This window comes from Ovis aries, chromosome 26, assembly GCF_016772045.2.
Source record: "Ovis aries strain OAR_USU_Benz2616 breed Rambouillet chromosome 26, ARS-UI_Ramb_v3.0, whole genome shotgun sequence".
Classification (NCBI taxonomy): Eukaryota; Metazoa; Chordata; class Mammalia; order Artiodactyla; family Bovidae; genus Ovis; species Ovis aries.
In genome coordinates this window covers 24,181,237-24,253,325 of record NC_056079.1, presented here as the reverse complement: position 1 = coordinate 24,253,325, position 72,089 = coordinate 24,181,237, and the positions used below count along the sequence as shown (strand labels likewise).

At 40.5% G+C, this 72,089-nt stretch overlaps 1 protein-coding gene and 1 long non-coding RNA gene across 3 annotated transcripts; one reads left to right on the top strand and one right to left on the bottom strand.

Moving 5' to 3' along the window:
* Positions 1-29,613: 29,613 nt before the first annotated feature.
* ERI1 (exoribonuclease 1) lies at positions 29,614-46,864 on the bottom strand. Of its 2 annotated transcripts, none has more exons than XM_004021747.5 (7): positions 46,620-46,864; positions 42,383-42,561; positions 40,962-41,172; positions 36,330-36,413; positions 34,886-34,995; positions 32,051-32,165; positions 29,614-30,753 (listed from the first exon to the last, which is right to left on the bottom strand). In XM_004021747.5, the coding sequence occupies exons 1-7, from the start codon at positions 46,725-46,727 to the stop codon at positions 30,511-30,513; spliced, it is 1,050 nt and encodes a 349-aa protein (XP_004021796.2). In that variant the 5' UTR covers positions 46,728-46,864; the 3' UTR covers positions 29,614-30,510. The 2 variants fall into 2 exon arrangements, with proteins under 2 accessions (XP_004021796.2, XP_027818350.1); XM_027962549.3 differs by having other exon boundaries at positions 42,383-42,576; positions 46,620-46,731.
* Positions 46,865-47,036: 172 nt separating this feature from the next.
* On the top strand, positions 47,037-55,578 carry LOC105605187 (uncharacterized). Its single transcript, XR_001024822.5, has 3 exons — positions 47,037-47,141; positions 49,173-49,276; positions 55,397-55,578. It is a non-coding gene; the product is annotated as an uncharacterized LOC105605187 (long non-coding RNA).
* Positions 55,579-72,089: the final 16,511 nt, after the last annotated feature.

Sequence of the window (72,089 nt, the reverse complement as noted above, 5' to 3'; positions counted from 1 at the left end):
AATGAAGGAAACTATAAGCAAGGTGAAAAGACAGCTTTCAGAATGGGAGAAAATAATAGCAAACGAAGCACTGATAAGGAATTAATCTCAAAAATATACAAGCAGATCATGCAGCTCAATACCAGAAAAATAAATGACCCAATCAAAAAATGCACCAAAGAACTAGAGACATTTCTGCAAAGAAGACATACAGATGGCTAACAAGCACATGAAAAGATGCTCTACATCACTCATTATCAGAGAAATGCAAATCAAAACCACAATGAGGTACCATTTCACGCCACTCAGAATGGCTGGTATTCAAAAGTCTACAAGCAATGAATGCTGGAGAGGGTGTGAAGAAAAGGGAACCCACTTACACTGTTGGTGGGAATGCAAACTAGTACAGCCACTATGGAGGACAGTGTGGAGATTCCTTAAAAAACTGGAAATAGAACTGCCTTATGACCCAGCAATCCCACTGCTGGGCATACACACCAAGGAAACCAGAAGTGAAAGAGACACATGTACCTCAATGTTCATTGCAGCACTGCTTATAATAGCCAGGACATGGAAGCAACCTAGATGTCCATCAGCAGATGAATGGATAAAAAAGCTGTGGTACATATACACAATGGAGTATTACTCAGCTATTAACACTTTTGAGTCAAGTTCTAAAGGATGAAACTGGAGGTGGATGAAACTGGAGCCTATTATACAGAGTGAAGTAAGTCAGAAAGAAAAATGCCAATACAGTATATTAACACATATATATGGAATATAGAAAGATGGTAACGACGACCTTATATGTGAGACAGCAAAAGAGACACAGATGTAAAGAACAGACTTTTGGACTCTGTGGGAGAAGGCGAGGGTGGGATGATTTGAGAGAATAGCAATGAAACATGTATATTACCGTATGTGAAATAGATGATCTGTCCAAGTTCGATGCATGAAACAGGGCACTCAAAGCTGGTGCCCTGGGACAACCAGAGCGATGGGATGGGGAGGGAGGTGGGAGGGGGGTTTGGGACGGTGGGGGCACATGTACACCTGCGACTGATTCATGTCAATGTGTGGCAAAAACCACCACAATATTGTAAAGTAGTTAGGCTCCAATTATAATAATAAATTAATTTTCAAAATATGTCCATGATCATTAGGTTGAACATGTCTCCTATGTATGAATAATGAACCTTGGTGCTTGGTCAATAGTAGAAGCTTATATTTATTTGTACAATTAGTGCCTACAAAGCAGTTTCATGTAATATCATGCCCACTTTTGAACTTCAGAACTAATTTAAGAAATAGGAAGGAAATCCAAATTGTTTCTTTTTTAACAAATAGACTAAGATGTGCACCTGTTAAATGATTTTCCTGAGTTTACACTGCAAGGGGTCAACCTTGGGCCTTCTCCCAATTCACCAGCACTGATCTGTGCTGCCAGGCAATTAGGATGGATGCTGAAGCCTGGTACCTCCCTTGCCTCCCGCTTTGTCTTTTCTATTCTGCCTCTTCTCATAACTCAGTGCTTGCCAATCCCTGATTCAACACTCACTGGCCTCATTCTGTAATTAGAAGTTATGAAGGAAGAATGGTCTAGAGCTGGGCCAAGTATATGAAAGAAATAAGCGGCTAAATGCGCATGAGGAAAGAGTGTTTAACTTCAAGACTAATTGAAGAAATCTGTATCAAAGCAATAAGTCCAATTTTCGACTATTATGTTAACAAAGGTTTTAAAATATTATAATAATACTGACAAAGTAACAGAAAAAAAATACACTTTAGACATCACCTTTTAGAAAGTAGAGACGTTTGGGAAAATTATTTGACTAATGTGTCTAAAGTCTTAAAATATTCAGGAATTAATTTGTACAATTTTATCCTAAATGTGGAAAAAGCTGTATTGGGCAAAGATTTTTATCACAGCTGTATCTATGAAAGCCAAATTCGGGAGCCACCTAAATGGACCACTATAAGAAAATGATTAAGCAAACTCTACATGGCTACTCTACAGGGCTCATCAACTCCATTCCATTTTTAATGACTCAGTAATAGTTTATCAGTGTGGGAAAGTCCTAATGTGATGATGTATAACCTCCACCCAAAAGATTGGGGGAAAATGTGGGAAGGAGGTTGGTTGCACGTAAATAGAGGTGGACCCAGGATAGAGCAGGGCTTCTGGGGTCCAGGTTATTTGACCCCAACAAACTTATCCCATATCCCTAGACTGCATCTTCTGCTCTTTTGCACCTGAAGATGCCAAGAAAGCTTACTGTTTCCAAACTCTTAGTCACTATCTCTCCTTGGGGATCCAGGAACCCTGAGAACGTGGGCACCCAGTGACTGGCTCTGAGATTATTGCACTGTCCCCTCACATGCTTGCCAAATTACAGTGACCTCACTCCAAATACGTGAAAATAAGTACGAACAAAAATGTAAGAACAGAGGTGTTCAGTACACAACAAATATATCTGTGGAAACATAACACTGAATCCTATAAAAGAGTGAATCAGAAAATCAGGACTAACTGGACATACAATGGTATATTTTGTCCTCAGAAGTGTTTTCTCATGGGAGTCTGCCAGGCAGATAAGTTCCATCACAGATACTTCTAAAATGCCATTATCTCTACAATTTACATTACCTTTGATACATCTAATTACACAGCATTGCTTTTACACAGTAAGATAATTGGATTCACCCTGAAGAGCTTCAGCAGAAAAAAATCACAAATTGGATAAATTTCATATATGAACATGGGCCTAGGCGGAAGTTTATTATCACACCAGGTAGCATACAGAGTCTTAGAACTTGGTACGATGTTTATTTACCTATCTTGGAAACATTTCTTTAACCTCAAATGGATCTGCTGAATATTTTGCTTTGTCTTTTAAGTGTTTAAATGTGCTCTCCTGGAGGCAACAGACGAATGAGTGCTTGGCCACTTTTCAGAAGAGTTCCTATAGGCCAGTTCCTCCAAAGTTCTTACCTAGTTCCAACAGTGAGTCACTGATACCAACAGGGGGTCCTACAATTCAATCCCATTCTGACACTCACCACCTGGAGTAGGCATTAGACCCCACAAATGAAGAATTCAGTCTCAGGAGATTGCCTGCCCTTCAGATGCCAGTGCAAGTGGACTTGTTAAGCAGATAAGGTGGAGGGTCCCTGGAGAAAGAGAACCAGGCATAATTTTCTTGACATAAGACATTTTGGGCCTAAGCCATTTTGTGATCTAAACCTGGCCACAGTACATACCCTTGAACAGTTCTCCATAATTAATGACCTTAAGGTCCCCCTTAAGGGAACAAAAGAATGCAGGAGCAGAGGAGAATCAGTCAAAAAACAACAGCTCAGTGAGTGAAACTGACTCGCAGTTCCTCCTCAAGGGATATACATTACAATCTGATACATATCTTTGAGTTCTGCAGGAACTAAGGCCCCCACCCAGTTGGAGGGTGGTACTTGCCTGTTGAGAGCCCAGACTGGTCTGAACCTAAGGGAAGATGATGTTGACCTTTTCCAACCCTCTGTATTCAACCATGGACAGAAAACCAAGGAACTTCTGGGACTCCAGACATGGGAACCATGTCTCCAAAAGCATTCCGTCTCTGACTCTCAAGATCTGCTTCTGTTTCTTTTTCCCCTCTCTCTGGTCTCCTCCTTTTAAATATTGCTCATTTTCATATGCTTTTTTTAATTTTAATTTTTGTTATCTTTTCTCCTTCTGCTGATTAGCTTCTTCCCTGACACAGCAGCAGCCACAGCTCTTGGACTAGGGCAAAAGAGTCTTCCTGCCATCCCATCGTAAGAATTTAGTTAGAAATAGCCAATATTGGGCTCCAGGATTTTACTCTTTGATCAATCACTGTAGTTGGGGGATGAGGGGTGGTGGGTGCATAAGGGGAAAATAATTAAAATATCTGACACATTGAAATTTACTGTATGGCAGGCATCATTCTAATCTTTAGTTGTTGTTGTTGCTGTTTAGTCGCTAAGTCATGTCCAGCTCTTTTGTGACCCCATGGATTTTAGCCCGCCCAGGCAAGAATACTGGAGTGGGTTGCCATTTCCTTCTCCAGGGGATCTTCCCGACCCAGGGATTGAATCCATGTCTCCTGGATTGGCAGGCAGATTCTTTACCACTGAGCCACCAGGGAAACCCCAATCTTTAGTTAGCAGACACTTGTAAAGCACTCAGTAAATTAACTAATCCTCACGACAACCTTTAGGCAGATGCTATATTATTCCCTGGTGGCTCAGACAGTAAAGCATCTGCCTACAATGTGGGAACCCGGGTTTGATCCTTGGGTCGAGAAGATCCCCTGGAGAGGGAAATGGCAACCCACTCCAGTATTCTTGTCTGGAAAATCCCATGGATGGAGGAGCCTGGTTGGCTGCTGTCCATGGGGTGGCAAAGAGTTGGACATGACTGAGCAACTTCACTATCTATCACTATCTATATTACTCCTACTTTACAGGTGAGCCAACTGAGGCATAAAGAGCTAAAAAAACTTGTCCAAGTCCACGTGGCTAGAAAAGGATAGAGCTGGGATGTGAACTCAGCAGTCTGGTTCCTAAGTTTATGCTTTCAACCACAATGCTACACCATCTCTCCACCCTTCCCGTTTTAAACTACATGTGAGGTAGAGAGCCTAATTGTCTCCATTTTACAGAGGAAGAAATGAGAGACAAACTTCATCCATAAAGTGGTAGGGTCAGGATTCAAATGCACAGAATCTGAATCCAAAGCCTATGCTTTCACTGATTCTGCCCGGGGGCTGGGAGGCACAGTGCCTTGGAGAATGGGGGCATCATAAGCAGACACTGCACCTTTTGCATATATGGAGAGTGCAGAGCCAGTCACTCTTAGGAATTCTTAGCAGCCCCAACCCTAAGCTGGGGACTCAGACATGCTCAGCAGTAGAGGACCTGCAGTCAAGACCAAGTCAAGGTCAAGAAAGAGAGAGCCAAGAGAGCCTTGGGAGATAACCATAGCTAGGATAAGGGTCGAGGAAACCCTCCACAAAGAGTGATTGACCTGGGATGCTGATGCGTACAGCCAGCTCTCTGTGAGTGTACATGCAAAAGTCCCTAAAGTTGCAGTAAAAAATTACTAGTATTCTTTCTGAGCTCCTAGTGGACTTGCTCCACAAAACCACAGGACTGGGTCAACTCAGAGTTCCCGAGAAATGCCTTCCCTGAGTTATAGCTGAATGTCATGCTCAGTTTCTATCAATAATTCACATAAGAAATGACCATTTAAGGAACAGCTTGTGTTCTTCAGAAAATATGCCACTGAATTCATTCTTTTTACTTCTTATACCATAAGCCTAATATCCTGCCCTCAGTTTGGAGCAGAGAAATAATTTCTCCAGGCAAATGTGTGCTTATTTTTATCAGACAATGTGAATGGCATGGTACATGTTTTCCTCTCTGCATTGGCCCCTGTCAACCATAAGTTAAATTTAGTGCTGAATTGTTCACATATCATCCTAGGTTCTTGGATGTCTCCTAATAAATTTGGATCTTCCTTTTTGTCTTGAACCATCTTGGTGTTTTCTGGCTTCATTTTTGTTACTTTTTAATTGTAAGGGGAAACACTGACTGAAACTGCCTATGCTGGCCAGATGAGATAGTAGCCACTTGCATGAGAAATCTTGGAACAGGAGGTCCTGTTAAGGAACATGGAATTAACAAGCTACCACCAACCGGAAGAATTTAGGAAAAGCCAAAAGGATAGAGAAGTCCATATGCCCTACCAATCTCCCAGAATCCTTTTTGCTGGAATCCATTTTGGCTGAGTGATGCGTGCACCACCAGGAGGAACCCTGAATCAGAATGGTCAGCCAGAGACAACCCAGAAACTAATCCCATCACCATAAAACTTGAGAGTGCAAACCACTTGGCAGAGAAGTCCTCCCAGGTTCCCTTACCCTCGTGCTCTCCACCTGAGTGCCCCTTCCCAATAAAGTCTTTTGCTTTGTCAACACACGTGTCTCCTCAGACAATTCATTTCTGAATGTTAGACAAGAGCCCACTCTCGGGCCCTAGAAGGCGTCTCCCTTTCTGCAACAGAACATATACCCAAAGGAGTGTACAAAACAAAAGCATTCTGTACAGTGGTTATCTCAAGATAAACACACATACAACCACCAGCAAGGTCAATACTCAGAAATTGCCAGCACCCCAAAAGCCCTTTCTTTCTCCTCTTAAACACCACCTATCCCTGACACAGAGCAGGACCCTGTGGCACAAAAGCCTTTCTGTGTCTTCTGGTTTTTGTTTGTAGGAGATGGATTTCATCCAGCCTCCATGACCTTCCTTGAGTTCCAACAGGCAAGTTTAAACAGTTACTAGTCAGGGAAGAGAGGGGATGCAGAGACAAGGGAAGAGCAGTCAATAAACAATATTGCAGCCTTGGGAAAGGGTTCTGGTTCCCCTTCAAAGGATATACACAACAATATCTTGGAGCTGTTTTGGGCAGATACTGAAACCTCACCAGGTGGGAAAAGTTAACTGTTTGCCCACAAGCATGTAGACCCCAGACCAGCTGGAACCAGAAGGCTGATGATGCTGACTCCCACTTATCTCACCACCAACTGATTAAAAGAAAGTCCACGAGCTGATCATGCCCTCCTCTTTGAACCATTAGTCAAACTCTTCACCACCCCCTCCAGGTCAGGACACACAGTTCTGAGGGCACTGGCCCACTGTGGCCCCCTTTGCCTGGCAAAGCAATAAAACTATTCTTTTCTACTTCACCCAAAACTCTGTCTCTGAGATTCAATTAGGCACTGGTACACAGAGGCTGGTTTCAGCATCATCTTCTCTCCCCAGTATCCCTCCCTTATCATTCTGACTGCTTTGCTTGAATTTAGCCCTGTGAGGCCCATTTTGAAGTTCTGACCTCCAGAACTGAGAATTTATGTTGTTTTTAGCCGCTAAATTGTAGTAATTTGTTACAGCAACAACAGAAGGGAGAAACACCTCCTGGAATCAGTCTTTCTATATAATCCTTCCCATTGCTACTGTGAAGAGAAGAAAGCAAAGAAATAGAGACAAAACATTGCCAAGAAGTGTGATAGGGAGCAGTAGTTGTAATTCGTAGCAATTGCCCCATAGGACAAGATTGAAGCTTCAGAATTGCGCAGACCAGTGTAATAGCAAACACAACTAGGGTCAATACAATAATGGTTAACATTTATTGAATGGTTGCTATTCACTAGACACCTTATAAACATCCACTCTGACATTTCGCACTATAATCCTGTGAGACCAAGGCTACCATGCCCCATTTAACAGAGAAGAGCCCCTTGGCACCACATGGCATCAGAGCCCAGCTGTCGATCAACACCCTACACTCATTCTCTAATGATGGTTGGAAGGTGACTCTGCCATTCACGTTCAAGTTTGAATTATGAGCACTTAGCGTCCAAATCACTGAAAATTCTCATGAATTAGTGCATGAGCTTTGGGAAAAAGAAGTGATCCTTCAAACACATTCACATGAAGAATATGTAACTACATGGCACATTTAAGGAGATCAAAATATACAGTCAGGACAACACAAGTGGCTGTACTTCTCAGGACTAGGAGGAAGGCATTTCCCCAGTTCCTTATGGAAAGTAACATGGTTAAGGCCAGAACTAATGTCTATTCTCTCAGAGTAAGAGTTGGGTAAGTAATATGTAGCTCATTCTAGAGTTCAAATTTTGTTACTCTCAATTGAACTTTTCTGCTATCATTTTAAAGTCCTGAATAAAGAATCTACTTCTAAGGATTATTGAAGTTCAGTGTCAGAACTGGCTGAATCAATCCCAAGAAATGAGCCCACTTCCAGAACTACGCCTTAATAAAGTGTATTTCCATCTGAGTGGGCAACTGTGAGTTACTTCTTGACCCTTTTTCCTTTGACCTCACAAGAGGAAAACAACAGGAAAGATACTAATATTTATATCTTTACTTCATAAAGCAGAAATAAAGAGGCCCAGAGATGTGAAGGGATATAGCTAAGCTTAGAACCCACGCTTCTCCATCCCTTCTCTAATCCTGGTCCATTTTAGTGATAAATTCCCAGACTTATTTATAAGCAAGAAGATTGACTGGTTTGGCCCACCCTCTGGTGAGTGATCAGTAAGCAGTGAAATGTTCCCCAAGTAGACTGAGATTAGGAAGGTAGAGCTTCTAGAACAGACTTAGAAATGGAATTGTCACATGATAATAAATGCCATGTTTTTAGCACTTAGAATATACCAGGCAGTGTGTGAAGTGATTTACATATATGATGTCAGCTCTCCTTAAAACATCCCCATGAGGAATGTATATTACTGGCTCTATTCTACAGATAAGGAATGCTGAAGGTTAACTTACCAAGGGAACAGTCAGGAGCCTGTATGATGGGCATTGTGTTCAGGTCCTAAATACATCCCTACATCAATTATCAGCAGACAGGACTCCGAGGCTGCCCCTAGTGACATGGACTGGCCGGCACGCAGCTCGCCTTCTCGTAACCCTCTCTCTTTCTCACCGGCTGGTAATTTTTCTGTTGAAGTGTTCACTCTGAGGCAGGAAATTGCATCAGGTCCCTGGGAGGTTAATGTTGGAAGGCTTTTGTGGTATTCCCGTCACTTAATTCAGAAGGATCTGAACAAGCCATAAAGAAGTTATCTACTCCCCTTGAGTAAACGATGGGGCACAACATTTAAGAAAAGTAACACTTTTAAAAATCAAAATTAACATCAAAAAATCTATTTTAAATAAATATGGGAGATCCAAGCCTACACTTGCACCGCTCACCCCACTGCCCTCATCCCAGCCCCAACCCTGTCAGATTCAGTCAATAGTTAATGACATTTTGTTCACTGTGTCTTTTTTGCATTAAATCTGTATTTTTAAATATAGTACTAAACTAGTATTTATCCTGGTGATTGAGTTTTAGGGGTTTTTTGAGTCCCCTTAAATTCATACCTGGGGTAAGCACCTCTCTTGCCAGTTGCAGTGGGTACATAGAAGACGGAATCACAGACAGTGGACCCCGATCCCCAGTTTATAATTTTCCCATGTCCTTGCCATCTCCTCTAGATGTCAGATATTTTCCATGCAGCCTCACCAAATTACTGACCATCCCATGCTCTCAAGTTAGTTCATGGCTGAGCCATGGGGGAGAAAGAAAGCAGCAAAAGCCTTGCAGCAGAGCTACAGGGGAAATCTGCTGTGTTTCTTTCTATTTCTTAAAGGACATTTTTTATACCATCAGTTGAGTAATTTGCCATGAGGGAAATTCCTATCTTTGACACCCTCAAATCAGTGTTGATGTGTAATTTTAATTATTGAATTCCTATCACAGTTTCTCTAATGTAGTGGCTCTCAACCTTGAAAAAACAAATCCCTAAGCCTGGGCTGCTCCCTAGATCCAGGAAATCAGTATCTCCAGAGGCGTGAGCCTGGAGTCTGTAATCTTTAAAGCTTCCCAGAGGATTCCGACGGGCAGGCAAGGCTGAGAATGAAAGTCAGTGAAAGCCTGACTTTCTATTTTCCTCCCTCCTTTCTGTTTTTTCCCTTGTGGTCCTTTCTGGAGGCCATTAACAGTCAGCATCCAGAGTCAGAAGGAGCAGCACCCAATTTCTGGCTTTCCCATACACTAGCTTTGTGACCTTGGATAAGATAGGTGACTTGTGTTTTCTCAGTTGTGCTATGGAGACAATCAGAGAATTGTCTGAAGGCACAAGCTCGGAGCACAGTGTCTGGCATGCATGTGCCTGCATGCCCTCACATATCCACACACCCAGCATGAGCTATTAGTCTTTATCAGTTAGGAGTCCATTCATCCAACCCAATGATAGGAAGCCCAATGAGTAAATAGACAAAGGCTGGACTGCCTTTGGAAACCAGGCGTTAGGAGAGATTCGGATCCTACTCTCCTCTTCCAGGGGTCTGCAAACCTTCTGGGGTTCTGGGAAATAATTTGAAAACCACCAGAAGGGACATAATGACATTCCAGACTTAATTTACCCTGTTTGGGGTGGCCTTTCCAGTCTTGGAACTGGTGGGGTCCATTTCCAATCTCTCCTCTTGAGGCAGGATCTGGCTGGCTGGATTCAGGATGGTTCTATGGCCACAGGAGCCAGCAGAGTAGAACTGATTGGCCAGAGTGGCCTCTGTAGCCTCAAACTCATTAGGGGAGTAAGCAGCTACTAAGTTAGACCACTGACCCACCCAAGAGACACTGCTTTAAACCCCCTACCCCCTGACTGGCTTGATGTCTCTGGTTTTTAGGTGTGTGGTGGTGGCTAGGAGGCTTGAACCGTTTCCTGTTCAAGAGTAGAAGAGTACTGAAGTGCTCTGTGCAGGAAGACCCTGAGGACATCCTGGCTTGGCAAGGATGCTCCCTTTGAAAAGAGTGGCTTGCCTGTTTTCCCATCTGAGAACAGCTGTGCTCTATTTGTTTCTTGGACGGTGTTGATTGTTTTCAACCCACCAGGGCAAACATGCTGGCCCAGTTCAGAGACCTCTGCCAGCCTTGGGCTGACTCAGAGAGGGCGAGGCAGAAGGAACAGATTGGGATCAGTATAACGGAGGCTGGCTCAGCTTCAGACATCATCTGAACCACAAAAGTAGCTATAGTTCCTTTTCCCTTCTGGAGGCCCATCTGGGCTCTGCCAGTTCATGCGTGGCTTCCATCTCTTCCTGTCATCTTTCGTATAGATATAGCTAGATACAGTATCTTTTTTCTTTTTCCTTTTTTTCATAAAGGATTACTAAATAAATGTCTCAATAGTTAGAATAATTTGGTTTTTTCCTCCCCTGAGCCCATTTCCAGACTTGTTTGAAAGAAAGTTATTTTGTACCAGAGCCTGTTTACAGTGTATGCCTGGAGGAAGGATAAAGTAGAAGTTTGAGATGAACAGATATTCACTACTGTACATAAAACAGACAAACAAGAAGGACCTACCTGCCACAGAGCATGAAAGAAGTGAAAGTGAAGTCACTCAGTTGTGTCCAACTCTTTGCGACCCCATGGACTGTAGCCTACCAGGCTTCTCCATCCATGAGATTTTCCAGGCAAGAGTACTGCAGTGGGTTGCCATTTCCTTCTCCAGGGTATCTTCCTGACCCAGGAATTGAACTCGGGTCTCCCACATTGTAGGCAGACGCTTTACCCTCTGAGTCACCAGGGGAAGCCCAACTATATTCAATGCCTTGTAATAACCTATAATGGAAAAGAATCTGAAAAAGAATATATATATAACTAAATAATATATCAATGGCTTTCCTGATGGCTCAGACCGTAAAGAATCTTTCTGCTGGAAAAGAGAATGGCAACCCACTCCGAGAATTCCATGGACAGAGGAGGCTGGCAGACTACAATCCATGGGGTCGCAAAGAGTCAGACAAAACTGAGTAACCAGCACACACACACACGTACATAACTGAATCATTCTGCTATACACCTGAAACTGACACAACATTGTAAATCCACTAAATTCCAATAAAAATATATCCCTTAACTGTTCTTTAGAGAAACGATTTTAGTCAGACTCCTAGTCATTGGGCTCATTAATTGTAACAAAAATGACTCGTGTGGGCTTTAGCCACAGAGAATAATTTATTATAAGGATAAAGGAACATCTCTGGGAAGACAAGAAAGGAGTATGGCCATGCTTCAGGAGGGGACGGGGGACTGGAAGGCTGCCAGGACACACCTGCAATGTCTCGTCTACAGAGCTCTGTATGTGAGTTGCTTCTGTGTGGCTCTGCTCACTGGCTTTTCTTGCCTCTGCCTACGAGGAGAAACACTGCTACCACTCAGAACGCTGTACCTCCAGAGCATGACTAGTGTCTTTCGGTATCTCCTCTCAGGAAGCAGAACCTGACCGGTGAGATTCCATCAGCAGTGGTCAGTGGACAGACAGCCCATTGACCGTCTCCTCAGCCGAGGTGCCCTGAGCTGGCTGATGATCTCAGTCACTTGTGGGAGACTTTTTTTTTTTTTTAATACAGACCCAGGCTCCATCCTAGAATCTCTGAGTAGGAGCTGGGACTCTGCATTAAAAATTTCTCAAGCAATTCTGATGATAAATTAGATTTGAGAGCCACTGAAATGCAAGACCTTGGTATCCATTAATCTTTCTACTGAGGTCTAACGAGAGACTGCCTTTTAAGCTGTCTACTCTTCGTGGAGGCTATTACTGTAGGGCTTGAGTGAGCAATTCATTTCAGTGCAAATATACGTGAGTGGGCTGGGGAACTCCCTGCGCCACAGAACACGTGCTGTAGAACCAGTCTAGTGGAAATCTGAGACGCTGGCTCAGAGCTGAATCTAACGTCACTGTTCTTGAAGAGTTCATGGTCAGGGCTTTCAGACAAGATGTCAAGAGCACTTCTTACCAAGTGAGATCTCCCTTAATGTTAGCCAAGGAGATGAGGCAGGTAGTGTGGGTCAGTGTAAGAGACCAGAACCAAACCTAGGCTTAGAATCTAGGTCTTCATAGTAAAGAAAAATGGAGCTCCACTGGGAAAATACCATCTTAAAGAATCAAACTGTGTTTTCTGTTCCCACACTTCTCTTTCTTACACTTGCCATTTCTGCTGCTTGGAGATATTACCTCTTCTAATGCCTAATGATTTGTTTTGTAAGACTTCACTTGTATTCCACCTAGGGGAAGTGTTCTCTGAGTCCCTCATCTGGGAATCTCTGCTTCTGCTCTCGCACTATTCTTTCTGTGCCTCCACCACGTGGCTTGTAATCATTTTACGTCTCCACCACCTCCACTTGATGATGCGTAGTTGGCATTTCAGTAAATGCTCTTATATGGGGGTTAGTGTGAACTGTCCTTCTACTGAATTGATGTATGGTCTATCTGCTCATCTGGCCCCTGGCCTCCCTTCCATCCTTCACAGCACCCTTATTCCCAGAGACTTAGCCATTTTGCTTTTGTCAACAATCTGGTGGGAGTTTTTGTTTTGTTTTTTTTTTCGCTCCAGGTTCTGGGATCACTCATCCTTGAATCATGAAAAATAAGGTGACCTGTAAGCCCTGCAACCCATTATGCCAGGCCAATTTGGACACCTTTTAACACCATGATGAATTTTGCAGATGTTTTATTTCTGTTTTACTGTACAATAGTCCAGCTACCTCGGCCATCATTCACTAGGCATGATTCAGATATTACCTCATTTAACTCCTACAACAGGCCTACAAAGAAAGCTTTATAGGGAAAAGTGGGAGTCAGAAAGCCTCAGTAACCTGCCTCAGTTACACCACCAGCAAGTGTCAGGACAAAGATCAAAACTCCAGATCCTTACGCTCTCAAATACCAGCTGCACTTGAGACCCCTTGAGAAACCTGCTTTACAGTCAGCTATCTTTCCCTGTGTCTGTCTTTATTTTGGATGAATATAAGCAATTGTGGATCTGAATGTCATTGATCTGAACAACAATGACAAAAATGTCTAGCCTGTTATCGGTTACCAAGCACAGAATGACTCTAGAAGTGTCTATTTAAAAGTCTCCAACAGAATAGGAACCTAGGTCAACCGGCATCCCAGCTATGTACTATGGCTGATTTCTCCATGGCTGTCTTCACTTTTCGTAAGACATTCCTAAACTCCAAGGAAGCCCTACTTTCATGGTGCTGTTTGTTTCAGGTGGGGCACCACACAGTTGGGTCTGAAAGCACGTACGTGCTCAGATGAATCCTCTGAGATTCATCACTGAGTCACAGAAGTGTCCCACATTCAGGTCTGGAATTGGGCGTTAGGGGAAGGCACTAAACTCACAGGTTTCCCAAATACACCATCTACATATCTCACAGCCCACACAAGAAAGCATTGACCACGTGTCTGAAAGGACAAATTTTTAAGAAGTTCTCAGGGATATCAGAAATGACTGTCATCAATTATAAATGAAGTACAAAGACAATTTTAAAAATACACTGGAATTATGCACCCCCTTCATGCCCAAGCATTGTTTAAGGGTGAGAAACTTGAAGAGATGCACTTGTACGTAAAAGCAGAGTCAAACCCCACCTAATCCAACAGAAGAGATGAAAAGTAACCTGCAAGAGGGCAGGAGCCAAGCTGTTTCTTTCCAGGGACTGCAGAAAGAGCCTTGCAGGGACAACAGAGGGACCAGGCAGATACTCAGCACCACACGTCGAAGCAGTGGAGGGAGTGCTGATTGGAGCAGGCCCAGGCATTGCCTCCTGAAAGCTCAGCACTGAAGCCTCCAGCTCATCAGCAGACTTTTTATTCTAGATGTAAACGGTGATCACATCTAGTCTTCCTCCAAGAGCAGAGAGCCATGGCGTGCCTGTACTGTGATGAATGAAGCACCCCCTAAGCCCAAAAAACAGGAAACTGGCAGCTTTGCTGCAGATTCTGAAAGAGTGATGAGCAGGTGGCAGAAGTACAGGCCGGGTGGGGGCGGGGTGGGGAATAACCCTGCGTTTGTTTCGTTTTTTAATGTATTACATTTAAGGTGCTGGTGATGCTCACAAAATATCCAGTAAGCTAGTAGAGAACTTCTAGAATTCAAGAGAGGTCAGGGCACTAGACTTTAGGAATCTTTTGCAGGAAGGTGATAAAATCTTGTGCATCCAAGGCAGAAAATAAAGCAAATCGAGGACCAAGGATACAAGTTCAGGGAGATATACCCTGGGTGAAGCAGACTGGTTACCAGGTCCCAAGTCCTTTCTCTTCTTTGTACAAAGATTCCTCTTAGCCTTGAGAAATTCCTAACACTTATCTTATTCTGTTTCCTTCTACCCTGAACAGAAGTTAAAATTTTCATCCCAAACCTGACAGTCACATAGAGCCTTGGAATAAATGACTTTATTCAGTAAGCCCATAAAAAACCTTGTAGTAGCATGCAGTCTTTGAATGGATAAATAACCTTTCTCAAAAAAAAAAAAAAAAAAAAAGAACTATGGTATCTAAAACAGCATACTGTTCACTATTATATTCATATATTGTGCAAAAAATCCCTTATAAGAATGTTTGAAACTGTAAGTCGGGCTTTTAATAGATCTGTTTTGTAAAGGTTCCCCCTCCTTTTCTCCTCCCCAGACACTACTGCCCCAGACACTACTGGTAGAACACAAGGAAGTTGACTATATAAAGAATGTAGGATTTAATGCAAGTTTTATGACTTAAGGTTTACTTATTTTACCTGTCTTTCCTGAATTTCCTGAATCATCATTAGTTTACTATTTGCAGTTCCCACATTTTTCTCACTATACACACAAAATGAACAAAAGTCATGCTCATTGTTCCCAGCGGTGCTCTTTACACATTTTAAGCAAGCAAGTAGAAGTGCGGTGCAATCACCACAACACTCAGCAGAGTGAGTGATTGGGTTTCAGCTGTCTGCACTGAAAACTGTTTCTTAACATTATACCTGGTATGTATGCAGTTTCAACACGGCTCAGGGCTGAATAAGCACTCGACAGAGGTGGAAAGAATGCTATAACCCAGGTGTTCCTGACATTATCTGATAAAGGGAACTCAAAGGCTTGGTGTTGGTTGGTTGACGGATAAGCTTTATGACATTAACGAGTCAGGGGCAGGTTAGTTTGTTTTACACTCCCCTACAAAAGAGTAACCCAGTTTTCTCTAGTGCTCACTGAGGAAGTCCTAAATAAGAACTTTAATCAAATGGGAACTAAAAAAAAAAAGTACAAGGCCACTGATGAAAACGTTTCACAAACACATGAAAATAAGGACAGAAATCTTCAACACTCTGGAGCAGAGTGTTCAGATGGGGTATATCTAGCCCTAATGTGGGTGACCTCGAAACCTTTCAAGTGTTTCTTGAGAAAGGGTTATTTTATTCTTTTAATATTTATTTATTTGGCTGCACTGGGTCTTAGTTATGGCATGTGGGATCTAGTTCCTCGACCAGGAATCAAACCCAGGCCCCCTGCATTGAAAGCGTGGAGTCTTAGCCACTGGACCAACAGGAAGTCCTTGAGGGGTAATTTTTTTTTTTAACTTTGTTTTACTTTACAATACTCTATTGGTTTTGCCATACATCAACATGAATCTGCCACGGGTGTACACGTTCCCAATCCTGAACCCCGCTCCCACCTCCCTCCCTGTACCACCTCTCTGGGTCATCCCAGTGAACCAGCCCCAAGCATCCTGTATCATGCATCTAACCTAGACTGGCGATTTGTTTCTTATATGATATTATACGTTTCAATGCCATTCTCCCAAATCATCCCACCCTCTCCCTCTCCCACAGAGTCCAAAAGACTGTTCTATACATCTGTGTGTCTTTTGCTGTCTCACATACAGGGTTATCGTGACCATCTTTCTAAATTCCGTATATGTTAGTATACTGCATTGGTGTTTTTCTTTCTGGCTTACTTCATTCTGTCTGCATAATTGGCTCCAGTTTCATCCACCTCATTAGAACTGATTCAAATGTATTATTTTTAATGGCTAAGTAATACTCTATTGTGTATATGCACCACAGCTTTCTTATCCATTCATCTGCTGCTGGACATCTACGTTGCTTCCATGTCCTGCCTATTATAAAGTGCTGCGATGAGGTGTCTCTTTCAATTCTGGTTTCCTCAGTGTGTATGCCCAGAAGTGGGATTGCTGGGTCGTATGGCAGTTCTGTTTCCAGTTTTTAAGGAATCTCCACACTGTTCTCCATAGTGGCTGTACTAGTTTGCATTCCCACCAACAGTGTAAGAGGGTTCCCTTTTCTCCACACCCTCTCCAGCCTTTATTGCTTGTAGACTTTTGGATCACAGCCATTCTGACTGGTGTGAAATGGTACCTCATTGTGGTTTTGATTTGCATTCCTCTGATAATGAGTGATGTTGAGCATCTTTTCATGTGTTTGTTAGCCATCTGTATGTCTTCTTTGGAGAAATGTCTATTTAGTTCTTTGGCCCATTTTTTTGATTGGGTCATTTATTTTTCTGGAATTGAGCTTCAGGAGTTGCCTGTATATTTTTGAGATTAGTTGTCAGTTGCTTCATTTGCTATTATTTTCTCCCATTCTGAAGGCTGTCTTTTCACCTTGCTTATAGTTTCCTTTGTTGTGCAGAAGCTTTTAAGTTCAATTAGGTCCCATTTGTTTATTTTTGCTTTTATTTTCAGTATTCTGGGAGGTGGGTCATAGAGGATCTTGCTGTGATTTATGTCAGAGTGTTGTGCCTATTTTCTCCTCTAGTTTTCCTCACCTTTCATATATTAATATAACATTCTCTCAAACTGAGCAATCAAAAAATAACAAAATACTGTATAGACAGTAATTCTTGTCTTGTCCAAGATAAATGTCTTGGACAATTCTTCCATTCTATAAATTGAAGGCACACTACTCTGCTACAAATCATGTTAGGCTGTACTTCCTTGAAGCATTCAAGTCTCCAGAGTCCTTGGGGCTGCCTGATGCTCCCTGTTCTATATTTCTGTTCAGGGAGATTTAGAGACAAGGTGTTTGGGGAATTGTTAAGATGTTCAAAATCTGAATACGTGGTAAAGTGGGATACAGTGGAAGTAATTCTGATTTTTATTTAACAAACAGGCTACTTCCATCTTCAGATTGATGTCCAGGAAGAAATAGATCACTCTTGATGGAAACCCTACCAGCAAAGCAGGAAGGACCTGTAAGAAATGTTGAATACTACAAACAGCTTTTCTCATGAGTACTTTTTATGCTATTTAGAATATTCACCCTCAGAACAATCACTGAACCCTCATAAAAGTACCTTTGAACAGTTAAATAAGAATAGTTTAGTAGTGCTGATTATTTTAATTACTTTTCAGTGAATTATTTAAATTATTACCAGAATTTTCATGATGCACTGAATAAAACCTACATAAAAAACTTTCCATATTATAAAATATTTATTTTAAATACAGTCAAATCTCAAATTTAATTTTATGAAATGACATTTCCCATCAGCTAGTAACAGAAAATTAGATTTTAGTTGCCATACCAGTTAGTTTTTAGCATCCTATAGAATATTCTATAGAAAAATCTGATCCTGATAATGTTACTGATTCCTAATTCTACTAAGCGTCAAATACACTAGTTCAATATATGCCCACATGTTTAGTGAAAGATTACTTCTTGTTTTATCAACCTATGTGCTTCCTAATAACTTACAATTTTAGCTTACAGAGACTGTGACTTGTTAAAAGTTAAATATTACGAAATTGTATATTGACTCATTGTTTTTAAAAAATATAATTGTCTACAAATTTTATACCTTGAGTGCTTTTAGTAATCTCTTAAAAATATTCTGTAATTTTAAAATAAATTTTATTTTTCTAAATTCATTACCACAATATTTGAATGGTCAGGTCAGACTTTCTGACAGAAAGGAATATGATCTGGTTATCTGATTTAATGAGGAGATGGTGGATATCTGACTTGATTTCATTATATGGTAGACATTTACCATAAATTGAATGATTAAATCTGCAGCTCAAAGTTTCTGAATGAGTTATATATTTAATGAAATATATATTGTGATAAAAAAATATATAAAGCACTAATTTTATCAAAAAAATCTGAAAAAATCTTTTTGAAAGTAACTGGTTGGATTTTCCAGCTGGATTAAATGAAGTTTTTCTAAGTGAAAGAGTGACAGGTACAGTTAATAACCATTTGATAGTCTTGGTAAAGCCATTTGAGTTTATATCCCTAAATTTGAGAATGAGTCACTAAGTAACAAATATTTCTAAAAGTTAGAGCTACCAATTATCTGTTTTCAACAACAAAAAGAACAATAAACTAATCATATTTTCAGTTGAAGGATGATATACAATCTTGGCATGGGATTTAAAGAATTGAGTAAAATTTTTTAATAAAATTACTTCCAAACCCATCTCTTTATTTAGGAGCTGTTTTTCAGCATTTACATAGATAGAAATGAAAGGCAGAAACAGAACTGACATTGAGACCTCTTTCATTCTAGCTGGCCACATTTATCCAGGGATAACCTAATCAGAAAATTACTCTCATTAAAAAAGAACTTTCAACAATTTCACATTTCATTTAACAAGTGTCAAAATCTTAAACGTATTTTGATTATGTAAAATAAAAGATTTTAATTATGCTAAATAGAAGAAATTTAGCACAATACATAAATTTTAAAATATTAATTTATATACATATATATTTTTGGCAAAGATGTATGATAGTGTAATCAATACTACTTTTGGACATAAAGATATCTAGTAAACTCCAATGACAACAAAGTCCAAGAATATAAGAATCTGATCTAACAGAATCGGACCCTCCTTCTAATCCAGCCCCTTATTCCCAAATGTGCAGGCTTCTCTGGGGAAGCCATGGGGTGGGGCCTTTCTCAGTTCAGCGAATGGTCAGTCTGTACAATAAATGTCACTACATTTACTTTTCTCCCTTGTGTGATAATACAGACTAAAATATCCTTTTTTCTTTCATTATAATAGCTATAACATGACCCTACATTTTCACAATTTGATTTTTTGGATTCTATCTAGGCATTATTGTAGTAGTCTATAGGATAAAATCCTGTGGGGAAATTGCAATGAAATACAAATTCAAAGAGAATAAACAAAGATGTAAAATTCTCAAAATCTTTATCTTTTATATGGCTGATGGCATTAAATTTCTAAGATATTTTGCCCGCATTGGATATATTTGAAAGAGCAATGTTTTGTTTTTAAAATGTCAATATTTATACTATGCTGGAAATTCTATCTTTTGCCAATATTTATACTTAGGAACAGCTTTAAATATAGAAAAGAACAATTTCCTTTTAAGATGATTTCTAAGAAACTATTAGGGAGTATTTGGGCAAATAAAGTTTGCAAATCACTGTTCTAGACAGAAGAAAGGTTAGCAATGACCTTTTCAAGGCCAAGGGTGGTTGGAGCAGATGTTTATCAGCAGTGCACAGACTGAGCAACTTTGCATTTGCTTGCTTTTCCTGGCACCTAGAGGGAAAGTCATGCATAGACAGGAATTAAACATTTCTTCTCTAAAAGCTGATTTATGGAACACTGTAAGAGGAACTCTGTAACTCTGCCCAAGCAATAACTCCTTTTGGACCAGAGACTAATCAAGACAGGGAGGCCTGGCGTGCACCAGTCCAGGGGGTCACAAAGAGTCAGACACGACTGAGTGACTGAACTGAACTGAGTCAAGACTTAAGCTCTTTACTCTGCAGTTTTAGGAAAAGGTACTCATTACCACCATTATTTTTAATTGAGCATCCCTTATGAAACAGAAAAAACACTGAGATAAACATGGCTCCATGTAGCACAAATTAAGGATCCAGTGACTATGACAAAACTAAAGTGAACAAATAGAAGGAGTTATTGCCAAAGGTCAGGGTGGTCTGGGAAGAAAACTGAAATCAAATTGGGTCTTAACAAAAAGAGAATCAAGAGAACAAAACTGATGGGCTAAATTGTGGGGACAGAAATAGGATGCTGTTGGTGTGATGCAGCTATGATGGTGAGTGGCAGAATGTTTAGCCCAGAGCAGATAGCTACTATAAATGTCGCAAGGTAGCTAAAAACCAGACTGTGGAGTGTCTTAAATGCCAACCAAGAGCTAGCTCTTGCACCATGAGAAACGTGAAGGTTTCTGAGATTAGTGAGAGACATTTTAGGGAGTTTTTTTTTTTTTTTTTCTTTAATGACAGTAGAATGTAGGAAAAGAGAAGAGTCAGTTCAATTTTAGCAAAACTCTGGGAAGCTAGGATGGAAATGGAGACTGCAGTAAGGATACTGTGACTGGAAAATAATCAAAGGACAATTTGATAAAAGAGGAGAGGGACCACAAGTAATTCCAAAGTTTTAAGCCTATGTGACTGTGATAATCATGGTCCCATTGACAAAAATAATACAAAGGGAAAGTAGGCTGATACTGGGAGGAGCAGGGTCAGCAAGAATGGACATATGCAAAAGGTCCAACCTCTAACCCATCTGCCATCACCACCTAGATGGGAAATCAAATGCTTTCTCCTATGCCTTCTTATTCAACAGGGGGAAAAAGGATTGGTATCCCCCACCTGATCATACTACATGATTTATTGGTATTCATCCTAAAAAATCATACTGCATGACTTAATGACCCTAAAGAATCATACTATATGATGAGAGGATTGACTAGTATTCACTCTAAAGAAATCTAAGTAAATTTTCCTTGAGAATTCTCACTCAGAAGTCCAAAAGCAGATCTAGCTTAAAGCCTCAGAATCATCAGTCTCTTATGCAAGTCTTGATACAGAATCCATAAAACCACCACCTCTACCTTCAGTCCCCTCATCAGCCAAGCTTAAGCCCTTTAACCATTATGTCTCATTACAGACTCATCATACACTTTGCCTTGAGAACAAAAGGAAAAATGGTCAACATAAATCTTTACCCTTCCTCACTGACCCCCATCCCTGACAAGCCTTGAAAGCTTTGTCATCTATGAAATTAACAATATTTTGTATGTTTGTTCCATCCAAAGAATGAACATCAAATGCTTTCCTGATATGTAATATTTAGTACAATCAGACACTGGAAATATCTAATTTAAACTGCAGCAGGGGGATTCCCCCAGAGGTCCAGTGGTTAAGACTGCACTTCTACTACAGGGCACATAGGTTCCATCCCTGGTTGGGGAACTAAGATTCCACATGCCACACAGTACAGCCAAAAAAATAAAAGAAAAACTCTAACAGGAAGATGTTCGTGCAGTGTAGGACTACCTAGTTGTTCGTAGAACATCAAAGGAGCTGAAATATGTAAGGGGAGGTGCCATAGAAAAAGGGTACAGTGCAAAGGCTCAAGGCAGACTCCCCAAGTCTGAAACTCCCACTACTTAAACTTTGGCAGGTCAACCTCTCTGTACCTCAGTTTTTCCATCTGTAAAATGGAGGTGATAACTGTGCAGCCTATAGGCTTCATGCTGAACAATGGATTAACATGCTTTCACAGTGTTCAAAATCAGGGTTCTTATTATATCTGAACACTCAGCTCTAGGCTATCACTCACCACAGTTGACTCCTCATTTATTGATGGAACTTACATATTGCTTCTGCAAAGGGCTAGACAGTGAGTCTCATCCTGGCTGGTCAGGTGGTCTCTGCTGCAACTACTCAATCCCACTATTGCAGGACAAAAGGAGTCGCAGGTAATATGTAACCAATGAGCATCTTAGCTGAGTTCCAATAAACCAATAAAGCTTTAAAGGAACTGAAACTGAATTCCATATAATTTTGGGCTACCAAACACTCTTATCCTTTTGATTTTTTTCAACCGCTTAAAAATATAAAAACCACACTTAGTTTGAAGGCCGTGGGCCACATTTGTCCCAGGGATTGGTCGTTTGCTGACACCCACTCCATAATACACTTTATAAGTTTATGGGCTTTGGAAGTTTGTAGGAGCAGGGAAGTCTGAAATACAGGTTCAGTTTGTGGTGCAGAAGAAAGAGGAAGCTTCTACATATTATGGAAAAAAGGTTATTTAATGCTACCATTCACTTATTAACAATGGACTCAGTTATATATGGAACATTTCTTAACTCACACACTGTTGTAGATGTCACTGTGCAAAGATGTGGAAGTCATAGTCCCTGCTCTCAAGGAGCTTATACTCCTTCACTGTAACTTAGAAACTGAAAGGCTTCCTTCAAAATGCAGTACATCCTATCAGGCTTCCCCAGCACACACAGATGTGCTTATACAGGAGGCCTGGAGTTTCTCTGGTGACCCTACCCACAGCCCATGCCAAACATATATATTATCGTGACCACCCTGTTTCTTCCTCTCCTCAGTAACTTTATGACCAGTTCTCTCTCGCGCCTTTATATTACTGTGTTTTGCATGATCATTTTGGATGTAATATTTATGAACATGTAGTAAAGCCAGCAGGTCAACTGGTCCAAGCTTTTAAAAAAAATGACCATTTAAACTAGTCTTCAAAGATACCGTCTCCCTTCTCATAGGTACCAGTTTAGTTATTCCCATAGTTTTTCACTTCAACCCAGGTATAAACCTGCCCCTGGGAGGCAGGTTAAACAGGTCTATCTTTATGAAAGACTTCAGAAAACAGTTTTTTTTTCCACAGCAACTGTTCTGAAGTATTTTACCTAAAGAACACAAAGCACAGGCAAAATACAGTGCTCCCTTATTCACCTCAGTTGGTTCTGAAGGTTTTGGATTTAAAGTAATACAGCAGAAACCCAGTATATCAATATGTCACAATAAGTGAAAAATGGAGAACAAGGCAATCAATGTAGCTAATGATTAGGAAAAAAGTGTTTGTAAATAATAAATATTAATATTGTAGGGTCACACAGAGTCGGGCACGACTGAAGTGACTTAGCAGCAGCAGTATATAGTATAATAATGTCATTAACAGAAAACAAAAACTGATAATAAAATATTCCTCATATTGTTGACTTTCTGGAATAGTAAACAGCAAAACTGCTTAAGAGTAAGCATTTTCCTCGCAAGAATTAGCAGTACTGAGTATTTTAAAAACAGGAGATCACAACAAAAATTCAAAACCTGTACTCTTGATGTTTAAGATCCTCTCATCGGAACAGGCACAATTAGTCTCAACCCCCAAACCCCAAAAGTCCATCTGATACAGGGACTATCACACAGGAGAAGGGGGCAGAGACTCAACAGAGCACTTAAAAATGAGTGAGGAGGGAGCACCAGTGAGCTGGAGGGCTAGGAGGCACTAACACTTCTCTCTCCACAAAAACAACAAATCAATAAAAATAGGGAAAGCTATGTTTCCTTAAAACACAGAAAGATCTGGATTACAACAAAGCAGCAGCAAAACCTGTGCAGAGCTCAAAGAGCAGGGACAGCCGACAGTGAAGAGAACTGTGAAGGAAACATTTCAGCCGCGTCCGCTCATTCCCCAGTCCAGAGCATCTCGGCTCCAGGAAGGATGCCCTCAGAGGAATCACTTGATGGGGAAAGGAGAGCAGGAGAACCCCAGTGAGCTCCCTGCTGTGGACACCTGCAGCCTTTGCTGTCAAGGACTGCACAGTCTTCAGCAGGAATGTCTGGAGTGGCCCCAATGCATCTGCTCCTGGGACCACACTTCAGTGAGACCTGCCCCCAAGGGCCCCAGATGCAGTGGTGCCCCACTCTCCACGGGTGGATGCCACACGCCTTGCCACATACTGAACCAGGGCTGGCACTGCTCTGTGCCCGACTCCCAGGCCTCAGTCACAACTCTGTCCCATGATTTCTGGGACATCAGTTGCTGATAAAAAGAACCAAAGCATACCACTACAAAAAGTCATCAACTCACAAGGACAAACAGAGAGAGAGGAACAAAGGGCTCACTTAACAATCCGAAAGCAAAGAACAATATGGAGGTAAGCTGTTATCTATCAATAATTACTCTAAATGTAAATGATTTTTTACAACTAAAAAGAGTAGCTGAATAGATGTAAAAATAAGACTGAATTATATGCTCACTATAAGAGACTCACTTGCGCTATAAGGACACTCATAGGCTGAAAGTAAAGGGATGGAATAAGATATCCTATTAGAATAGAAAACAGAAGTCAGGAGTAGCCACAATTACATCAAACAAAACAGACTAACTCAAAAGCTGTAACAAAAGACAAAGGTCACCATACAATGATAAACAGGTCTGAATTAATTTAAGCAGGATATAACAATTGTAAATATGTACATACCCAATACTCAAGCACCTAAATATATTAAACAATTATTAACAGATCTGAAGGCAAAAATACACAGCAATGCAATAATAGTAGAGGACTTCAATATCTCACTTTCAACAAAGTATAGATCATTCAGACAGAAAATCAATAAAACAATAATGGACTTGAATGATACTTTAGATCAAATAGACCCAGCATGTACACACACACACACGCATATATATAAAACAATCTATCCAACAGAATACAGGCATACCTCATTTTTGGATTTTGCTTTATTGTGCCTCACAGACACTACAGTTTTTACAACCTGAAGGTTTGTAGCAACCCTGTGTTAAGCAAATCTATTGGTGCTAACTTGCCAACAGCATTTGCTCATTTTGTGGGCATATTTTGGTTATTCTTGCAATATTTCAAACTTTTTCACTGTTATTATATTTGTTGATATTATATTCATTGATCTTTGATATTAATATAGTAATTGTTATGGGCAGTACGACAGCAAATTTAGTAAATGTTCTGTGTTCTGACTGCTCCGCTGACCAGCTATTTCCATCTCTCTCCCTCTCCTGTGTCTCTGAGACACAGCAATATTGAATTAGGCCAATTAATAACCCTAAAATGGCATCTAAGTGTTCAAATGACAGGAATAGTCCTGCATCTCTCATTTTAAATCAAAAGCTAGAAATGATTAAGCTTCGTGAGAAAGGCATGACAAAGGCAGAGATAGGCCTAAAGCTAGGCCTCTTGCACCAAATGGTCAAGTTGCGAATGCAAATGAAAAGTTCTTGAGGGAAATTAAAAGTGCTACTCCAGTGAACACATGAATTTTAAGAAAGTGAAAGTCCTACTGCTGATGAAGTTTTAGTCGTATGGATAGATCAAACAAGCTACAATATCCCCTTAAGCCACAGCATAATCCAAAGTAAGGCCCTTACTTTCTTCAATTCTATGAAGGCTGAGGGATGAGGACTAGTGTGAGGAAAAGTGTGAAGCCAGCAGAGCTTGGTTCGTGAGGTTTAAGGAAAGCAGCAGTCTCCATAATATCAAAGTGGAAGGTAAAGCAACAAGTGCTGAGGTAGAAGCTGCAGCAAGTCACCCAGAGGACCTAGCTAATTAATCCAGGTGGCTACACTGAACAACAGATTTTCTCTGTAGACAAAACTATCTTCTGTTGGAAAATGATGCTGTCTAGGACTTTGATAGCTAGAGAGAAGTCAGTACCTGGCTTCAAAGCTTCAAAGGGCAGGCTGACTCTCTCGTTAGGGGCTTAAATGCAGCTGGTGACTTAATGTTGAAGCCAATGCTCATTTACAGTCCCCCGAATCCCATGGCCCTCAAGAACGATAATCTACTCTGTCTGTGCTCCATAAATGGAAAACAAAGTCTAGATGACAACACACTTACAGCATGGTTTCCTGAATATTTTAAACCCACTGTTGAAACCTACTGCTCAGAAAGATTCAAGATATTACCACTCATTGCCAATGCAGTAATAGCAGTATTATTCAACATTGTGTTCATGTCTACCAACATAACATCCATTCTGAAGCTCATGAAACAAGGACTATTTCAACTTTCAAGTCATTCTTTAGTCCAGTAGTCATGTATGGATGTGAGTCGGACTATAAAGAAAGCTGAGCATCGAAGATATCGATGCTTTTGAACTGTGGAAGTAGAGAAGCTCTTCAGAGTCCCTTGGACTCCAAAGAGATCCAACCAGTTCATCCTAAAGGAGATCAGTCCTGGGTGTTCATCGGAAGGACTGATGCTGAAGCTGAAACTCCAGTACTTTGGCCACCTGATGCTGGGAAAGATTAAGGGCAGGAGGAGAAAGGGAAGACAGAGGATGAGGTGATTGGATGGCATCACTGACTCAATGGACAGAAGCTTGGGTGAACTCCAGGAGTTGGTGATGGACAGGGAGGCCTGGCGTGCTGTGGTTCATGGGGTTGCAAAGAGTCTGACATGACTGAGCAAGTGAAATGAACTGAACTGAAGGCTATAGTTGTGATAGAGGAGGATTCCCCTGATGGACCTGGGCAGGGTCAATGGAAAACCTTCTGGAAAGGAGTCACCATTCTAGATGCCACTAAGAACATTTGTGAGTCATGGGAACAGGTCAAAGTATCAACGTCCACAGGAATTTGTAAGTTGATTCCAATCCTCTTGGATGACTTTGAGAGGTTTAAGACTTCAGTAGAGGAAGTAACTGCAGATGTGGTGGAATAATAAGAGAACTAGCGTTAAGAGTGGAGCCTGAAGATGTGAATTGCTGAAATTTTATGATAAAACCAATGGGGAAGAAGTTGCTTCTTATGGATGAGCGAAGAAAGTGGTTTCTTGAGATGGAATCTACTCCTGGTAAAGATGCTGTGAAGACAGTTGAAATGACAACAAAGGATTTAAGAATATTACATAAAATTAGTTGATAAAGCAGTTTCAGGATTTGAGAGGACTCCAGTTTTGAAAGGTGGATAAAATGCTGTCAAACAGCACTGCATGCTACAGAGAAATAATTTATGAGTCAACTGATGTGGCAAACTTTCATTACTGCCTCTTATTAAGAAAATGTCACAGCCACCCCAACCTTCAAGATACCAGCCTGGTCAGTCAGCAATCAACATCAAGGTAAGATCCTCCACCAACAAAATGATTAAGAGTCACTGAAGGCTCAGATGATGACTAGTATTTTTTAGCAATACCATGTTTAAATTTTTTTAGACATAATGTTATTGCACACTTAGTAGACTACGGTGTAAACATACATAAAAAGTTCACATGACTCACTTTATTGTAGTGGTCTGGAACCAAACCCGCACATCTCTGAGGTATTACCTGTACATATTCCTCTCAAGCACACAAGGAACATTCTCAGGATAGATCATATGTAAAGTCACAAAATAAGTCTCAACAAATTTAAGATGACTAAAATCATACCAAGTATCTTCTCTGATTGCAACGGGATGAAAACTAGAAATTAGTAACAGAAGGAAAACTGGGAAGTTCACATAAGCGAACTCACATATAACTGGAAACTACACATATACTTCTGAGCAACTAACAGCTCAAAGAAGTCAAAAGGGAACTCAAAAAATACCGTGGGGGAAAAAAAGGGTACACACAGACACACATACACACAGAGGAATATTACTGAGCCATAAAAAAGAAGGAAATCCTACCATTTGAGACGATGTGGATCAACCTGGAAGTTTAACTGAAATAAGTCAGACGGAGAAAACAAACACTATGGTATCACCTATATGCGGAATCTAGAAAAAGAAAAGGCGGCCAACTTCATAGAAACAGACAATAGAATGGTGGTTGTCAAGAGCTGAAGATGGCAGAAACGAGGCAACGTAGGTCAAAGGATACACATTTTCAGTTATACAAAGAATAATTTCCAAGGCATAAAGTATAGTATTGTGACCATGCTTAATAATATGGTATTGAATACTTGAAAGTTGCCAAGAGAAGACCTCAAGCATTCTCACCATCAAAAAAAGAAAAAAAAGCTAAACTATATGAGGTGATGTACATGCCAATTATCTTGATCTTGGTACCATTTCACAATGTGTATCAAATCACCATGTTTATACTTAAATATATACATATTTGTCAATTATTCCTCAATAGAATTTAAAAAGAGTCAAGACAGTAAAGCATCACCAGATAAAACATTCAGTTGAGCCAGAAGGATATTGACAGCTTATATTGTTGAAAGTCTTTAAAAGAAATCTATCTCTCTCTATATATATATATATAAAGAAATATAAAATGAGCTTGTTGATACTTGGAAAAAGAAAAATAGGCAAAGAGATTAGCAGCTGGACTTGAAAACAAGAGAGGAAGGCAATTTAATATATTTCTTTGCTATCCTCAGATTTATCCCTTGCAAACTTCAGCTCTTGTGAGCACCTCTGAAAGTTGGTGAGAGAGGACTCCAACTTTGCTGTGGCATGAATCTGAATTCTACAGTGATGTGGCTATGTGGAAAAATTGCCTAGGGAGTGTGACTGGACATTCCAGCATCCACACCTTGCTGGTGACTGCTGTTTCTGAATATTAATACTTGGCCCTGGCACAGTCCCTCTGTAACCATTTGAAGGAAATGCTTTAAAACGTCCAGTAATACTTCATGGTATATTGCATGGTGTTAGTTAGGTTAACAAAAATCTTAGCATATATCCCTTTCGCCTCAAGAATTTACTGTTTAAGCTGAAGACACCTAGATGTCCTTGTTTTACTATAATCTGTACGTCTAAGGGTATCACATACACTGTGCTGTTATCCTCTGCTAAGTCACTTCAGTCGTGTCCGACTCTGTGTGGCCCCATAGACGGCAGCCCACCAGGCTCCCCCGTCCCTGGGATTCTCCAGGCAAGAACACTGGAGTGGGTTGCCATTTCCTTCTCCAATGCATGAAAGTGAAAAGTGAAAGGGAAGTTGCTTAGTCGTCTCCGACTCTTTGCGACCCCATGGACAACAGCCTACCAGGCTCCTCTGTCCATGGGAGTTTCAAGGCAAGAGTACTGGAGTGGGGTGCCATTGCCATCTCCGCTGTTATCCTCTAATTATTCTTTATTATGCTGACTCTATAATTCCTCAGAGGCAGGAATTCATTTAAGTTAAAAACCTACAGCATTCTGTGGAGAATTCTTATACCAAGAAAAATGCCTACTTTCCTCCTAAGCATCAGGGTTAGAAGACCTCTATAAAATTCATTTGATTACAATGTATAAATCATCAAAATAAAGTAGCATCACAATTACTATTACGAAGTGAATGAAAAGAAGCAGTGCTAATGAAACTGTTCCAGGAAAGTTACAGTGGGAAATCCAATTTTACTTTCTCAACTATATAAATATTTTCATTTTCAGAATTAGTTAAGAATTAACTTTTCAACATTTGGTGGTCACTCACTATGTAAAATCAGTTTTTTAACAATAAAAACATAAGATATGGTAGAAAGTATTATTTGACTTTATTAACCTCACTCACAATGTTGAATACAAATGCAAAATTAAGTAGTGACCTTGAAAGTCTAATTCAAAGCATGGTCTCTTAGATTTAAGAAATAGGGCAGATATGTCACAAGAGGGAGAGGAACCAAAAAACCAAATCCAAGACCTCAATGATTTATCTATATATTATAAACTTCAAGCTGTAGCCCTTATATTCCTTTATATGATATTTTCTTTTGACTTTCCATTGACCTCATCAGTAACTGAATTTTTAATCAGACCCTATAACCTATCACGAGCCTTCCAGTTATAAATTAAAGAAAAAACAAAACAAAAAAACACAGGCAGATATGTTTACTAAGTTCTTTATGAAATTTACCACTCACAGCTCATGTTCACAAATAAGCTTCAAAAATCAAAAGGACTCTGACATTCTTAAAACCCAAAGGCTAGTAGATGAAGGCCCACCTTTCTGATCTTTTCTGCATTTGAAGAAATGATCTGATGTAATGACGTTAATGTAGAAATACATCACATATTTTAACATCAGTAAGATATGACAGTCAAGGGGAGAGCCAATAAACCTTTGCATTTTAAACCCAAAGAAACACATCTTAGACACCTTAAATTATAAAATTCAATTCTAAGCAGGAACTGTTACTGTGTAACAAATACTGCTCATATCAAAAGTGCTGGTGACAAGGAATTCAATATGCCCTCCCACGGAATCTGTTCACATATGTATGTGTATACCTATTACTGTAATAAGATTTTAAATGTTTAAGGTGCTTAAATTTTGCACTGCAGGACTAATTCAATAGATATTCATCTGCTACCTCTTTGTAGCAGCTCCAGTTACAGCGAATGATCCACAGGCAAAAGGGCAAAAATGCTGTTATTTTCTGGAATGTGGCATTTGTGGTGCTGGAGTGCCCTCTATTGGTAGTGAAGAGGACACACTCATTAGCTGCCCCGCATGCATTTTCTCGTTGACCCGGAGTTCACATCCATCCTGCAGCATTCGAACTGCTATTCGTGCAATGTTCTTAGAGTCATCAAGACCACTGTGAGGCCGCCCGTCGTAATCCATTCCGAGTTTTTCAAGCATTATTGTCAGCTTAGTTTGGCTTCGAGGAACCTGAAACATGGACAGCTCAGTGAATAATTCTTTAGTATTTTGTAAGTCTCAATGAAGTGGAAAATAAAGAGGCCGAAAATTAACAGTAATAGGCAAGACAGTAAAAATTCAGGCAAAGGGCAAATACTCCTAGATCAAATGAAGCAAATAAAATTCTCAGACTTAGAAAAAAAATGATCTTAGTGTTTTAGATAAAAATATATACAAATAGATGGAGTCCCTAAAACAAAAAGTTTACAGCTTTGTAACTTAATTATTTATGAAAGGACATACATTGTTCTGAACAGTTAAGTTGAAGCCCTACTGTTTTAACCCAAACTAATTATTTTGCATGGTATTTTTCTGTAATGTATTATTTTAATTGACTGACAAAATTTATAATTTTTATATATCAAATGACACTATCACCAGAGGGAAAAGGCAGCCCACAGAATGGAAGAAAATATTTGCAAATCACATATATGAAAAGGGATTAACAGCTAGAATGTATAAAGAGTTCTTAAAAGGCAACAACCAAAAAAGCAAACAATCTGACTGAAACTTGTGAACACTCTCCACAGTCATTAGAAATGTAAACACTGAATAATGATTACAGAGCTAATGTGACTGAGTTAGAAAGATGCAGGGAGGGGAAGGATAGGCAGGAATGGTGGCTGTTTATTGGAGCTAAATCTTCACTGTCCACTGCAAGAACTCAACAGATAACTCAGACTGAAAACTCAAGAAATAGCATAAATATATAATTTAGAAATAGGAAGATTAAATATGAGAAGAAATAGCTTAAAAAACTGCAAGTGTTTGGGAGAAATGGAACCAGTACTGGTAAGGGCCATGGGGGAAGACTATTTAAGACCTGCAATATTATTTAGTATTTTAAAAAATTCACACTACACACACATATTAACTTTGCTAAAATTAAAAATCAGTATGAACTGTTTGTTCCAGAAGCAAGCCATATATTTCAGTTTCAAATCTCTGTTACTAAAGATCATCAGTGACATGGGCTTGTGCAGACTTTGGGAGATAAGAAAGGAAAGGGAAGCCCAGCCCATGGGGTCACAAAGTCAGACACGACTTAGCAACTGAACAACAACAATACATATACATTTACCCTGTTTGAGTAATAGGTTGAGTGAGGAAGATAGCTTATTTTTCTAAATTCACATGAATATAACTACTTAGAATCTGAGTAATAATTATATGATCTTTTTCTGTGAAAAGTCCCTAGTAAATTACAACTTTATGTACATGCAAAATATAATAAATTTATCAAGAGCAATATAATCAATAATCTTACCTTGTAAAAGTTTCCATATGACTTTCGAATATTGATCCACTTTTTGGCAAAAGGTGGATATTTGAGCCTGCTTAGCTGGCACTGAATGTTCAAGAACTTACTCATATCCCATGAACTTGAGTCAAAAGAGGAAAGAAAACTGAATTAAATACATGCTATACCATTCTTTAAAATGAGGCTCTTAAGTCATTCTATTTGTTTTTATTTATACATCATCCTTCTTATATTTACACATAACCTCAAGCTCAGAAAACTAACTTCTCTTTCCCCACAATAACTCAAAAATAAACTTCCCCTCTATCCTCTTGAGCATTTTTTCACAACTCTAAAGAACTGCCCAGCTTACTTTTAATGCCAGGTTTATCACATTAGGAAGGTCTTTGAGGGTGTGCTTTGAAATAAAACAAAAACTACAAACAAAGGAACAAAATACTTGAGAGAAACACAGATGATATCAAGTAGTTAGAACACAATTTGTTCTGCCACAGTACATGCTTCTACAACACAAATCAAGAATCCTGACTGTATCATGTGGAAACTGTGCTGCTTCATACATAGTTTTTCCTCAGGAGTCAGAATTGAAGCAGTTGAAATCATACTCTTCAATAAGAAAGAAAAAAGAAAAATTCTTAACTCAGCTGCCGTAAGGCAAGTGGAGTACTTTTAAGAAAATTAAAAACAAGTGCCTGCCCCCGTGATCCTCTGGCTTCTGTGTACTTGTAACATCCTCTGAGGTGACTTCCACAGACCCCAGGCTGCTTGCCTGGACTGTCCAAACTATTTCTGGAGGTATATCAATTACTGTTTTGTTAGTCCTCTGGTTACAAAATTGCACAGATTTTGAACAATCTGTCCCAGAATGCTAGGTTTTTATCGAACTGCACACACCATGTTATAACAGAGACACCTGTGTAATTAAGCAGGGACACTCCTCATTTATCCTGAAAATCAGTAATAGATTTCTAAAGAGGCTCATCAATGTTTTTCACAAATTTCCACTTTTAATCCCTGTTTTAATTGCTCTCATCTCCATACTTTCCATGTAGCTAATGCTTATGAAGCATAGTTTCAAGCTCAGCACTATAGTAAGCAATATGGAAGATTCTCAAGTTGCAAAACCTCTTGCTCTGAAAGGATTGTTAATTTCCTTGCAAACATAAATCTTACACACATAAAGTTTAGATATCAGAATATTAATCAGATGCCAACATGAATGGTACCTATTGCAGAGGCTGTAAGACTTCAACAGAGACATCAGCATGAGTTATAATGTCTGGAGTAAAACATGAGGTAGGCTTTGAGTAATAAAGAGGTAAACAGTGAAGGAAGGGAACCTTCCAGCAGAGAGGAAAGTTGCATGCATACACTGAGGAAGGATAAAACCCTGTGATTCATGTGTCAGCCTGACTGGAGTGAAAAAGAGAAACAGCAGAAGGATTAGGCTACACAGGTAGGGTGGGATTAGATGAGAGCCTTGAAAGCCAGACTGAAGAGTTTGGACTTTTTTGAGCAAGAAGTGTAGTGATAAAAACAATAAAATCATTTAGATTTTGCATATTAATATTTAATCTTCTTCTAGTCCTGGATCAGACTGTTATTTCTTTTGCTCCTCTCTTTGACCCCTCAGTTCAGTTCAGTTGCTCAGTTGTGTCCGACTCTTTGCAACCCCATGAACTGCAGCACGCCAAGCTTCCCTGTCCATCACCAACTCCCGGAGTTCACCCAAACTCATGTCCATTGAGTCGGTGATGCCATCCAGCCATCTCATCCTCTGTCGTCCCCTTCTCCTCCTGCCCCCAATCCCTCCCAGCATCAGGGTCTTTTCCAATGAGGTGGCCAAAGTACTGGAGTTTCAATTTTAGCATCAGTCCTTCCAATGAACACCCTGGACTGATGTCCTTTAGGATGGACTGGTTGGATCTCCTTGCAGTCCAAGGGACTCTCAAGAGTCTTCTCCAACACCACAGTTCAAAAGCATCAATTCTTCTGCACTCAGCTTTCTTCACAGTCCAACCCTGACATCCATACATGACCACAGGAAAAACCATAGCCTTGACTAGACGGACCTTTGTTGGCAAAGTAATGTCTCTGCTTTTGAATATGCTATCTAGGTTGGTCATAACTTTCCTTCCAAGGAGTAAGCGTCATTTAATCTCATGGCTGCAATTACCATCTGCAGTGATTTTGGAGCCCCCCAAAATAAAGTCTGACACTGTTTCCCCATCTATTTCCCATGAAGTGATGGGACCAGATGCCATGATCTTCGTTTTCTGAATGTTGAGCATTAAGCCAACTTTTTCACTCTCCTCTTTCACTTTCATCAAGGGGTTTTTTAGCTCCTCTTCACTTTCTGCCATAAGGGTGGTGCCACCTGCATGTCTAAGGTGACTGATATTTCTCCCGGCAATCTTGATTCCAGCTTGTGCTTCTTCCAGCCCAGCGTTTCTCATGATGTACTCTGCATATTAAATAAGCAGGGTGACAATATACAGCCTTGACGTACTCCTTTTCCTATTTGGAACCAGTCTGTTGTTCCATGTCCAGTTCTAACTGTTGCTTCCTGACCTGCATATAGGTTTCTCAAGAGGAGGTTAGGTGGTCTGGTATTCCCATCTCTTTCAGAATTTTCCAGTTTACTGTGATCCATAGAGTCAAAAGCTTTCACCCCTAGGACTTAAAAATTTAACTAAGGATAAGGATATGAGAGGAAAATTATTGTCTGCTGTGGGGGGTCCTTCAGGAAATAATATTTTCTGTGGTTATTCTAAAAGTTAGATGAATAAGGATATCTTTAATCTTAAAAAGCAGATTAAGATAAATTTCCTAAATACTTACCCATCTGTTAATATGGAATATTTATACTTTGTCCCTAATTCCTTCAGTTTCATCCAGTCAATGACTTTTTTCAGTACCTGAGGGAAGGTATCGGCTTTGTCTACTTGATCCTGAGGATATGAATGTATAATACATAAAAATCACGGCAGTTACATGCAGTCCTACAAAATACTCAGCATACAAACACTGGAGGGACATGAAAGAGCAAGACACAGTCTTATCTATGATGTTTTGAACTCTGTGGTTTCTTAGGCTAAGATTCACTGAAAATTCCAATTGTAAGACGATTAAAAATTGTTTATAGCCAAATATTAGGAACTGCTTTCAACTGAAGTATATAATCGTCCCAAAATGAAGATTTAAGATCATCCACAGGCATTCTCTTTTTTCAGGCCTCAACCTAGTGGCTTCCTGATTCTCCAGAGGGGAGAAAAGGGCAATCTCTTCTTAGCTGAAAGCCCTGGCCCTCTACAGTATCTCTGCATCTCAAAGTTCACATCTTTCCAAAACATACTATATCCATCTTCCTAAGATGTAAATCATCCATCATATCACTTTCATACTTAAAATCCTCCAAACACTCCCCAAGGCTTTCCAGACAAAAAGGACACATAAGACCCTTCGTGATATAGCTCATCTCTATTACTTCAGCTTTATTTGTGACCATTTTCTCATCAGCCCATAAGATACCTGAACCATCCTGAACCACTTAAAAGTTCTGTCCTTCACACCTGAAATGCCCAGTCATTCTTTTACGTCTGTTTACCCATCATGACTCTGCCCAAGCTCACCAACTTGAGTTTTGCCCAGGACAGTCCTCCATTCCCTTTGTCAGAGAAAGGTCTTTCTACGGGGGCCCATGACACCCTGAGGAAACACTGACTGTCAGTAATCCTAACCATACTGTGACCACTGTTTTTTTTGTGTCAGTCCCCCCAACCTACAATTGCTAAGTGAGCTGAGGAGAGAGACTATCCTGACTATTTCTGTATCCCTTGTAGCTCGGCAGATATTACAGCACACCCTCAAATATTTGCTGAACAAATGAATACAGCAACTAAGTAAATGGACAAAGGGCCTGCCACATTAGAATACAACCAAAAATCAGAGACCTAAAAAAAATTACACTATATATAAAATCAGGTTGTAAACAGATATATTTTAAAACTTCATCCCCAAGTGCAGCATGGTAACTTAACTCTTTCTTCACTAATGCTCCAAACAAATGAAATGCTTAGATTCATCATTACAACACTTTAAAAGGAAAGGCTGAAAAATATCTTATCAGGTATAAAATGTGCTTTCCTAAGTATTACAAAGCAAAAGATCTTTACCAAGAAAGGAAAGTCTCACATTTAATTGTTTACAACAATAATTTTATGAAATAAATCCCTAATTTCAAAACTTCCTTCAAACTCTAGAAAAAGGAACACAGAGTGATAACCTGAGTAATTCCAGTTAGATTGATGCAGAAGTCAGAAAGTTGGGTGTTAATCTCTGGTCTCACATACTGCTGAAACGTATCTTCCTACAAGAGAAGGACAGCAAACTGAAGTATTTCTATGACTTAAGATACATGAAATAATATATGACAACATCAGCCACACTGGGTTGTAACCTTACAGGTGGTTAAGGCAGAGACTACAGTTTTAACAATTTAAGGATAATGTCCTATTCCCAAATTACTCTAATTTTTTAATTAAAAAATTATGTTTCACACTTTACAAACGTTTAAGATAGAACAAGTATCTGAAGTCTTCAAACCAAACTTTAACCAGAGGAGCAAAATGCTGATGATTTTGCTTATAATGTTTTGGAAATGTAAAGCCTATTAATGCAACCTCCAGTTGAAGATATTAAGAGCTTTTTAAATAACAGAAAGTATGTTTAAGAAATGCCAGTTTTCAGTTACAATTAGTTCAGATTCCTGCTCTCATTCACTCCTAATTAGATCTTATTTTTATATTAAGATTTCATTAAGCTGAATTCTGAGTAATCAAAATTTAACAATATGGCATGTAGCAGTTTAAAGAGTGGTAATTAATAGCACTAATTATTTTAGCAATGTTTAACCTCTTGAAGTTTTCAGGTTTGCATTCTTATTTTGTGCTCACAACAACTCTGTGAACTCAGTAAGGACAGAACTGTTATTATCAGGCTCAGATCTAAGTGCTTCTTCCTTTAGCCCAATGCTGCTTCCCTAAACCAGATCACACTAAGTCACTTGCTCAAATTAAGGACAATTTCAAAGTCTTTTAAAGATTTATTGGCAGCAATTATTAATACTAGCTAGCTACGAAGGAAAAGATAAAGAAAATTCCTTATAATAGAAGATTAAAAATTTAAGAAAAAATAGTGCTTACAAAATTCTTTTTACACATTTGTTTATTAAGCAGATGAATTATCAATAGTTAATAATTGTAAAAGAGTAAAAGAACAGCAAAGAACATTTGAACTTCTAAAGTTAAGAGACATCCTTTACTTATCAGACATATTTCAAAAGAAAAAATTCTACTTCTTGGATTTCTTAGATAAATGAAGTCTATCCTTTTAAGTATCAGGATTTTATTTCATAATTTTATATGAAAATCTTAAAAAAATGCAATATCTTACCATTACAAGCTGGTATTATTTAACATTTGTAACAGAATGATGCCATAGAACTAACTATGCATTCACTGACCAAATACTGAATAATTACTTAAATACATTACATAGTAAGTTAAAAGGTGATGAAGGTTCTTAAAAAGTTAAGAGTAGATAAGAGGGATCAGAAACACTGGTGTCTGGGGGTGTTCAGACTGAACAGAGAACCAGTTAGTCTTTATTTAGAAGGCAAGAGTTAAGGAAGGCCTGGAAGGATGGGCGGGAGGAAGGAAATTAGCAGGAAGATCTCTGGAGGAAAGGAATTTGAGCTAAAGCTCTGGGAGGTGAGGGGGTGGAGCATGCCTGGCATTTCTGAGAAGCAGCAAGCAGGTCAACATGCTGTAATCAGAGGTAACTAGAGGCCAGATTGTAAAAGGAATATCACTTTTATTCTGAGTTAAATGGGGAGCCATAAAAGGGTTGTGATCAGAGGAATGAAACTATATATTTTATAAGGAGCACTCTGGTCACTAAAGGGGCTTCTCTCATAGCTCAGCTGGTAAAGAATCCGCCTGCAATGCAGGAGACCTAGGTTTGATCCCTGGGTTGGGAAGACTCCCTGGAGAAGGGAAAGGCTACCCACCCCAGTATTCCAGCCTGGAGAATTCCAAGGACTGTATAGTCCATGGGGTTGCAAAGAGTCAGACACGACTGAGCAACTTTCACTTTCACTGGTCACTAAACTGAGAACTGGCTGCAGGGAACAAGAACACAAGGGAAGCCCAAGTATACTGGAGTAGGTAGCCTATCCCTTCTGCAGATCTTCCTGACCCAGGAATTGAATCGGGGTCTCCTGCATTGCAGGCAGATTCTTTACCAACTGAGCTATCAAGGAAAGCCCTTAGACAGAAACAGAGACTGGTTAAATGGTGAACAAATGCAGTAAACCCAGAGAAGAAATCAATGGGGCTCAAACTACAGTCATAGCAAGGCAGTTAAGTGGCTGGTTCTGGATACACACTGAAAGCAGAACAGACAAGAGCCGCTGATAGCCTAGGTGTGTGATGCGAAGAATAGGAGTCAAGGATGACGCCAACGTTTTGGCACTGAGCAAGCAGAAAGACTGAGTTGCCAGGCCCCAAGCCAGGGAAGGCTGAAGATAAAACAAGTTTACAGTAAATTCAGTCTGGGACACGTTAGGATGGCTGTTTAGATGTCTAAGTAGAGATGTTAAGTGACAGCCTGGATTTTGGATAGAGGATGAGGTTGGAGATATATATTCAGAAGATACCAGTTTCTACGGAATTTTTAAGAGCTATGGAACCAGATGATAGGTGAGTTCATTAACGGAGAAAGTATATACAGAGAAGAGGACCTGGGATTGAACCTATGTTATCCAATACTAGGAAGTTGGAAGAAGACGAAACAGCAAAGGAAATTGTGAAAGGGAACCCAGTGAGGCTGGCAAAAACGTAGGACAATGAGGGGTACTGGCAGTCTCCTGAAGAAAGTGTTTCAAGGAGAGAATGGTCAGTTCCACCAGGACTTAGGTAAAGGTCAAAGATGACACTGAGGAGTGATTTTAGTGGAGTGATGGGATGGAATACATAACTTACATCTACAAGTGCTGGGGATTTAAGAGAATGGGAGGAAACAGAGACAGACAAGTATATAACTTTTATAAAGAAATCTGCTGTAGAGGAACAAAGACACAGGGTAGTTGTCAGGGAAGTGGGATCAAGCTAAGGCTCTTTATGGTATGAAAAATGATGAGTCTGTATGTGATGGGATTGCAGCCATGAAATTAAAAAACACTTGCTCCTTGGAAGAAAAGCTATGACAAACCTAGGCAGCATATTAAAAGCAGAGACATCACTTTGCCAACAAAGGTCCTTACAGTCCTTTCCAGTAGTCATGTATGGATGTGAGAGTTGGACCATAAAGAAGGCAGAGCACTGAAGAATCTATCTTTTGGAACTGTGGTGCTAGACAAGACTCCTGAAAGTCCCCTGGACTGCAAGGAGATCAAACCAGTCAATTCTAAAGGAAATCAATACTGAATATTCATTGGAAGAACTGATGCTGAAGCTGAAGCTCCGATACTTTGAACACCTGATGCAAAGAACAAACTCATTGGAAAAGACCCTGATGCTGGGAAAGATTGAAGGCAGGAGGAGAAGGGGATGACAGAGGATGAGATGGTTGGATGGCATCACCAATTCAATGGACATGAGTTTGAGCAAACTCTGGGAGACAGTGAAGGACAGGAAGTCTGGTGTGCTTCAGTCCATGGGGTCTCAGAGTTGGACATAACTGAGTGACTGAACAATAACAACAATGTGATGGGAACAACACAGTAGAAAGCAATGAATCATCATGTCTAATGTGGGAGGAGAGTGGCAAGCACCTCATCCATCACTGAGAAAGTAAGACCTAGTGAATTACGCAAGATGATTTTTCATAGCTGTCAGTTTTTCTTTTAATTATACCAGAATACTGGAGTAGGTAGCTGTTCCCTTCTCCAGGGATTGAACCTGGAGAATTGATCCCTTCCCAACCTAGGGATTGAACCCAGGTCTCCTGCACTGCAGGCAGATTCTTTACCAGCTAAACCACCAGGAAAGCCCAAGAATACTAGAGTGGGTAGCCTCTCCCTTCTCCAGCAGATCTTCCCAGCCCAAGAATCAAACTAGGGTCTCCTGCATTGCAGGTGGATTCTTTACCAGCTCAGCTACCAGGGAAGCCTTCTTTTAATTTACTGACCTTTAATCTGCTTTGGACAAGGAATTATTTAAATGGACTGATTAAGACTATAACCAAAGAGGCTTCCAATGGCACAAAGGAAAAAATGCTGTGTATTTTAATGCACAAAGCCTTTTTATATTTATTCCCAGTGTATGGCAACTGGGGAAACCACAAAAGTGGTACCTCTGTATAGATGAGCTGTTACAATCCTTGGTCAGATTTCACAAGGCAAATGGCATTTATTTGGAGGGATCCTGTTGAGCTCCTGAGCTAACAATGAATGTATGTCACATGGCTTAAAAGCCAAGGTTACAAGAGTTGCTTCACCCATAAACTTTTCATCAGAAAGCGAACTAGTTTTAAGTTGAAAGGTAATTTCTGTACCTTAGCATTTTTATAGATCAGAGTATACAGTAGTCTACTGCAGTAGTTCTCAACCTTGACTACATACCAACTGAGCTTTAAAGGAAAAAAAAAAAAAGCTGATACTAGGGGCCCCACCACAGAACAACTAATCTTTGGGACAAGGGCTAGGCATCAGGGGGTTTTGTGTTTTTTTAAGCTACTGGAAAAGGAGAGCAGCAGACTCTGGAATTATTATAGCCCATCTATTAAGGATGAATCCAGAGCAAACACCCCCTCTTTAGAACGCTAACTAAATCAGCAAATGGAATCCTCCACCTTACTAGTCAACCCCAGAACAGCTGCTGCTAAAACAAAAATTAAAATATAACAATTCACTTACTATTTCTAAGGTATGAGTATTCAGTAAAACAACAGGAAATTCAATTATTTCATGTATGAACTCAGGTGGGTTTCCCTCTTCACAAGTGGCTTCAAAGTCAATAATACAAATGTAATCGTAGTAACTGTCAGCACAATTGCTTTCTTTCAACATCAGCTTCTGCTTCTTGTAATAGTTTTTCAGTCTCTTCTTTAGTACATCCTTTACACCTCTATTGAAAATAAGAATAAAATGAACTCTCAGGTGAATTATACAGACAAGAATGTGAACTCCTACTTGCTGGCACTGGGTTGAACACTGATAGTCACAGCCTAATTTAGCAAATGTTAGCCAAAATGAACGTAAAGAAAGCAGGAATCAGAGCTAAGTCAGCAGCCAACTAATTAAAACAGAGCATCTAATATGGCATCAATATTTTCATTCACATGTAATTTTTCATTTTTGTTGTACAGTATATAAACTATATGTTGGTCTTTCACACCAGAAGCGTTGCTGGCATACACCGCCTACCTAGCCCTGTTGCCTTATATAATAAGATAACATACAGGATACAAAACCTGAAATTAATACTGAATTATTCTACTGACCAAACACAAATTTCAGAATATAAAAATTCAGGCAAATTAAATTTATTATGCTCTTTCCTTGCTTTGGCTTTTTTAAGTTAGATAACTAAAAAAAAAAAAAAAAATCCATGTGAATTTAAAAGTATCATGAGACTACTATATAAAGTTGAATGCCCCTTAGCTATTTAGCTAGGAAAATTCATTTAGGAGACATCCTAAAATAAACCATGTCCAGGAGAACACTGCCACAGTCAATAGATTCTTAACTCGAATTAGATTTCTAATTTACCATGGGTAAAATATGATTTAGGAGATTCAGTTTTACAGATTTTTTTTTTTTTTTTTTTTTGGCCATGCTGCGTGGCATGCAGTATCAAAGTTCCCCAACCAGAAACTGAACCTGCAGTGGAAGCTTAGAGTCTTAACCACTGGACTGCCAGGGAAGTTCCTACAGTTATTTTTAAAATATATGTTCCACAAACAGAAGGTGGGACAAGATTGTTCTAAACAGATAACTATGGTGGGCAAAGGCAGTCACACTGGTTCATCAGATAACTTGGTTGAGTCCTAGAGGGGCTAGCAAATAGAAAATGGTAGTAAAAATAAGAGGATCTAAAAACTGTAACTAATAGGAAGTGAGAAGGAAGACATTTTGGTTACATCACCAATTAGTGACTGTTAGAAATTTTTTGTTTTCCTTTTGAAATTACCACTGAAAAGGAATCTTACCCATGAAAAATCCTGATAACTAATCAGCTGATAACTAATCATTACAGATGATTTCTGTCAGTGTTTTCAAGCTTTTCTAGGATGAACGTGTACTACTTTTGCAATTTGAAAGTTATTTTTAGTTACCTGGTTTCAAGCTTGAATTCTGAAAGTTTGGCTCTGAGCTCTTCCTTACTCATTCTGTTAATGCAACCATTCGTAATCGCAATCTCTTTGTAAACTGGGTCACTGAAATCATTTGCACTGGAGGTAATCAACGTAGATGCTTTTGTTTCTTGGCCATCAAGTCTACACCGTTGCTTTTTCTACAAAAAAATAAACTATGGGTATATATAGAGTTTACAGTTAGTATAAGCATCTTAAAGATTAAGGCCTCTTTGTACTGTATGTCCAATAAAAGGGCATAGGAAGAAGAAAGTTGTGTTTCCAGAACAATTTACCCTGCTCTCTTCTGAGTCACGAGATTCCATACAGGAAAAGAAGCTAAGTAAAAAGAGCCCTGGTGTTGGAGTCAGAATAACCTCAGGACAGAGCCCCCAGCTGATTATTTACTAGTTGCATAACCTTGGGTAATTATTTATTAGCCTCTGACCTTCAAGATATAATAATAAGTATCTCAAATGGTATTTGGTATTGGTAATGATAAATAGTAGGTGAGAGACATCATTCTAAGGATTAAATGAAATCAAGTATATCAGGTTTCCAATGCCACACACACCATGTGCTTAGTTGCTCAGTGGTATCTGACACTTCACAACCCCATGAACTGTAGCCTACCAGGCTCCTCTATCTACATGGAATGTTCCAGGCAAGAAAACTGGAATGGGTTACCATTCCCTTCTTCAGGCGATCTTCTTGACCCAGGGATTGAACCCACAACTCTTGTGCTGGCAGGCAGATTCTTCACCACTGGCATCACCAAAATGGAAAAATCCATACCTACCATGGCTATCAATAAACATTACCATCACAGACTGAAGGTTAGACCTTTTCACAAACAATATTTTAAAATTTACAAATGAACCATTTTTAAAATAAACTTTCACAACATTTAACACGTATAAATGAGTGTCTTCCTGAGAATTTTTAGCCTGACTTCGTTTCACAAAGTTAACAGAAACTGGCCAATATAAAAATAAAATGGCCAGAAATCTAATCCAAAACATGTTATTACCCAAAGCAAAGATGAAAACACATTGTTTCAAAACACACAATTTCCAAAAGTTACACACACACACACACACACACACACACACACACACACAGAGGGGATATTCAGGAGAACTATAGTTCAGTTCAGTTCAGTCGCTCAGTCGTGTCCGACTCTTTGCGACCCCATGAATCGCAGCACGCCAGGCCTCCCTGTCCATCACCAACTCCCGGAGTTCACTCAGATTCACGTTCATCGAGTCAGTGATGCCATCCAGCCATCTCATCCTCTGTCGTCCCCTTCTCCTCCTGCCCCCAATCCCTACTACATTATAAATTGTTCTTCCTTTCTTAAATTAAAATTCAAGTTGAGAAAGACATAATTCGACTCTAATCACGCCACAGGTAACCCCCAAATTACTAAAATATTAAGCTCCAAAGATTCATTTACAAGTTATTTTCCACATGCAATGTCATAAATATTAGGTCTGTTCCAGAATTTTCAAAAATACTTTGGAGTTTACTAGCAATCTATACAAAACTTGTTAGTTATAGTTTACCATACTGTCCCCACGGGAACTTTAATTATACATTAAGGAAGGATAACCATGGAAAGGCCACAGTCTCCGAGTCAGAACCAATCCTGATGACTCAGGGACTATTTCTCACTCTTAGCTCTCCATTTAATGTAACACACGTTTAGCAGACAGTGCTAGAAATACTCCCATCTCCTCTGAGGAAGAGGTCAGGAATTCCAATGTATGAACTGTCTGTAGAGTGAAGAGTAATTATATTGAAGTTACTTGATAACAAATGTTTTAGAAACCTTATTTCACAGATCTTTGACTAAAGGTAAAGAAAATAATTTGCTTTCAATAATAAATTTTGCAATGCTTGGCTACTTTATCATTAGAATATCATCAGGATTCCTAATTCATCCTTTGTCTTTATACTTACAGTGAATTTTAAACTCCGTCTTCAATCAGGTTAAAATTTAGGTTCTACACTGAACAACAGTTTGCCTACCAAAACAGATGTCTCAGTCAATTTAAATGACTTTTCTCTTTGGTTAAGTCTTCTCCCTTACTCACATGCTTCATTTTTATCTAGAACTGTAGTTATAAAAATTACCCACATGTAAGAGGCCTCTTCTAAATATGTTATAAATCATGATTTCAATAAGGAAAGTTTTGTCTCCTCCCCTGGGTCCAACTCTAGTCCTCCTCCTTCAGTGAAGTTCAGGACACGGTCAAGGTGCAGTTCTCACAAATTTCAGTCTACACAAACTTCCAAAGAAAGTTATTCAAGACAATCCACTAAGAAGCAGAGAAAGTATTTAAAACCCTATATGTATTATTAATCTACAAAAACACAAGGTTAGTTTACCACGTAATACACGGATTGACAATGGCACCCTCCCCAATGTCTGAGTCCATCTGTCCAATGCCATAAAGTATCAGCCATACAATGAGCAAAGTAAGGACAGACTCCACCGTATAGGAAGGAATATTCAACTTCATGATACTGTGACATTTTGCAATTTTCACATGTCCCAGTAAATGGTTACATAGGTTATGTTATCTCAAATGAGAGAATCTTTACAATATGGAAGCAACCATGATCAAAAGAAACCTTTTCTGTGGCAAGAACATTTAGGAAATAGATGTTTTGGAAACATTTCCATTATTTTATTGCCCAAAACACCCCTGCACATTACCTATTTTTTTAAAAAAAAAAAAGCCTCTGAATCTACACATTAAAGAAATTAAAAGCAGAATTAAACTTGATTAAAATCCTTCCCAAAGAAGAGTTCTGATGAAATTTGAAGCTACTTCATTAAAAACCTATTCAATTATGAAAACACTTTTGTTGATATAAGGGATAATGAAATTTTACTTAGCTGAAATCCAAACTTGCTTACTTAAGCCTGAAAACAAAAGGACTTTATCATCATTTATTAAAAGCATCCAACAACAGGTTTTTAACAAATATGAGTCACTAAAACCAACCAGGAACACAGATTCAGGCCTTGAGTCACTAATAGCTCAAAGTTTGTTTGTTTTCTTTTTAGCTCAAAGTTTTAAGACATTTAAATAAAGTAAAGTGCATTCAATCATGCTACTCTCATTAAACATAAACTTTAAAAAATTATTTTTGTACCAACTCATATGACGATGTTATTGACAGTATCTTAAACTGAAGAAGGATGGTGGAGTAGAAATGGTTCTTTAGAGAGAAGAGATATGGAGACCTCTTTGAAAGCAGCATCGTAAGGTGAACCAGATAACTGTTCAAAGACTCAGGGCAAAGAAAGCACATAAAAGACCTTTAACAAGAAAGACCACCCACCGTAACACCAAGGATGGTGGCCACTGAGAGCAAAAGGGAGGAGGTACAGCTAACAATGAAGGAAGGAGCCAAGTCCTGGGGCCAGCAAACTGAAGATTCAGGAGGGGAGAAACCCAGTCAGATTCATGTTACTGAAGATTATTCCAGCTGCTATGTGGAGAATTGGCTGTAGGTGGAAAGAGCAAAAGTCTGGACGCCTCCTTCAACTACCCACACTACGAGGCACTCAGTATTCGTATATTATTAATAGAAAATGACCAGTTTTGGTATTATTTACAGTCTGCAGCTAGTCAACAATAATTATACCTATTAAAGAAGATGATTAAAGACGTTTTAAGACCGTCTTTACAACTTTGTCACCGTAGGATCTACCACTGAGCTGTCAAAATCATTAACAACATCATTCATACATTATGTTTATACGAAGCAGGAGTAAAATGGTCCAAAAACCAGAGACGAAGTTCCAGCCAACAGGCACAGTTACCTTCCGCCAAGGCTGGGAGATGGCCTTAAAGGTCTTAAGGAGTGATACACTTAGAGCTAGGGTGAGATTTTTACAAACATAAACTGCCAATTACAGACTAGGGCTACCCGGAATGACGATAGCAAAGTGTAACCGATTGTTAACTCAGAAAGTTTAGAGCAGAATTCCCACTCAGAACGTCTAAAACCTCAGTTCGTCTGGCTGTTGACTTACTTCCAGACGGTACCTGGGACTAGAAAGGGCTCAATGACAACGACCCCCAGAGAACGGCTCCCGGAGTTGAGGCCAGGGAAGGTGGCCGGGGCTAGGGTCCCAGGGCGCACGGGCTGCGGTTCCCGCAGGAAACCCTCTTAATTCAGGGGCGCGCGGGGGGATTCTCACCTCAGGATTCGGACGCTGGGCTTCGTCCCCGCACTCCGACCCAGGAGACGCGCGCCGCGCGGGAGCCACGGCCTCGTCGCCAGGCTGGAGGGTCTGCTCATCCTCCATGTCGCGTGTCACGTCAGAAGAGAGCTGCTGGAGCCCTCCACTCCCTCAGTCTCACCCGGCCAAGCCCGAAAACCTCGTCTTTCTCGGTTGAAAAATTACCGGGCTCGCGTTCCCGCGGCGGCGACCACACAAACTCCAGCGGGCACCTCCCACTTCCGGGAACGTGAAGCGTCCAGACGCCGCGCAGGCGCAGTGAGCGGCGCCCGGAACGCGAGGGCTTCCGTTGACGGGGGCTGGAGAAGCGAGGAGGGAGGGGCAAGAAGAAAGATGGGAGGAGCCAAGCGGGAGGGAGGCGCGCGCGGGAGAATCAAAACGCTGACGGCGCAGAGTGGAGGCTACGCCAGGTTCCGAGCTCTGGTCCCTGGAGACCACCAAAGGAAATGATCCATCACCATCTCCTGAGACGTCAACGAGGTATGCCCTAGAGAGAGGTGAATTTTAACCACAGAAAATAACATTTATAAAACAATCTGCGTTTTCCGTAGGGCAGACAAGAAGAAATAGGTCTGGACTTATTAAGAAACTGAGCAAAGTATGTGAAAATAACTGTTTTCAGACATCGGACGGCAGGCAGTTCCAGTCCTTTTACCTGAAAGAAGAGAAACAAATGAGATGAGCCAGGTTATGACCCTGGCTCTCTGTCCAGAAGCAGTTTCCAGTTTGCAAGTGCAAGGGGAACTTAAGCAGAGCCTAGAGTCTCCCTGAGAAGACAGGTCTTACCGAATGGGGTAGACGGGGATTGGATTTTTGGGAGACCGAATTGGGTGGAATTTATGAGGCCGAATTCATGGAGAAAAAGCTTTAAAAATCCGCATCTTTAACTGAATAAAAATCAGTGAATATGTTCTGTGACTATTCCTCAAGGCCAGGAAAGAACAATCATGGGGAAACAGTAAGCCAAACAATTTTCAGAACTCACAGGACTAGGAATCATTTGTGTTCCATGGAGCCAGAGTGGGGAGACTGTTGAATACAGTTGTTGAATGGAATATGCAATAGAGACCCCCGAAGTGTCATGCCTTAGTAGTGACTAGCCCTAGACTTTGGGGTCTAAAGGAAAAGCTATTGTAGACCCATCAAAAGCTTAAAGAGAAAATCTTAAAAGCAGCTAGTGAAAAAAGGCACATTATGCACAGAGAAATAATGGTAAGTTTTCATAGATTTGTCATTAGAAACTGTGCAAGCCAAAAGAAAATGAAATGACAACTTTAAAATGCAAAACAAAACTGTCAGCTTGGAATTCTATACTCCACCGGATGAAACACAGACTTTTGCAGACAAACAAGTCCAGGAAGGCCACATCCTGAAGCAGCACCATCCCAGCTGACTTGCAGACTATAGGAGAATTAAACGCTTATTGTAAGCCAATGGGGTGGTTTGTTATTCTTCATTATTATAAAAATAACTGATGAGAATAGGATCACTTCTAGGCACATGGCAGTGGGTGAGGACATATAATTCCCTAACGGCAAAAGGGACGCAATTGGAAATCTACCACCGATTTTTCACTTTTGAAATCACCTGCTTCGTTCTAAGTGGACTATATTTTTTCTCGTGTAACTGCAGACTCACCTTTGTGTTTATAAACAAAGGTTTATAGACTTAAAAATCACAAAGACTTCTAAGGCACAACTCTAACCATCTCTTTTTCCTAGGGTTTATTTATTTTCTCTTCAGATAATGATTGTGAGTCCTGACATGCAACTATAGAATTAATAAGAATTGCTAATTGCATCTCTTGCCAAGAAAAAATGATCCAGTAAACACTTATCAGGATGATTCATGTTATGTGAACTTTAGTAAGTGCTAACTACAAATTTTCTACTTGAACTTTTTGATTTGATTATTGTATCTCAGTTGTTAAGTAAAGATTCACTATCAAGGACTGATTGATCATTTATCTACACTTCAGATGATGAGCTTATACCTTAGTACTGTTGCCAGTATCTATGGGAATGCTAAGATACAATAACCATTCATTCATTCAACAAAGATTTATGGAGCACCTTCTACTTGCCAGGAATGAGTACTGAACTAAATGACAAAAACTCGGCATGAGTTTATGTTCAAGAAGTGGAATAAAGACAACAAACAAAATAAATAAGCAAAACATTTACATATGGAGGAAAATTAAGCAGGTAAAGGAAGGTGGAGATGATTCTGTGGGAAAGGGTCTTGCAGTTGTAAATAGGGTGGTTATGGGAGGTCTGTTTGATGATATGCTACTTGGGCAAAGGCCTGAAGGAGGGAAGGACCCAACTGTGAGGCTCTCTGAGGGAAGAGAATTGCAGGCAGTGCAAACAACAAATGAAAAGGCCCAGAGCTGACAACGTGCCTGGAATGTTCAAGAAATACCACTATATCTCACGCCTTCCTTTCACTGTATGGTATCAGCATGCAGGAGACCCGTGTTTTGTAAATGGTGATTTTGCTGTTGCTCTCCAGGTACACCTAGGGGAAAGTCCCAATGATTCCAGTGCCTTCCACCTAAGAAAATGACTTCTCCAAGCTGGACAGCTCAAGGGGGAGAGCCTCCCTAAATGTTTCAGGTATGGCCCAAGCCTGAAAGAGGGGTTTTAGAATCAGTTATTCTCTTACTGCTGCTACATCACTTCAGTCGTGTCCAACTCTGTGCAACCCCAGAGACGGTAGCCCACCAGGCTCCCCTGTCCCTGGGATTCTCCAGGCAAGAACACTGGAGTGGGTTGCCATTTCCTCCAATGCATGAAAGTGAAAAGTGAAAGTGAAGTCGCTCAGTCGTGTCCGACTTTTAGCGACCAGGTGGACTGCAGCCTACCAGGCTCCTCCGTCCATGGGATTCTCCAGGCGAGAGTACTGGAGTGGGGTGCCATTGCCTTCTATTCTCCCCAGTGAAAAACATACCTGCTTCCAAAGTCCCTGGATGAATCCACTGTCAATGATAGATCTGTATGTTGAATACCAGGTTTTGTAAATTGTTCTAGACTGAACTAAATATGTGATCTTTGGCAGAGTAGAATGCCATTTGTTTCTGAGTGGTTTACCCATGGCTGCCTGGTGCCAATATATATTTAGTTCTATATGTTTGGGTTTGTATCTGAGCTCTGTCCTGTTAGTCCATGGTGTCTGTTCTTACACCCTTCCCACACTATCTTTATTGCTTGACTCTGCAATATGTCTTAATATCTGATAAAGCAAGTTCTCCCTCTTTTTCAAGACTAGCTTGACTCTTTTATGTGTTTTTGGTCTTTTCACGTACATTTGAGGACAAATTTATTGGTACTTAAAAATCCAATAAAGCTCATTAAAATTGAATTCACTAAATTTATTCGAAGAGAACTGACATAAGTCTTTCTGTTGAAACATATGACTGTTTATTCAGACCATGTTGCATGCTTTAAAATTTTTATAGTTTTCTTCGCACAGAGTCGGACATGACTGAAGCGACTTAGCAGCAGCAGCAGCAGCAGCAGCCATAGAAGTCTTGTCTGTTCTTGGTTAATTTCTTAGCCACATTATGGCTTTTGTTACTGTTATGAGTGGTATATTATCTTACATTATACTTATTTAGGTTGGTTATTTGTGGTGAGAAAAAATACTATTGATTTTTATAATGCCTAAACTCCCTTATGAATTTTAATATTTTTTATTCTGTTAATTTTTTCCTAAGATGGCTGGTCATATTTTTATATATGTTTTAGCTTTACTTTTCCTACTTTTATACACCTTTATCTTTTTCTTTTCTTACTGCATTGTCCAGAAGTCTTGGTAATTTCTTAATAGTAATGATACCCACACTAAACTCACGGGAATTGCATATAGAATCTCTCTATTTAATGTAACAATTTCTGCAGCTTCCAAGGTCATTTCCTTTATTACTTTAAAATACTACTTAATTTTTTTCTTAAATCTAGTGTTGTTTCAAAAGTCTGATACCAGTGTGATTCCTGATCTTTTTAGATATCTGTTCCCTTTTTCTGAGAATTGTACATCATTTATTTTTGTTGTTGATGTTCTTAAATTTCACTAATAATGGATCTAGTTAGGGATCTTTTTTGAAAATCTGATTGATTTTTTTTTTCTTTCAATCTGGGATCCTTCATTTTTCTTTAATTTAGGAAAATTTGCCTTCTTTATCTCTTTAAATATATCCTTTCTAATCCCCCCCCCCATTTTGAATCCATAAAATCTAGATATTGGCATTATGCTTCTACCTTCAGTACCCTCCATATCACATATCATTCCTTTTATGTTTTCCATATCTTTATTTTTTCCTGTAGCTGCCTGGGAAAGTTCCTCAATCTGATTTTACAGTTTCTAACTTACTTTTTAGCTGTATTCTCTGTGCCATTTTACCTATTTGTTGCATTTTCCATCTAATTATTTTATTTAGTCAAAGGATAACCCAGGGACCTTTAGTTAATTTGCTTCACCCATTTAGTCACATGAGGAAGGCAGTCATTACACTATTGTTAAGAAACAAAGGCAAAAACAGGATTTAAAACACAGAAGAGAACAGAAAAAGGCCACAGTCTGGAAACAGTGATTGGTGTGCACGTATTTGGGGTATAGTGGTTAAGCAGCAACTTGAACAAGCTGACAGGTATCAAAGAAAATTATTTCAGTAGTTTGTGGATTTTTGGAAAATGGTGAGTGTTTAACAAGGAAGCCTCATATTTCCGCTTTTTCATGATTTCTTAGTTCAGATTGCTAATATCTTTGTTTATCTCCTGAAGCATCTTTGACATTCTTGGCTCATCTGTTCTAATGATTCTGATTCATTTGGTATGTGTGATTCAACTTGTCTGCATTTTATGGTCTCTTTGCTCCTCCACAAGTGCCGGGTTATTTTGAGCTCCTGTGAGCTCTTGTGCCTGTGGGAGTGTCGGGTAATGTAAAGTGGGGAGGAGGCATGTGTGTGACCCTCCAGATGAATTTAAGAAGGAAGCCAGGGAGCCTGTATCACCATGGAATTTGTTTTAATCACCCTCATTTGTTGTCAGTCCATTCAATAAAGACAACTCTGTTCAGAGTTATACCATTGGTCGCTTTGAGAGACCCACTCCCCAGTCCATTATCCATCAGCCCTGGGATTTGGAGGGGGAGGGGGAAAAGAAATCAATATCAGAGGTTAGCTGGTCAACCTGTTGTTTTCATCAACCTGTCTCCCCAGCCACGTGCACTGATGCTTCTATTCTGTTATTCCTGGGCAGGCTGGGGATGTTGCTGTTCCTTTCTGTTTTCCTTCAGGCCTTCTCAAGGCTGCTTCTGGTTGCCCACCACCCCCTGGCAGAGCCCTGTCCTCTGCAGATAAACACATCTACCTCCCACACCATTTCAAAACTGCCTTCAGGCTCCCAAGGAGTTTCTTGCTTTGTTGTTGTTTTTAATATTCATTTCTCAACTCCATGTGTTTTCTAAATTCTAGAATTTTTCCAGAGTTCTTGGGAGAGAGGGTTTAATCAGTTATGAAGCGACATTATTCATTCTGCAATATTGAGATATGTGTTATATTAGTTTACTAGGGCTGCCATAACAAATTACCCACAGACTGGATATTTAAGATTTTAATATTTTATTCATCTTAAATTTTTTGCATTAATTTTGATCTATATAGAGATTGCACTAAAATAGTGTTTGTCTTAATTACTGAGGATTTCTTTTTGGTGCTTCCGTAAATTTTGTGCCCAAGTTGAGTGCCTTATTGCTTTACTATAGTCCCGGCCCTGCTCCATCCCCCCATGCTTCCTTCCCTCTTCCATTTTCTGCTGACTGTCACCATATGCTCTGAATTCTACACTTCTCACCTTTTCAGGAACCTTGAATTTTGTGCTCTCCATTCTGTCTTCTGTACTTGCAATCTTTTCCATGCATGTGGACCTTTCTCTTTTGTATTTAAATGTGCTGTGCTTAGTCGTGGGCTATTACCCACCAGGATCCTCTGTCTGTGCAGATTTTCCAGGCAAGAATACAGGAGCAGGTTACCATGCCCTCCTTGAGGGCATCTTCCCAACCCAGGAATCAAACCCAGGCCTCCCGGATTGCAGGTGGATTCTTTACCATCTGAGCCACCAGGGAAGCCCCAAAATACTGGAATGGGTAGCTTATCCCTTCTCCAGAGGATCTTCCTAACCCAGGAATCAAACCAGGGTCTCCTGCATTGTGGGCAGATTCTTTACCAGCTGAGCTGCCTGGGAAGCCCGTATTTAAATGAGCTCAACTAAAAATTTTCCAACTTAAAAAGCCAAAGCAAACCAAACATCTTCAACCTCAGTACCCCTGCAGTTGCTGCTTGCTCGCTCGCTCGCTCTCTTTCTCTCTCTCCCTCTTGCCCTTTGGAGCTAAACTTCTAGAAAGTACTGTCTCTTTTCCTATACCATCTGCCCTGGATATAGCCTAACCCTAATTTGGATTCCATCCCCACTGCCCAAGGCCCTTCCTTCTCCATGGAGGTCATCAACTATCTGCATATGGTAGAGCCCTGTGGGCTCCTATCAGAGCTCATCCTACATGACCCTGAAAAAACAGCATCCAGCGTTGTTGGTCATAATTTATTTACTGAAACAGTTTCTTTCTTTGGTCTCCTTGACAATGAACTTGTCTGGTTTCCCTCCTATCTCTCTGGCCATTCCTTCTCAGTCTTCCTGCTTAGTTCCCACTCACATTCAATCATTGAATGCGGGAATTCTTTCAGGGCGGGATTTTAGACTTTCTTATCCTCTCTTACATTATTTTCTCAGTTTAGACTTTCTTCGGTGCTCCTATCCATTCCTCTAGTTTTGTTTACCATCTGCTTGCCAGTGACTCCTCCTAAACATTTTTCATCCAGGATGTTAATTCTCAGCACCAGAGACATGTGACCAATTGCCTACTCATGAACACCTCCGAGTCCACACATCCAAAAGTGAACTCATCTTTCCCCTGAAACCTACTGTCATTTCTTTTCTCAGTAAATAGTTCTAAAAACCCCATAGTTGGTTTTACTTTTGATTTTTAATCTTCTTCACCTTCCTTAATCAAGAGGCTACAAAGTTAGAATGATGTGGATTGTGCTGACCTCTGCAGGTTTAGCAGGAAATACCTTCTGTCTCCTTCCAGACTTCTTTCTATACTTCAACCCCCGATGCTTGTTCTTATCTGAAAGTTTTTCCAGCATGGTTTCTCTCATTCTTTTTTTTTAATATATATATCTCTATTTATTTATTTGGCTGCACCATGTCTTAGTTGTGGCACACAGGATCTTTAGTTACAGCCTGTGAATATTTTTTAGTTGAGGCATGTGGAATCTAGTTCCCTGATCAGGTATCGAACGCTGGCCCCCTGTATTAGGAGCATGGAGTCCCACCCACTGGACCACCAGGGACATCCCCCTCTCATTCTTTAGATCAGAGATTAAGCTTTTCTCCAGAATGTTTCCCTCAAATCTCCAAATTTGGTTAGATTCTACTCTTAATGAGATCTGCTTCCTTCCTGGGCATGGTTTGTTTTTTTGTTTTTGTTTGTTTGTTTTTTTTTTTAATAAAGATTTGACTGTGTAAGAAAAGACCTTGAAGAGCAGTGGCTTAGATGACATAGAAGTTTATCTGGGAGGTTAAAGCTTGGCCTTATAACACGAAGATTTCCGGGGCCTGAGGTCCTTCTATCTTGTCCCTCCACCATTCTAGTATACCTTCCTTAGCCCCGTGTTTCAGACAGCTCAGCACTCTGAGTGCCTTCCAGCCAGCAGAAAGAGGGAAAAGTTGGAAGGAAGAATGTGCTTTTAAGGTCTCAGCCAGAAGCCATGCACATTATTCATGCTTCTATCTCATCTGGAACTTAGTTGGAACTTAGTCACATAACCACATACTCATTGCAAAAGAGGCTGAGCAGAATGTTCTTTTTGGTTCTGTGAATAGTTATCTATGAACAATTGAAACTCCCTTGTAGAGAAAGGGGAGATCGAATATCTGGACAAACAAGTCTCTGCCACAGTCATGGTAAAACACATATATCCATGCACACCCTCTCTCTGCACAGAAGGCACATTCATCCATCCCTTCCCAAGTGGATACCACCCCAATCCTGTTCAGCTGGTGCCTCCAGCTCTGTGTCTAGGCTCTTTAAGGGAGGCTCAGATGGGGCTCCTCTTGGTCCAGCCACTTATAAACCAATTACAAGTTATCTGCTCTGATCATACCCAGTATGAAGTAGTAAGAGCAGGATAACAAATAAGAATGCTGATTTGGGGGGAAAAAAGGAGGAGGAAGAAATGGAAAATGCAGGCTGTCACTAGTTCACAGAAATGACCAATTGTGCTGAGAAGGAACTAGAAAGACTCTGAGCTCAGAATGTTGAACTCCTGTGGCCAGCACTGCTTCTGCTTTCAGAGGGATGGGGAAGGATGGGGGTGTATCTCTCATCTTTATCTTCTGTGGTTTTCATCTGATAATACTCATTTCTCTTATATTTGCTTGGCATGAACTTCTTTGCTACATAAAACGTTTGAAAGTTTAAATAATTTTATTCAGTTTAGATATATATACATATGTGTGCCATATATAAATGCATATATATAGATACACATATGTGATTTGTGAGTTAAATAATGCTTTTTTCTGGTAGCTTCTCTTCTTGTGTGGTGTTATGCAATTGCTTAAAACATTTCTGAGAACTGTACAAATCATATCCTATCTCATTTTGAACCCAAACAGGGGCCTCTGCTCTGCCCACTGCATCCCCGTGTGTAGCCTTATTGACAAGCACAGACCAGCATGATGACCCTGTGATGAGGAAGGCGTGTGCAAATTTTGACCCTCTCCTTAAATATATCATCCAAGAAAGTTTATCTTGTACATTTTATATGTCTGTGTTTAAATAAACATGATTAAACCTACATATTAAAGATTTCAGATTGATTTTGAATTTGAGCAGAAGCAGCTCAGTTCAGGGTTTTGGTATATAAAATAAAAAATATTTTCTATTGTAAAGAATATCAGATATTTACCTACCATTTGAATTATAAATATTTCATTTGAAGGTTATTGTAATTCAACTGAGTCAGACTGAGAAATAAGAAAAGCAAAGTAAACATTACAAATAGGTTGTATTTTAAAAACATTTGTATTGGGACTTTTGTTCAGCTTCCTAATGTAATTATACTATAAAAGAAACTCATTGAATGATTTTGAAAAGTGTAGCTTTCCTTGATTATAAAAGCTATGCATATTAAATTAGGGAATTTTTTAAAAATAGAGTGATGCATTCCTTTGAGAATTTAATATCAATAATATCAGATATTTTCTCTTTAAAGACAACCCATAGGCTGTGCAAGAAGTTAGTTTCTTGAAATGCCACTAGAGGGCAATAAATTCAAAAATTGATTTATGGTGTATAAACAGGCTTCTGTGCTGCGGAGGTGCTGATTTTCAGTTTTAATTTGGGAAGACAGCAAAAAAAGAAGAAGAATTAAAAATGTAGTTGGTAGAAAATATATCCAAATAATTGTGGTGCTGGAGAAGACTCTTGAGAGTCCCTTGCACAGCAAGGAGATCAAACCAGTAAATCCTAAAGGAAGTCAACCCTGAATATTCATTGGAAGGACCGGTGCTGAAGCTGAAACTCCAGTACTCTGGCCACCTGATGCAAAGAGCCGACCCACTGGGAAAGAACGTGATGCTGGGAAAGATTGAAGGCAAAAGGAGAAGAGGGTAGCAGAGGATGAGATGGTTAGATAGATGAGATGGTCACTGACTCAATGGACATGAATTCGAATAAACTCTGGGAGATACTGAAGGATAGGGAAGCCTGGCATACTGTAGTCCCTGAGGTTGCAAAGAGTCAGACATGACTTAGTGACTGACAACAACAACATATCAAAATAAATGTTTGATTTTTGAGAAGGTTCACCACTACCCTTCTGGGAATCTAATTATTGTACTAAAAATTATTGAATGCTTTGAAGGATAAGATTAATTCTGCCAAAGGCAAATAAGTCAGAAGAATGCCTCATGAAGAATTGAACCTTGCAGAATGAATAGACTCTTTTGAACTTGCAGGTTAAAGTAGTGGGTTGAACATATGTGTTTAATTTTCCTCCCTTTTGAACAGAAAAAAAATAAGTGTTTTAGGACCTAAGTTCACACAGATTAGGAAAATAGAAGAGGAGTCAACAGCAACAAATTTCTGGAAGCTGAAAAACTTACAGATCAGTGGTAAGTGATTTAACAGACTTGAGAAAATAAAACTTCAATCTATCAGTGGGAAAGCCGAGAAATATATACCCATGAAAGGAAAGATATACCCATTTGATGCAGAGTTCCAAAGAATAGCAAGGGGAGATAAGGAAGCCTTCCTCAGTGATTAACACAAAGAAATAGAGGAAAACAATAGAATGGGAGAGTCTAGAGATCTCTTCAAGAAAATTAGAGATACCAAAGGAACATTTCATGCAAAGATGGGCACAATAAAGGACAGATATGGTATGGATCTAACAGAAGCAGAAGATATTAAGAAGAGGTGGCAAGAATACACAGAAGAACTGTACAAAAAAGATCTTCATGACCCAGATAATCATGATGGTGTGATCACTCATCTAGAGCCAGACATCCTGGAATGTGAAGTCAAGTGGGCCTTAGGAAGCATCACTATGAACAAAGCTAGCGGAGGTGATGGAATTCCAGTTGAGCTATTTCAAATCCTAAAAGCTAGACCATTCAGGTGTGACCTAAATCAAATCCCTTATGATTATACAGTGGAAGTGAGAAATAGATTTAAGGGCCTAGATCTGATAGATAGAGTGCCTGATGAACTATGGAATGAGGTTCATGACATTGCACAGGAGACAGGGATCAAGACCATCCCCATTGAAAAGAAATGCAAAAAAAAACAAAATGGCTGTCTGGGGAGGCCTTACAAATAGCTGTGAATAGAAGAAAGGTGAAAAACAAAGGAGAAAAGGAAAGATATAAGCATCTGAATGCAGAGTTCCAAAGAATAGCAAGAAGAGATAAGAAAGCCTTCCTCAGCGATCAATGCAAAGAAATAGAGGAAAACAACAGAATGGGAGAGTCTAGAGATCTCTCCAAGAAAATTAGAGATACCAAGGGAACATTTCATGCAAAGATGAGCTCGATAAAGGACAGAAATGGTATGGACTTAACAGAAGCAGAAGATATTAAGAAGAGGTGGCAAGAATACACGGAAGAACTGTACAAAAAAGATCTTCATGACCCAGATAATCCTGATGATGTGATCACTAATCTAGAGCCAGACATCCTGGAATGTGAAGTCAAGTGGGCCTTAGAAAGTATCACTACAAACAAAGCTAGTGGAGGTGATGGAATTCCAGTTGAGCTGTTTCAAATCCTGAAAGATGATGCTGTGAAAGTGCTGCACTCAATATGCCAGCAAGTTTGGAAAACTCAGCAGTGGCCACAGGACTGCAAAAGGTCCGTTTTCATTCTAATCCCAAAGAAAGGCAATGCCAAAGAATGCTCAAACTACCGCACAATTGCAGTCATCTCACATGCTAGTAAAGTAATGCTCAAAATTCTCCAAGACAGGCTTCAGCAATACGTGAACCATGAACTCCCTGATGTTCAAGCTGGTTTTAGACAAGACAGAGGAACCAGAGATCAAATTGCCAACATCCGCTGGATCATGGAAAAAGCAAGAGAGTTCCAGAAAAACATCTATTTCTGCTTTATTGACTATGCCAAAGCCTTTGACTATGTGGATCACAGTAAACTGTGGAAAATAATGAGAGAGATGGGAATACCAGACCACCTAACCTGCCTCTTGAGAAATCTGTATGCAGGTCAGGAAGCAACAGTTAGAACTGGACATGGAACAACAGACTGGTTCCAAATAGGAAAAGGAGTACGTCAAGGCTGTATATTGTCACCCTGCTTATTTAACTTATATGCAGAGTACATCATGAGAAATGCTGGACTGGAAGAAACACAAGCTGGAATCAAGATTGCCAGGAGAAATATCAATAACCTCAGATATGCAGATGACACCACCTTTATGGCAGAAAGTGAAGAGGAGCTAAAAAGCCTCTTGATGAACGTGAAAGAGGAGAGCAAAAAAGTTGGCTTAAAGCTCAACATTCAGAAAATGAAGATCATGGCATCTGGTCCCATCACTTCATGGGAAATAGTTGGGGAAACAGTGAAAACAGTGTCAGACTTTATTTTTTGGGGCTCCAAAATCACTGCAGATGGTGACTGCAGCCATAAAATTAAAAGACGCTTACTCCTTGGAAGAAAAGTTATGACCAACCTAGATAGCATATTCAAAAGCAGAGACATTACTTTGCCGACTAAGGTCCGTCTAGTCAAGGCTACGGTTTTTCCTGTGGTCATGTATGGATGTGAGAGTTGGACTGTGAAGAAGGCTGAGCGCCGAAGAATTGATGCTTTTGAACTGTGGTGTTGGAGAAGACTCTTGAGAGTCCCTTGGACTGCAAGGAGATCCAACCAGTCCATTCTGAAGGAGATCAACCCTGGGATTTCTTTGGAAGGAATGATGCTAAAGCTGAAACTCCAGTACTTTGGCCAGCTCATGCGAAGAGTTGACTCATTGGAAAAGACTCTGATGCTGGGAGGGATTGAGGGCAGGAGGAGAAGGGGACGACTGAGGATGAGATGGCTGGATGGCATCACTGACTCGATGGACGTGAGTCTGAGTGAACTCCGGGAGTTGGTGATGGACAGGGAGGCCTGGCGTGCTGCGATTCATGGGGTCGCAAAGAGTCAGACATGACTGAGCAACTCAACTGAACTGAACTGATGCTGTAAAGTGCTGTATTCAATATGCCAGCAAGTCTGAAAAACTCAGCAGTGGCCACAGGACTGGAAAAGGTCCGTTTGTTCAAGCCAGAGGAACCAGATCAAAATTGCCAACAATCATCGAAATAGCAAAGAGTTCCAGTGCTTTATTGAGTATGCCAAAGCCTTTGACTACCACAACAAAACTGCTTCAAGAGATGGGAATACCAGACCACCTGAGAGAAATCTGTAGGCAGGTCAAGAAGCAACAGTTAGAACTGGGCATGGAACAACAGACTGATTCCAAATAGGGAGAAGAGTACATCAAGGCTGTATACTGTCACCTTGCTTATTTAATTTATATGCCGTGTACATCATGAGAAACGCTGGGCTGGATGAAGCACAAGTTTGAATCAAGATTGAGCTCAGATATAAGATGTGGCAGAAAGCGAAGAAGAACTAAAGAGCTGATGAAAAGCAGTTGATTTTAAGAATGGTGGTGGCAAAATAGATTGACAGGGAGATTGCAGCACACCAGTCATGACCAACCTAGACTGCATATTAAGCAGAGAACCTAGTCAAGGCTGTCATATATGGCTGTGAGAGTTGGACTGTAAAGAAAGCTGAGCGCTGAAGAATTCATGCTTTTGAATGGTGGTCTTGGACTGCAAGGAGATCCAACCAGTTCATCCTAAAGGAAACCAGTCCTGAATATTCGTTGGAAGGACTGATGCTAAAGCTGAAACTCCAGTACTTTGGGCACCTCATGCAAAGAACTGACTCACTTGAAAAGACCCTGTTGCTGGGAAAAATTGAAGGCTGGAGGAGAAGGGGATGACAGAGGGTGAGATAGTTGGATGGAATCACCCATTCAATGGACATGAGTTTGAGTAAACTCCAGGAGTTGGTGATGGACAGGGAGGTCTGGTGTGCTGCAGTCCATAGGGTCGCAAAGAGTCAGACACAACTGAGCAACTGAACTGAGCTGGGCTGACCGGAATCATAAAGCAGAATCATCAAAGGGCATGATTTGTAAGCTCTTGCAATCCCAGGACTGGAGGTAAAAGGAAGGAAAAGAGCTAATGTAGGGAGGACCAGGGTGAAAGCTGTTTGAGAAGAAATTAGAGCCCTAGACCCTCCCTCAGCCTGGTAAAAATCTGCATGTTTAGACTCATTGAGGGGGATTAAGAAATCATCTCGTTCCCCAACCTCTTTCCCCATTGGTCCCCAAAATGCAGCCGATAGATCTTTACTGTCTCTAGGTGGCAGATGAGAAGACTCTTCCCTGGAGAAATCTGGCCAGCCAAAAAGAAAATGCTTAAATATACTGATGTCAAGGTTTTGCCAACAGCCTTTCTGTAGAAAATCAATAGAAGTATCTGGGCTTTCCTGTTAGCTCAGTTGGTAAAGAATCCACCTGCGGCAGAAGACCCCGGTTTGTATTCCTGGGTCAGGAAGATCCACTGAAGAAAGGATAGGCTACCCACTCCAGTTTTCTGGCCTGGAGAATTCCATGGACTGAATAGTTCACGGGGTCACCAAGAGTCAGACATGACTGAGCGAGTTTCACTTCACTTTCTACTGATATCACCCTTTAGTGAAAGTCACAAGCTCACAGTTTTAATCGTTTTTTAAAATTCTCCACTCTTAATTTTGAGCAGACCACCAAGGATTACCTGATGAAGCCTGTTATATAGAAGGTAGAGACCAAAACAAACAGGTAACAACCAAAGAAGCATCTTGGAGGAAATAGAAATTAGTTAAGACTTAAAATTGAAAGCTAAAATCATATCCTCAGAGAGAGAAGAGGGAATATTGCATCCATTAAACAAGGACCAAAGCTATGGAAATGGAAGATTTAGGGGGAAAGTCCAACAGCAAAGGGCTGTTGAAAATTAAAAACATGGTAGCAGAAAAGTAATACTTGTGCTGTCCAATGTGGTAGCCACTAACCACTCTATTGAAAAGTAAATTACTCAAAATTAACAAAATTAAAGATTTAACTCCTTATTTTCACTAGTTACATTTCAAGTACTCAAAAGGCACATGTGCCCAGTGGGTAAGATGTTGGACTGCTCGAATATAGAACATTTCCATCATTTCAGAAAGCTCTATTGATGACACCGGAGAAAGTACATGTGAGGACTCCTCTCATGAAACAGAAGACAAAGAGAAAAGGTTAAGAAAAACCATAGGATCATCCAAGAGATCAAACAATTGGGTAATAGTAGTTCCAGAAAGAAAGAAAATGCAGGGAAGAAAATAATCAAAGAATTTCAAGAAAATTTCCTGGAATTGAATAATGTAAATTGCCAGATTGAAAAAGCCCTAGGTACTTAGCCTAATATATCCACTCTGAGGCAAGTTCTTGTCAAATATTAGAAATCCAGGGATAAAAAGAAGATAGTACTCATTTCTAGACAGATAGAAGTAGTAGTATACCAGTATTAGGAAACAGGCTTTTGACATCTCAATAGTAACCTTGGAAGCAAAAAAGAAAACACTGGAGCAATATCTTCCAAAATCTGAAAGAATTACATGCAATTTTGCATTCTGCACCTATCAACTATTGTAACATTTATTGATTAAAATCAAGCTTCTCAAGATAATTCATAGGAGGCTTCCCTGGTGGCTTAGTGGTGAAGAATCGCCTGCCAATGCAGGAGACACAGGTTCAGTCCCTGGTTCGAGAAGATCCAGCGTGCTGTGGAGCAGCTAAGCTCATGCACCACAGCTATTAAGCCTGCGCTCTTGAACCTGGGAGCCGAGACTACTTAAGCCCTAGAGCCATGCTCTGCAGCGACAGAAGCCTCTGCAGTGAGAAGCCCATGCATCGCAACTAGAGAAAGCCTGCACAATCAAGACCCAGCACAGCCAAAAATAAATAAATAAAATTATTTTTAAAAGAATCATAGGATATTTAACCGTTAAGAATTTAGCTCTCTTTCAGTCATCAGGAATGTGACTTTCAGTCACAGAGTAAGTCACGGAATAAGATGACCACACTGTTATAAAAACACTGAATTAATTTTTTGTTCTGCAGATTATGCTGATTGAAGAAATTGGAATTTGCCTACCATAGTAAATAAACTCACTCGGTTTGTGTTAACTGACTTCTTATATTCTTATGTAGATGCTTCTATTAGTCAGAAAGGTCCAAGCACTGGGGCTTCGTTTTCTGTTTTAGCCTGTTCCATATAGAATGTATCTTTAGCAAACAAATCCAAACACAACAGAAAAGCTGTACTTTCATTAATAATGAAATAATCTTATTGCTATGTTTACACATATTTGCCAATCCAATCCTGAAAAACAGCTACATGAGTTACTCAGGACAGTTCTGTGCTCCCACATTTACTGGAGTTGCTGCGAAGAGATTCAGAGAGCATTCATCCCAGTCTCTCAAAGCTGGAACTTGTCTGGTCCAATCAGCCTCAACTAAAGATCCTGCATGTCGAAACTGAAGATCAGGGATACAGTGTGCTGCAGCTAAGACCCGGCACAGCCAAACAAATAAAATATTTTCTAAAAAGAGTCTTCTAAATCAAGCAAAAAATGTATCTTCCTTTGGAAAAGAAAGCATAAGAGGATGCTGCAGTTACATAACAACAACAAAATCATGTCTTTCCCAATCTATGAAAATATTTGTTTTTTTAAAAAATAATAAGCCTTTTTCCCCAGAAAAGTCATCCGTGGGGGAACTCATTCCAAGAGTGTGGACAGCAGCCCTCCTCACAGCCTTTCCCACTGCATCCCGAAGGGGCTGGGATGCTCATACGTCGATATCACACACAGGGGTGTTTACTTTCACTGCCACAGGACCAGAGTGTATGTTTTGAGATTCGGTCCTTTGAGGAATTGCTTTCTCTTCCCCAGTCTGGCCTAGCCTGCTTGTCTTTTGGGGGGCTGCATCTCTTCAGGGCTTCCCTGGTGGCTCAGATGGTAAAGAATCTGTCTGCAATGCGGGAGACCTGGGTTCAATCCCTGGGTTGGGAAGATCTTCTGGAGGAGGGCATGGCAACCTACTCCAGTATCCTTGCCTGGAAAATCTGATGGACAGAGGAGCCTGGCAGGCTACAGTCAATGGGGTGGCAAAGATTCGGACACAACTGAGCGATTAAGCACAGCACAGCACCTCTTCAAGAAGCAGGTGAAGAAAGCACCTACAGGTGGGGGGTGGGCAGCTGGAGGAGCAACATCAAGTTCCCAAAGGCAGTGGCAGTAATACCCACAGCAGTGCCCACTACCTCGTGCCAGCATCAGTGGTGGGCAGGCTGCAGGGGCGGGGAGGGGGTGTCTCATGTCCTCGACAGCAGCGGTCGTGTCCTCGTTGGACTGGCTGGTGGTTCTGGCAGCCGCCCAGCCTCCTTTGACACTGTCTCTAAGCCTGATCCTCCAGCGTCCTCACAGGAGTGGGAGCTCCCGAGTAGCCTTAAAATGCTGTTTTTCCTTCTTCAGGTATTGGAGTTGGATTCTGTCCTTTGCAAATTAGATCCTTCCAGGTACAGTTTGGTGGATTAGAGGCATTTTGATCTAGCTCTCAGGAAGGAGTGCAATCCCTTCTTCTTGCTTGGATTGCTCATCCGTTTGGGCTGCTCTGGAGGTTGTGACTTGGACTGGATTTAGAGGAAGGAGGCTCCTAGAGGCTGCTCGTCCCGCTCTTAGGGTGAAGCCCCTTGGATCTGCCTCTAGGCTTGGCCAGGTGAATCCTTGCCGTCATTTAGCCCAGCTCACCACTCTACAGCCTGGGAGCTAAACCCTCTCTCCATCTATGTTCCTGGTGGTAGCAAAGAAGTGAAGTGAGTAACAGCTTGACTCTCCCACCCTGTTCTTTCAGCCTCAATACCACAGATCACCTTACACTCTTTGGGTAGACTGTACATTATAATGAAGATCCTAGTCCATTTGGTGGAGCCCTAAGGGCCAGAAGAGTGCTGGTTTCACAAGTCTGGGGTTAGTATTTATAGAACATCAGTTCAGTTCAGTTGCTCAGTCGTGTATGACTCTTTGCGACCCCATGGACTACAGCACGTCAGGCTTCCCTGTCCATCACCAACTCCCAAAGCTTGCTCAAACTCATGTCCATTGAGTCAGTGATGCCATCCAACCATTTCATCTTCTGTCGTCCCCTTCTCCCGCCTTCAGTCTTTCCCAGCACCGTGGTCTTTTCCAATGAGTCAGTTCTTCACATCAGGCTTATAGAACATAAATTTCTATCCATTTATAGAACATAAATGGATAGAAATTAAAATATAAGATATTCTGAGAGGAAAATGAATGAAGCCTAGTATGTGCTTTTATGGAAGAGAATTAACAAGTCCTATTACATCGGCTGACTCCTAAATGGGCTAGGCAATGGGCATCCTCTTTGTCTCCATCCTGGTTTCTCTCGGGGCTCATCATCGACTATAATATCCTTTGTTTACTGATAAGGCAAGCAATGCTTTAGTTCACATACTAGAAAAAATGAATACCAAAGGGAAGGGCCTAGCCACCCTTATTTTTTTAATGTTTTCCCAAACGATCTCAGTGTGCAGCCAAGGTTGAAAATTCTTGCCTCATCTCCTTCCTCTTAGTATAGGCTTCTTTGTTTGGACAACTCCATGTCTATTTGGTAGATAGCATATAGAATCTCCTTGGGATTTATGTTATTTCCAGACAAGCAAATGACACTGAGCCCTGCAGAAGGGATGCTGTGCTCAAGCAGGCTTGACATGGTTTTTACAGACAGGCGGCTGTTTGGAGATGGAGAAGCTGAGAATTCTGTATCTCATTCCCTCGTTTCATTGAGCGCATCACTGGCCTCATTTTGGGCTACCACGTTATTCCCCATGGCTGAGCTGCTAAGGCATCACCTGGCCTTGGGAGAAGCTGCTCTTATATAAGATGCTTAGAAAAGCTTTTGGAGACCTAGCTTTTTTTGATTTGAGAATAAGTAAGTCATTTCAGCCTAATCTCAAAGTGCCAAGTTCTCAGAAGCTATTCCTTTTATTATGATCATTTTACCACCCAGCCCGTGGACTTCCCTGGCAGTCTGATGGTTAGGACTCTGCGCTTCCACTGCAGGGGTCATGGATTCAGTCACTGGTCAGGGAACTGAGATGCTGCATGCTTCGTGGCATAGCCATAATAATAACAATAAAATTAAAAGAATAACAGTGTTCCGTCTATTTAAAAAAGAAAAGTCTGGTTTTCAGCAACTTCGCCTTCCATTCTTTGATTCAAATCTCAAAACAATGAATAAAATATGCCAACACTGTGTTCTTGTTGGAGTCAGAATTCTATCTAGAACAGTGGTTTAAAAGGTAAGGCTTTCCTTGTGGCTTAGCTGGTAAAGAATCTGCCTGCAATGTGGGAGCCCTGGGTTTGATCCCTGGGTTGGGAAGCTCCCCTGGAGAAGGGAATGGCTACCCACTCCAGTATTCTGGCCTGGAGTACTCCATGGACTGTACACTCCAGGGGATTGAAAAGAGTCCGACACGACTGAGTGACTTTCACTTCACTTTAAAAGGTAAGATGGTTTGGAATTACCCTGAGGGGATGTTCTGGAAACCTGTGTGGGAGAGAGGATTAGTTGTCACAATATTTGGGTAGTGTTGTTGGCATGGGACACTTTCATCAACTTTTGAATACCTCATCAGATCTTTGTGTAAGAAAATAAAATAAACCAAACACTGTATGATTACCAGAGCCTGGAACCCAACTCATTTTACCTATAAGCACAAAATATTTTTGCATGGCTTTAATATACACTGAATTTCATGAATGTAATTATAAAGTAGAAAGGGGAAGATCACACTTTGTTTTGCTTGCTTTACTAAGAGTTATTCTTCATTTCAAAAAATACTAATAGTATCACCAATTTGGGATATTTTACTTGTCAATATGAGACACTTGTATCAGCCTTCATTTATGGCTGTCACTTTCGTATGTGACTCTACATGTAAGGGGCGCTACATCGTGCCCCTGTGTCATATTAGTATTAATGTCTTCCTTTTTATCTCTCCTTTATATTTTACTTGGAGTGTTGTGTTGATTTTTTAAAATTAAGTTGTAGGTAATTGATATTAACCATAAATTTCATTTCAAGATAGTTAAGGAGGCATTACAAAATTTTCATGATAAAAAAGTGAGCACAGTGTCTAATAGGATCAAGAACTCTTCTGTTAGAAGGACATGGAACCTTGCTTTTTAAGTTGGATCCAGAGGAATCTTAACCTCAACTCTATTTAATATAAGAAAGTGTTATATTAAGTGCCAAAAGTGTTTTCCAAACAATATCTGCTCAGAAGTACAAAGTTTCTAAATAAGTGGAGCATTATGTAATTATAGGCAATCAGTTCACTTCAGTCACTCAGTTATGTTCAATTTGGGGGGATCCCATGGACTGCAGCACGCCAGGCTTCCCTCTCCATCACCAGCTCCCAAATCTTGCTCAAACTCATGTCCATCAAGTTGGTGATACCATCCAACTGTCTCATCCTCTGTCATCCCCTTCTCCTGCCTTCATCTTTCCAGTATCAAGGTCTTTTATAATGAGTCTGGTGGCCAAAGTATTGGAGCTTCAGCTTCAGCATCAGTCCTTCCAATGAATATTCAGGACTGAATTCCTTTAGGATTGACTGGCTTGATCTCCTTGCAGTCCAGGGGACTCTCAAGAGTCTTTTCCAACACCACAGTTCAAAAGTATCATTTCTTCGGGGCTCAGCTTTCTTTATGGTCCACCTTTCACATCTGTACATGACTACCAGCTTTGACTGGTAGTCAAAGCTACCATAGCCATAAACCATAGCTTTGACTGTACAGACCTTTGTCAGTAAAGTAATGTCTAGTTTTCAATGCGCTATAACTATATATTTTATATGCAATAGCTATATATAATCGTATATGCATGTTGTTGTGTGCACTATATATATATATATCCATCTATATCTTGCCATATATATTTATGCCATATCTATATATTACAATTATCTAGGACAGTGCATACAATTATATAAATGTGAACTAAGGTGCAATACTTGCCCCTCATGTAACCATTTGAAATAAGCATTAACTTTTAAAAAAAAAAACTTTTTATTTTATATTTGGAGTATAGCTAATTAACAGTATTGTGATAGTTTCAAGTGGACAGCAAAGGAACTCAGGCATACATATACATGAGTCCATTCTCCCCCAAACTCTCCTCCCATCCAGGCTGCCACATAACATTGAAATAAGCACTAACCAAAGGGAAGGGCTTACTTAATTTTTTTTCAGTTGAGTTAGTACCATGCAGGACTTCATCATGAACACATCCTTGTCATGCTGGTCTCTCTTCAAGGCCTGCTCACCAGGCCCTCCCTTCCTGTGTGTGTGTGTTAGTCGCTCAGTCATGTGCGACTCTTTGTGACCCCCATGGACTGTAGCCCCCCAGGCTCCTCTGTCCATGGAACTCTCCAGGCAAGAATACTGGAGTGGTCAGTCATTCCCATCTTCAGGGGAATCTTCCTGACCCAGGGATCGAACCCAGGTCGTCTGCATTGCAGGCAGATTCTTTAAAAGGGAGGGTCACACCTGTGGAAGAAAGCAGGGCTGTCTTTCTTTGGAGGCTCCATGTTCCCCAGCAGGGTGGAAGCCTCATACTGCTTTGCCATAGGAGTAGTAGCCTGTGTTGCAAGGGTGACTCTATCACTGAAACAAATACAGGCAAAGAGCTGAGAAGCAGATTTCAGTTTTCAGTGCTTCAAACCCCGAGGAATGAAAACAATCTGTGCAATTTAAATAGAATAAATCTCAATGCCCCCAAGGGAAGTAGGGGTTTATTTTTAGGCTGCAAGCACTGCCACCCAGACTTTGGGAATGACAGACTGAAAGTCCAGAGCAGTGTGGAAGTGCGTCTGTGGCCTTGCAGGGTTAGGGCCCTGAGCCGGGTGGAGAGACGGAAACAAACCAGCGTGGGGGCTTTCCTTCCCAACCACCACCTCCAGGCCGCCTGCTCCTGCACCCTGTTAGCCAAGACCCCATTTCTCAGAGAGGGACTCAGAGCAGACTCGTTCGCTCCACATCTTCACCATCCCTGGGAGCCAGGTGGCGGCAGGAAGGGCTCGTCTGGCAGGTGGAGCTGGCGCTGTGGGATGCGTGAACCCGGCAGCACAGCTGTGGCCGTGGCCCACAGTGATCACCAACCAATGTGAGAGCCACTTGCCAGCCCAGGGGGGCTGCCCCTAGTGCCTGACAGCCTGGATGGAACCAGAGGGATCCAGGCGATAGAGGGCGTGCGAGACCAGCTCTTGCCAAGGTCATGCCAGTGGACAGGGGCACAGCAGGTCTGCACCAGTTCCACCCGAGGCAGGACCTGGATGAGTCCCAGATGGCTGAACAAACTAGATAGGGAAGAAGAGCATTTGGCACCTTATAAAACATGTTTAGAGCATCATGGTCCTGGTTTGGTTTTGAAATGCTTATTAGGCCAATGTTATTATTGGCCTTTTATTGTTACATATGAATATTAAAAGCCCACATTGTTAGTTTAAAATTAATAGACTTCTTACAAGAGCAGCTTCAGTTTTACAGAAAAATTGAGCAGAAAATCTAGAGAGTTCCATGTGCCCCTACTCCTCAGTTTCCCTCTTAACATCTTGCATTAGTGTAGTACATTTGTGACAACTGATCAACCAACATAGTGAAAGTGAAAAGTGAAAGTGAAAGTCACTCAGTCATGTCCAACTCTTTGCAACCCCATAGACTATACAGTCCATGGAATTTGCCAGGCCAGAATACTGGAGTGGGTAGCCTTTCCCTTCTCCAGGAGATCTTTCTAATCCAGGGATGGAACCCAGGTCTCCCGCATTGCAGGTGGATTCTTTACCAGCTGAGCCACAAGGGAAGCCCAAGAACACAGCTGCATTTGTACCGACTCTGTAGTTTACCTTAGGGATCACTGTTGTTATTGCCTTGTTCTATGGGTTTTGACAAATGAATGTCATGTATGGATCATTACAGTATCACACAGAATAGTTCCATTGTCCTAAAATCCCCTGTGCTCCACCTGTTCATCCCTCGCTCCTCACTCCTCTCCCAACCGCTGGCTGATCTTTCGTGTCACTATAGTCTGGCCTTTTCCGGAATGGCATACAGTGGGAATTACACAGAATGTAGCCTTTTCAGACTGGCTTCTTTCAAGCAATATGCTGCTTTCTTGACAATGTGCGTTTAAGGTTCCTCCATGTCTTTCATGGCTTAATAGTTCTCTTTTTTAAATCACTGACTAATATTCCATTGTATGGATAGTCTATGGTTTGTGTATCCATTCACCTGTTGAGGGTCATCTTGGTTGCTTCTGATTTTCAATGATTTGTTATCGGCCCTTTTTGGTATCTGCAATTAAGAGATTATAGATCAGAAGTAATCTGAATACCAGTATTTATTAGCCAAACATGATTATCAGTGACATGCTGCATCCAAATGCATTTGGGCACTGTGATGTCACTCTTATATTGCTCTTAACACCTCTTATGCATTCTCTTCCTTGCATAGATCAGGTGCACAAATAAACCTTTTAAAAATACTCATTTATTTACTTGGCTGCATGGGGTCTTAGTTGCTGCATGCAGGATCTTCCATCTTCGGTCTTCTTTGCAGCACATGGGGTCTTTATTTGAAGAATGTAAACTCTTAGTTGCAGCATGTGGAAACTAGTTCCCTGACCAGGAATTAAACCCAGGACCTCTGCATTGGGGGGGTGCAGTGTCTTAGCTCCTGGACTGCCAGGGAAATCCCCACAAAGAAATATTTTTAGTTTAATTGTTATAAAATATACCTTTGGCACATCCACTATACTTTAATTTTTAACAGATTCAAGCACAAGAACAAAAGCAAAAAGGAGAAAGCATTAAAAAAAAAAAAAAGATACCCACTCAGGTGAACTTTTTTTCAAAGATGGGGTATAAAGTGGGAAGCAAAAACTCACTCCCTCACCCGTCTCCAGCCCCATCACCTCCCCAAAGGTAGCCACTCTTAACATTTTTATACATGTCTAACTACTTTTTCTTCATATACAAGCATCCATGTATAGCTTTCTTTGGTAACAGAATACATATGCCTTTCGGAATATGCATGTGTAAATAATTTCTAAAGACGATGTCCTGCTTTTGTTTATAGGAAAGTGCATTTGAAAATATAGTCAAATGGAACAGTTATTTTTTTAATTTGTATTTATTTTATTCCATGTTTATTTATTTATTTTTGGCTGTGCTGGGCCTTTGCTGCAGTGCAGGACTTTTCTCTAGTTGCAGCGAGCGGGGGCTACTCTCTAGTTGTAGTGCACAGGCTTCTCGTTGTGGTGGCTTCTCTTGTTGCAGGCTCTAGGCATGCGGCCTCAGTAGTTGTGGCACATGAACTTATTGCCCCTTGGCAAGTGGAATCTTCTCAGACCAGGGATTGAACCTGTGTGCCCTGCATTGACAGGTAGATTGACACTGGACCACCAGGGAAGTCCTGGAACACTTATTCTAAATCCTCCTTCTGGCATCTTCAACGGGAGAGAGACTTTTGATTTCTTTTCTCCAAAATGCTACCTTGATCCATGGTCCCTAGAGCTACACTAAGTGAGAATACACTGGTATTACTCCTAAGCAGGAGGGAGTTTGGAAGATGGCTTATTTATCCCACTCCCATGGCAGATTCTTCAATCAGCCATAATTTATCTTCTACTCACCATATTCTTGGTGATGTTGCCCTTTCCCTGGGAAGCAACTTGTCTCTTCCCTGATAATCAAAGTTCCACTCAGAATTTCTCATATGGTTTTCGCACAGTAAACTCTTTTTGGGGGAGGTACCCTTCTATTTCCCCATGTACTTATAACACAAAAGCTGTTTTTGTTGTATTTTAAGCCTAGGCACTTCCCTCAGGTATCTGTCCTGACAAAGATATCTGCAATTCTTTCGAAAAGGAAAATAATTCAAGTTCCTAAACTCCCATAAGGGGAGTAATAACCATAGGAGAAGCTCAAAGGATAACCAAACATTCATCGTTTCCATGGGCTTCCCGGTGGCTTCCCTTCTTCACCCCAGTGGTAAAGAATCCACCTGCCAGTGTAGGAGATGCGCTTCAATTCCTGGGTGGGAAAGATTCCCTAGAGAAGCAAATGGCAACCCTCCCCAGTATCCTTGCCTGGGAATCCCATGGACAGAGGAGCCTGGCAGGCTATAGTCCATCGGGTCACAAAAGAGTTGGATTCAACTTAGTGACTCAGCAACAACGACAGAAGACCCAGTTGTAAAAGCCACTCCCTTTTACAAACTGTTGCTTTTGCAGCGATCATTTACAATCAAAATAGCTTTTTGTAGGATAAAATATGAGTGTTTTTACACTGGATCTTTGGACCTCTCAGAGGATGTTTTATTCTTTTGAAAGCTGTCTTGAGTACTCAACTTTGAACATCACTGTCTTACTAAACTGCCTTGGGAAGAGGCTCTCATCTCAGCAGGGGCGCTCAGTACATGAATGAGCCCATACACTAGCCCTTGGGTTGGTTCCACTGATGGAGCCTTTGCACAGAGTCAGCTGCACTCTGTAAGTCTGGTGTGTGAGCAAAACCATAGTTCAGTGAGAGACCACTGTATATAAGAAATTCCCGCCTGAGAGATTCCA

Coding starts and splice junctions, on each gene's coding strand:
- ERI1 (XM_004021747.5), bottom strand. CDS start 46,727: ATGGAGGATGAGCAGACCCTCCAGCCTGGCGACGAGGCCGTGGCTCCC. Junction 36,414..40,961: donor ATACTCATACCTTAGAAATA/GTAAGTGAATTG, acceptor CTTCTCTTGTAG/GAAGATACGTTTCAGCAGTA. Junction 32,166..34,885: donor TATTCCATATTAACAGATGG/GTAAGTATTTAG, acceptor TTTTGACTCAAG/TTCATGGGATATGAGTAAGT.